Below are 72,089 nucleotides of genomic sequence, written 5' to 3'. Positions count from 1 at the left end.
TCCTGCACTTCTCTAGACCATGTCCTGTGTCCCCACTTTTCAAGGCCTCTCCTATCATACCGTATCTTCTACAGAGAATATCTATATAAAACTATGGTTATACCATACAGAGATAAGCAAAAATAAAGCAAATTAGGCATAACCACCTGGTCATTAGAAAAATTGCTATTATAGTTAAGTTGGGAAGTTGCAGGCAGGTCAAGAGAAGTTGAGACAAAGTAAGCTCGACAAGCTGCTGTCCTGAGGTCTTGCAAACACAGCACTGCTGCTAGCATTGGCAATACAGTATTTACTGGGCTACAGGGCTACAGTATACCAGCTGTGAAATGATATAAGTTGTCTTCCTTAGTAATCTGATTCCAGTTAGGGACATTACTCTCAGAAACATTTTGGAACTACTTCAGCTAGATTTGCGTATGTCATGTCATTTCTATGGTATCATATTTTCTCTCCTCGTAGGATTTATGGTCCCATATCCTGACTTTTTAAAGAGAAGGCTGACAGCAGGATTCAGTCATTCCTACGGTGGATGGGCCATCATCTCTCACATTTCAAGTCATGGCACTTCATCTACCCTGAATGTTACCCATTCTGGGATCTGGAGGTCGTTCAGGGAATATGAAAAGCAGGCTCCTCTGTTACGGGCTACTTTGAAGGTTTGCTTTTGTTTTTCATGACACCTATTTGCTTAAATTCCTTAATACAATCTCCAAGAAATGATTGGGCATGAAGAATGCAGTTAAGCACAGTATCTAGAAGAAATGAAGGAATGTGGCACAGGGTTAGACATTAGGTCCCACATTTACCATAATTTGGTAATTGCTCTGGGATGCCCCCATATATATGCCTTACATGGAGAGTTCAAACATATTCCTCTAGTGTAGAAAGTAGAGGGTCTAAGGACTTGTGCAAAAATCCCTAGGGCTTGGGAAGAAAGTAACCTTTCAATTCATCAGTCAAGTACTTTTGATGTAGTTGTTCCTCCATTAGCTACTTTCAGTGTTGCTACAGTAATAAATCACATCCAGTAAAAGTACATCTTGAAAGCAAACGTTGAATGACTTTTTGTGTTTGTGATTTGCTCTGTTATTGTGTAAATATATTGCTATATAGGTATATATGTAGCTATAGAGAATAAAATATTTAGCATCTTTTTGCAAGCCACAGCTGACAGCTAGTTCCCTAGGATAAGTTCACTCTCATGATCTAATAATAGTGCATGGTTTTGTTCCATCTCTGCAAACATACACCAAACATTGATGGTATGCTCCTACTGGACCCAGCCTAATAGTGAACTTAGCTTTTGAGTCACCCCACTCTTTCTATCATGCTCATGGTTTCAGTTCCCAGGGCCTCATCCTGGTGAGAGCAAACGGATATGTGACTGAGAGCCAGGCAGCAATGGGATCTTAACAAAAAACTGTTCTGCGTGGGAAGCAGTGGAGACGTACATCCCAATTTCATGTCCATGGAGAGAGTTGGGGACCCTTTTCTTTGGGCAGAAGATACAAAACCATGTTGGGGACCTGCATGCCAGGTGCAGTTCTACTCTGAAAAGTAACTTTGTAAGAGAAATTTCAAATGAACCTTGTTTCTGGTTGCTCTACTAAAAGAAACTAAGTGACAAGGAAAAGCTGTCCCTGTGATGCTCAGCCAGACTCTTCACATTAGTGCTCTGTTCTGGCTGTATGATTTTAGCATAGTCTTTACAAGAAAGTGGCTTTTACCTGCCTTCAGTGCAATTAACAACTAGCCTTTTTTTGCAGATCTAGTAAGCAATGCTCATGTACATCCAGTGCCTTTCTCTGAGCAGTGTATGCTTCCTAGAGCTAACAGCTAAAATTAGAAATGCCTGTTTTGTCATTTGATGTTAACAGGAATGATACAGAGTGCATTCAGAGAAGGATCTATTGTAGAAAACAAAGCCTTCGTTATAGTCACTCTGGAGAACAAGCCCATATGAGAACAGTGCTGTACTTTAAATCATTAAAGATAACTTCTTGCCAGGCAATGCAAGATAATGATAGTACGTAATATTCCTCTCTTGCTGCTTCTTTCTCATGTATTGATTGGTCCTATGCTGTAGGTGTGATAGACCAGAGTGCTTACCCTCTATTCCTCTGAGCACTTTGAAGAAGCTACTACATTTGTCAAATGACAAAAAGAATCACCTTAGAGAGTCCTTTGAGAGACATCAAAAGCAACTGGAAAATCTGCAGTCCCAAGTGAGCTGTTACTTGAAGATTATCCAGCTTTCGAGTCATCTGTGGTTTGTCTTTGAAAAGTTCTGCTGAACTCAGTCTGGATTTGAGAACTAAACACTGGGGGGGGGTTGTTTGTTTTATGGGCTCCCTTCCCTCCCTGTCTCCTGGGAAGATAAAAAAGCAGTGTGGTTAAAGGGATTGTGGGCCACATGGTACTTGTCCCGTGGCAGCTATGGGGTTACCATTGCCCAGTTAAAGATTTTTTGTTTGAACGCTGTTTATAAAAAATCATTAAAAAAAACCCAAAATAACAAAAATCTCTAAATTGGTCTATTTTTGAAATAAAATATTCTGACTGTAAAAGCATTAAAACAATCATGCTACATTTAAGGTATGAGTGTTTTTTCAAGTTTGTCTCAACTCAGGGTTTTTCAGATAAGCATTAGGATTCTGGAATCAGCTGCTGTAACCTCTTATCCAAATGCAATGTAGAAGCTAATAACACCTAAAATAATTATTCATTTTTGCCAAACACCAAGTTTGCTGGGAATGAAACAGAGAGTGATCAGTTTGAAAGATGTAGACATTCTTCCTCCTATACCTGGAATATAGAAACCAGTGTTTGAAGTAGTAATAAGTTTAGGAATTGTAGGTTGTTAGGACTAGGATATATCAGTAGTTTACAGGCAAGTTGTTTGCTAAATGCTCTTAAGGAATTACCTTCCTTAGTCCATGGAAACAGTGGTGAGAAGGAGTGCAAATGCAAGTCTTTCAGGATCTTGAGCCTAAGCCCAGCATTTGGTTTCCAAGGAGAAATCCTGCATCAAGAATTGTTGCATTAGATCAAGGGGCAGGGGGTAAATAAACATCTGCTGTTCACAGGAATTTGCATCACAAAACTGTATGGTATAGTGCTTCTTCAGATGACAAAGTGCTTGTTCTCAGAAACAAACTTCTAATAGTGTGAACAAGGACATCTGCTTGTCTCTGCCATATTTAAGGAACAGAAAATTACTGTTTGGTCAAGTTATCACTTCATGACACGTAATATCATTCTTTTCATCCTGATTTCCAATTCTGTCTTGTCTTGAGGGAAAAAGAAATCATAAGACTTTCCCTAAATATATTTAATGTCTAATTGCTGCTTAACAATTTAAATTTTCCTTATCAGCTAGATTTGCAGTAGTAGCATATTTCTAAAAATTACTTAGCATGTTCATTTTTAGACTACCTTATTCCATCTTTCTGCCACATCATGCTCTTTATCAAATTATTATACTATTTTCCAAGGAGGGACTTGATAGAGTTGTTATTAATGATCAGAGATGAAGACATAGTGCCTCACATTGTAATTTCTAGCCTTTGCTGTGTAGTAATAAAAGGACAGGAAATTGCTTCATGTTGTATTTGTCTTTATATCATCACAAGTGTATATTAAGCTGATTTCTGTAATTCTCATAAAATCAGTTCTCATATGTCCATTGTGCTGTTCACTCACAGGCTGTGCAGCATCGCAGCCTGTGTACCCTTCTGCCCCATCCCCAGCAGCTGGAGCATGCTGTGGTGTTTGAGTTCATGCCGTGGGACCACCTGCTCTTCAGCTGTACAGGGCTATGCCTCCATGAGTATGGGTCTCTGGCATCCCAGCATGCTCTGGGACACAAGGCCATCTATTGGACTTTCCTTCTGCAAGTGGAACCTCTTCCACCTAAGAGTTTCCAGAGTGGTAAGCACTCTCTTTTCAAGAGCCCTATTCCATTGCTGGGGCTCCATTGTGCTTTCTCTCTTTGGACACATGTGATAGTTGAAGAAGATGGATTTTGCACAGGATTTCTAAAATGTTTGCTTTCTTTCCAGCTTTTTGATGGAGCGGGAATTAAACAGTGCACCATCCCACCATGGCTCCCTCACCGCTTCCAGGTATTCTGCAGGGTAGGGTTGTTGTCTTCTCACACTCACTTTCTTTCCCGACTCCATCCCCTCCATTATGTATCACTTCAGAATATCAGGCTTTTCTTTTAAATCATGGAGTCTCCTCTCTGTCTCACTGTTAACTGCGTCTTTGGCTGATCCTGATTCTTCAAATTCTCCCTTTTTGCCTGTCCTCAGTTTCACAGCTGATGTGCTTTGTATCTCTGTAGTAACATCTGTTTATCTGTTGCTTCATTGGATTTTCCATTCAAGTCACTACATCTCAGGGATGTTAGTTTTGTTTGGGGTTTCACCACTGTGCTCTGGGTAATATCTGTTTGGTTTGTTAAGGATTTCTGACCACAGTTTATATAAGAATCAGATGCTTGGACACATCTCAAGTCTTGCAAAAGCTACCAGCCAGAAGTATGATCACACAAGGATGGTCAGTAGTTGTGCGGATTTTTTTAAATCTGTTTTTAATAGCAAAATTGAAATCACTTCAACTACAGGAAAGCAAATCACCCCCACTTCTTGCGATGTTCTTTGCAAGCTTGGTAATAATCTTCTCTTTTTCCCTTCAGCTCATCTAGTATTTCTGATCTCTTTTCCTATCTTCTCTAGAGATTTACAAACAAGTTCCTTAATATCAACATCAAATTTTCTTTTCATATTTCTTTCTTTTCTAGAACAAATTATGTCTCCCTACATAGTTGATAAATTGATCAGAAATTACCACTAAATTAAGTTTCAAGTTCTTTGTGATTCAACATTTCTCCTTTAGTTTGCCAAATGCACACCTCTTCTGTTCTTAGTATTATTTTCTTAAAATTTCTTCTGGGACTGTTGCTTCTAAGCAAGTTAACCAATCGGATTACTCTTATCTTCATCTAGTTCTCTTTGTTTTCTGAAGCTTGTCTATTCCAGCATTGGTTATGATTGTTTATCTTCTTTATATCTTCATCTTGGTATTTAATTGCCTGAAAGCATAATCTCTGCATTCTATTTAGCCCAATGCTTGCAGTTCTTACTTAATCCCACTCCATTTATGCTAAGTTATTAGTTCTCCCAAAAGAAATATGATACAAGAGTTTCGTAAAGTTAAGAGTTTAGAACATATAGAATATATGAATTCACTTACGGTTCATAAATGGGGCAAATAAAGATTTCATGAGTCACCATGTACCAGCTATCATAGAAATGCTGAAATTTTACTTTGAAATTTAATTTGATACACTTGTGTTCCTGCCTTACTGGCTATTTGTTTCTTATAAAGTCTCTCATCTATCTAAACTATTGGCTTTTCATCTGTGGGCAATCTCTAACTAGCTCCTAGGACTCCCCCTCCAGAAGGTAGCAAGAGAGCAGGCATTGGAGTTGTCTCTGCCAAACTGAAAAGCTTCCAGCTATGCAGCTTTTCCTTTTGTTCTTCAGACAGCTTTTTTATCCCATATCCTATTGTACCTTCTGTTTCTTTGATTGAAATCCCTTGCCAAACGCTTTTGAAAATCTAAATATAACTACATTCTCTGAATTTGCCTTTATCTTGGTGGTAATACCTTCAAAGGACTCTTGCAGGTAAGATAAATATTCTTTCTGCTGTCCAAAGGAATATGGAATAACACTTCAGTTGTGCACAGATCCTATGAAATATTGAAAAAGGTACACATTTTATTGTTGCAGCTTTATACTACTTCTTTATACTGCAGTCTTTTCAAGTAAAGCATCATTGCTATCACTGGAGTCCATTTTTTCCAAATTTTCACTCAAACTACGGAACCTTTTGAGGATTTTCAGGTGAAGAGGGGTTAAGGTGTTTTTGGATGCTTCTTGCACTTAAGTCACCTGTCAAAGAATAATAAATGAATTCCTAAAATGTAGTGATAGCACAATGCAGGAAAAGGATCCATAACATATACTTTTCAAAATGCAGTAAAAACCTTTATTCTTTAAAAAAAAAAAAAAGAAAGAAAGAATAGTCATTGTTACATAGCTTTTAAGTGATACTAACACTTTTTCCAGGCCAGAAAGTATAAATGCTTTCATATTTTTGAAAATTTGTGTTTGTTTTCATGCATAAGCATACTTCACCTATTTATAGAAAATGTACAAAAATTTCATGTAAAAAAATTCAGCTGAAAGTAGCTGAAAGCTGTTGCAGAAGTATTACATATGGCTTGCCCTATTCCTGTTCTCCCTCAGCATTTTCTTACAGCACTTCCGGGAACAGAATAGGTGATGAGATGGGCCCTTGGCTGAACCAGGTCACCAAATTATCTGTAGTATTTCAGCCTCACACTTATGAAATTGATACATCCATTTATTCCATCAAGAAGGTCCAGATATAATTTTATGCTGAGTGACCACTCTTATAAAGCCCGTATTCCTTGTGCAAAGAGTATTATGTAAATAATTTCTGCACATAACATGTTTTATGTGTTGAAAATGTATACAGAATAGCTCTTAAAGAATCACAAGGTGAGCTATAATTTGGATGATGAACTAGTGTTGTCTATCATAACTTATTATGCAAACTGCTCATACTAAAACATTACTATTCCCATTTTTGATAATGAATTTTTTTTTAATAAATTTGCATGCTGCTCATCTTGCAGTCTTCTGGAGAGTCTAGTTAACACCCGACCTCAAGACCTTTGAGAAGCAAAAAATGAAGGGTCATTTCATATTCTCATTTCTTGAGTTTCCTAAAAACAGAAAATACAGAGTTCAGGTGTTCGGTAATGCCCATTAATGCTATCCTGATTGTCAACAAATGGTAGAAATGGTATGCATGCAGTCTGTATGGTTGCCCTGCATGGGGGTGGGAGAGGCTGATATGATGTCACCTGAACGTGCCCAGGATGCATCATCTCAGAAAGAGCAGGCGTCCATAGTTGAAGTGACCTTTTTTCTCCACAGGCTTGTAAGGGTAGTTAGAAGTCATTTTGAAAGGGGGTTTGCAGCTTATTTCTGTAGTTGTTTCTTTGTGCTGCTACAGCAGGGGGCATACTGAAACTGAGCATTAATTTAAAATGTCAGTTGCTAACCTTTTGAACAGTCATTCAGTGAGCCTTTACCATTTAATGACAGGCATATATAATTAAGTGCCTAAATTTCACGCACCTTTTTCCTAGAGGCCTTGTTCATTAGGACCACAAACAGCTCTTTGTTCTGGAGGCAGCAGAGCCCCAGGTACAAATCTATTTCATTGTTTGGTTTCGTGCTTTCTGACAAACACCTACGAAACAGCGCCAGAATGAGAACAAAAATAGTCCATGCACACAGTCAACTTTTGGCTTTACATCATGCAAAATAGAAGCTTGCCCCCAGAAAAAGTCACGTTCCTTCTTACAGAGACAGCCTACCTGATTGAAAACCCATTTAGTGTTAGCGGGGAACTAGAAAAGGTCTTTACACTTATTCATGAGTTACACTGTAAAATTAAACACAGACAATTCTTAAATGGGCTAACCAAAGCAGGAGAAGTGCAGGTTGCAGTATAGCTGGCATCTTCCTTTCTCTAAGGAATAAGTGAATGGTCACAAAAGAGTGCACCAAAGCTGCTTTTTCATGAGGGATCAGTTTTGCCATCTCTGTGCCTAGATGACTGTAGGAAAAAAGGCCACATGCAAAAAAGCAGGCTCTAAAAGGTGCTGTACTTCAGGACAGAGACTTCCATCCCCAGAGAAAACTAGATTATGTCAATGGCAAACATACTCTCTTTCCTTTTTGAACCATGGGGAGCATCCCCATGCTCCTGAGGTGCAGTATTGCAATCCCTCATTTCCCTCCTTCCATTAGCTCTGTGTTTGCAGGGCATTTATTTTGTAACCAAGCAATTTCAAATGTGCTTTCAGAAACATCAGAGGTTGTGCAAATGCTATCAAAAGTGATTCACTGGACCCAATTTGAAGTAAAATATTTATCCTTTCTTTGCGAGCCCTGTTACCTTTGTGTGACAGTTAACACATACGTCTAGTGGGGAGTGTGTGTGTAGGTGAGAATCGCACGAGCATCCACGCAGCAGCCTGGGCTGCCTCCTATGCTGCCATTTGTTTGAATTGTGGTTTTACGTGGTTGCCTGTGGGCTCTCTATTGACTAGCTGCTGCGCCAGCATGGTAGCGACAGTTCCTTCATTAAAACTCTGTGGACTAAATACCAAGAGATTAAGGCAAGACAAACCTCAAAAAGAGGTTTGTTATATAGCAGAGGCTGATGTGAGGGAACATCATGTACTGAATCTTGCTTGCTTTAGACACGTTACGGAATAAGTTTTTTGAGGCAGGATTTGTTCTTGATATTTTTAAAAGAGTCCTTGCCCAACAAAACCTGGCCTTAAAATGCTGTTGGAGTGTGTATAGTAAATGATTTTGTGTTTTCCTTTCCAACTGATAAATAATAACATAAGAAAACTTATTTCAGGTTCGAGGCAGTTTTTAAATAAGGAATCAAAGACTTTTCCCCAGGAGATTTCATTTGTGTGCACAGGTCACAGTGACACTGAAACACAAGCTTTCCCTTTGTCATTTGACAGCCAGAGGCACATGGGAGAGGGGACATGGTAAAAAAATCTGTTCTGTTAAATACCAGACAAGGACGACTCAAAAAATGAGACCAAGCAAAGAGCAGCCTAAGGTGCAAGGCAGCTACAGAAATTTGTGTACGCCCTAAGTGGCATTTAATTGTACAGGAAGAATTAACACATTTAATGTTAAGCTGATTTGGTTGGGTTTTAATGCAAGCTAGCATTGCTTAGCATTACAATGGGTACTAGCTTCCCTGGAACAATCTCCAAGTCTGCCAGCAACAAGTATGTACTCCTCCTGCTGTTGTTACACACTTATTTTCATGTCTCTCTCCATTTGTTTGACTCACATTTACTGCATGCCAAAACACAAATGTATGGTTAGTTCTTGCTGGTGATTTTATCATGGTGGTGATTCAGAAAACCTTTAATATTTTTCCCTCAAGCATACAGAAGTTGGCATGTCCATTAAAAAGTTGCTCTGCTAAGACCTTTACCCTGCGTGGGTTTTTTAGAATTGTAAATATGCTGATTAAATTTTACCATATCTCATTTCTCAGTGAAAAGTTTCCTTGTAATTATAGATACTAACTACAGGTTTTGACATCTTCATTTTGAAACCAGTGTAGCAGTTCAGAGCAAGACAATTATTTTTTTACTGCCCTTGACACTGGCTGTGTGAAATACCAGGTTCAGGAGCACGTGTTTGGTATATATAGTGTAGTTAGCAAGCTCTTTGGAAAAGGACGTTCGTATGCTGAACCACAAATATTTCCACTCATCTTTTAGCTCACGAATGATGATGAAGCTTATCTCCTGTGTTGGTAATTTTATTACAGTGATTGGATCAACTCAGGATTAATGCTTCTTGGATTTGGCAATAGCCTCTTACATTGTGATATTGCAGGTCATGCCTTTGACAAGAGGACTAATTACATTGCTCCTGTGAAGGTTTGTTTATATGTATGTTTTTTTCATTAGAATAGCTCCCAAGCCATTTTTCAGACAGTTAGCTCACAGTACTTTGCTAAATTTTTTTATTCAGAACAAAAAAGTAACTTTTCTTGAATTAGATTATTCTCACATTCCCTCAAGCGTCAAAAAGACAGAACCACTTTTATTTCAGATGGCTGAAAATTCCACCCCCACATACACCTTCAAAGATTAAAGCAGGGGGGGAAGTGAACTAAATAAATGGCTTTGCCTTGGATAGAGACCAGGCCTCTAGCACTACAGATTTCATTCCCAAAAGAAAGTGATCAGAATGTTAATGTATATACAATTGGGAAAATAACATTGTGGTGTTATACCTCCTATAATTCAGCTTGCCCAACATTTCTGCATTGTGCTAGAAGAAATAGAATGTCAGAGAGCAGTAAATAAAGCTGTATGTTAATATGAGTCTAAATTATAAGGCACAGCATGAGTAATGCTTGTAGTTAAACTCACTGGGATAAAAACTTATTGGTGCTGTCAGTCTTCATGCTTCAGGATGAACATCGATCACTCAAAAAGGTCGCAAAAAAATTCATCCCCTCACAGCCCATTCTTCCTCCTTTCACTGCACGTTTGTTGAGTATGAGTGTATTGATTGTTTGCATCCTGGTTTATTTGCTTTTCCCTGTTGTTGACTTCTGCTGAAGATTACATGAAATATTGGTTTAACCTGGTAAAATAATTCCTGGTCATATCTGCAGCAAGCAGTGGTGAGGAATTATGTGGCCACATGTGAACTGATCAGCAGTTTGTTTGTTTTCTGATTTCTTGAAAAAGAAGTGTGTCAGATCTCAGTCTTCAGAAGATTAACCTGTCATTAAGCTAAGTGCTATCAGCAAGATAAAGGGTTGTCAGCCAATAAGTTGTTAATTGAAACCCTAGTTTTTTATATGACAGTCAATCAGAGAAATGTAAAAGCATCCAGTTTCACCCACATTTTTCTACAAAAACTGCAAGCAGGATGCTGCACAAGAAAATGGTGCTTAAAGATAGAGGCCACTTTCTTGAAAATTTGGCCCTAAAATCAGAACTGTGAACCAGGATGTTTTAACGTGGAGGTATGTTCCCCAGAAATGTGATTTAATAATGTATCTTAGGTTCTTGTAACTTACTTTATGATAGCAGTGGTTTGTCGGGCAATTCAATGATATCTTTCTAGATAGATGAATCTTTGTGCTGCTAAACAGGCATGAGGCAGCTCTCTGTCTCCGTGGTCCTGCTCAGCTACAGGCAGTGGTGCAGTACACAGTCCAGAAAGGTCCGTGCAACATGTCTTCCACGCACCCCAGGCATAGAGGTGTAAGTCACATCTGGAACACCCCATAACAAACTCAAGACCTTTTGAAAAAGAAACATATTCTGCAGCGTGACACAGAAGATATCCCAGGGAATGATTTCAGACTGTGAAGGCGTTCAACATACATGTTGTTAAGCTAAAAATACCTCCAGCCTAGCTGTTTCCTACATAATTTTGCAGGTACCCCTTCCCAATCTAAAGGAAAACACCTGATTTGTGAACCATGGATGCTGTTACCATTGATGTGAAAGACAGTGATCCAGAAATTAGCTGTGTGAGGAATTTCTTTAAAGCACCAAAGCTGTTATCTGAGAACAAATCATATCAAAATTGAAGACAGGGGTGATCCTAAACCGCCTGCTGTTTAAAAAACATTTTTAAAACTGGTGTCTTACAATATTGTACTATCATTGAGGATTGAAAGCAGTTGTGTATAAATATGACTTTACCAAATTTCTTGTAAACCATGATAAAAGACCTTGCTGTGGCAGGAAAAGTAACATGGATGATCTCTAGCATGGATGGGCTTTCAATGTCTTAAAGCCAGTAATACTCTTAACACAGTGACTGAGCACTCTAAATCTCTGGCTTGGAATATCATTTGCCTTAATCACTTGTGGATCATCTGTCTTAAAGTGCTGACTTGTTCTTGGAAACATAATGTTGGTGATGCAGTGAAAGTCAACCTACAAACCTGCTAGATAAGTTCATTTAATACTTCCTTACAATTAGTTACACAAATATAATCAACCTAGAATAGTACCAAACCCTCTAAATAGTAGGTTTATCATTCCCGCTCTCTCTCCATCTCTCACAGGGAAAAAAAAAAAAAAAAGAGAGAAAACTCACTGATATAGTATATAGGAGGCGAAGACATCTATTATGTATTAACTTTCAGAAATGGAAATTTGATAGCCAGAGGCTAACTCGCAAAATTATAAACAAATACAGGAAAAGTAATTTCCTGAAAATAGCGTGAATTGAACACCCCAGAATCAAGAGGGTAAAGCATAAGCAGAAGATTAGAAGCTTAGAAGGTATTAGTAGGTTATTTTCATGAATTTGTTGTAGCGCTTCACTGCAGCACAGAATGGGCCTTTTAGAGTACAAAGAGTATAAAAAAAAAATCCTAATGTCATTTTTAAATGAACAAAAGAAATCTGCACCAATTTATGACACCTTTGGTGGAGAAAGAGAGGACTTTCAAATTAAGGAGCAGTTTCTATAATAGCAGTATGGATGGATAACAGGCTTGCATTACGAATTAGCAGCCAATTTAAGAGCAGAATATTCCTGAGCTGATTGAAAGCAAAATAATTTCCTTCCATTAAACTAAATGCCAGTAAAGTTTTGAGTGCTTGTAGCGCACAACTGTTTCTCATAAGGGATATGAAGTCTGGCACTAAGCGAGGCACTAAAGGTGTGTGTCACTAGCAGACCTTGGAACTCATCCATTTTGGGGTGATATTGCAGGAAGCTGTTTAGGTTGCAGTCCTTATGGTCAAGATGAACCATAGTTGTGTTGCTTTCACTTACATTGCGTTCCATGTTTTTCCTGCAAATAAATACCTGTCTATATGCAAATAATGTCATTTTTAAGAGGCAGCATGTGTGATAGAACTGGAATATAAGTTAGTATCATCTGGCCTGAGTTTACAGGTGTTACCAAGTCATGCTACCGATGAAAGTGCCTGCTAGCTGTTTCCTCTCTGTAATAGAGGGTCTGCGCTGCTGCTGTGCAAACAAAAGTTGAGTTCATACACAGTACTTAATGCTGCTAAGCCAATTACATCTTGTGAGGACACTTTTTTTGTGTTACACTGAAATTTTTACTTTATTGACCAAGAATTCACCATGATACAAGTTCTACCCACTCTGTATCATTTGATCCTAATCTGTCTTTAATTACTGCTTAGATACTCTTCTGGTTGTCCCATAAATGATGAATAGCTATAAACTCCCTACAAATCATTATGCTTGAAACATTAACTTTTCAAAATTACCGCATAATTCTCTCCAGGTATGCCACCCACTACGATGCTTATCTTTTCTGATTCTTTGTGAGTTTCTTTTAGCCCTTATGCCACTGTCTCAATTTGTTTAAAACATATACATTTGTCTCATACTATGACTTGCCTAAGCCACGACTACATGATCACAGCTGACAATCTATTCTCAGACTGTTGGTGAACAATTAGGTCAGCTGATCACTACCTCATGTACCTTTAATTGCTTTTCGATTATGCTGTTCTGTGCTAGAAAATTAACATAAGATTTAATTGCCTTGTGTTCCCTTAGCAGCTTCTGTTACCCTAAAGCTGGCAGTTTTCAACCTGCTTTTGTTCATCTTAACCCCACTTTCTTTGCTCAGCTATCTGCACACAGTCTTTCTCTCATTTTTATGTTTCAAGCCATGCAAACTCTGGCATTTTGGCAGAATAAAAGAAGGTAGGAATTTTCATTACTACTAGGCTCAGGGTCTTTGTGAAAACTGGCCTGGGTCTTCTTAAGTTGCTGGATATCTGGCAATTTTACATGCACTGAAGATCAGCCATTTAATCTGTCAGATGGAATAATGTAGGATAGGTTTGATGGATAGTTTGCAGAACACATATTATCCCTGTTTCAGGGCTAGCTGAAATGTCTGATAATCATACATTATACCATGCTTTACCTCATTTTTATGTGTTCAGATAGGTAGTTCATTATTTTTAACACTTCTCATCATGCCTGAATGGTGACAATAATAGCTCCAGTATTGCCTTCTATTTGTAGGAATGTGATGTTAAGAATTGGAGTAAGTTACATCTGTCTTGATCCTTTCTTTCCTTGGAAAGCATAACGTCGCTTCCTTTCCTCACGTCTTTAATCATCTTTTAGGCCGTGTTGTCATTAGCTATGTCAACACACTTCAGGGAAATGGCATAGCTAAGGCTTGTCTAAACTGACTTGAGAACTTACTGTGGCCACAAGAGATGAACAAGAGCACTTAACGCAGTTCCTCCTGCTGTGCCCTTCTGATCCATTAACAGCACCCTGCACTTCAGGAGCTCTTTGTTTTCTTTTCTTACATCTTCTTTAATTCGGGGGGGGGTTGGGTCTGGTTTTTTTTTTCCTTTAAGCTAGAAGTTTGCTTGTCTCCTTTTGTGAGCTAATAATTCTTGACTTTCCATGACTTCTATACCGGACATATAGACCTGTGATTAACTTTTGTGTCTGGTCTGATTTGATCGTAGGTGATAATCAACTTGCTTTTACCGCAAAGAAAGTTACAGTACTGTACACGGACACTTCATAAAACCATCTTTCCAGGGCATCTGTACTGACATGTGGCAGTGCACATGGATGGAAGATAATCAATGCCAATTACTCTGTGAAAAAGCCTCTACTATTCTCAGACAGTAACTGCCATCGCCTCTATAATAAAGGCCTGCTACTAGCTCTGTTACAAATCCCTGTTCTTCCAAAATTTATAACAGTTCTCAAAGTATATTCTAAGATAAAGCTTGGTATAATAAACCTAATATCCAAGACCAAGTGTGAAATTACCCACTCACTTTTCAGTAGGCAATAAAACAGGGCAGTTGAAGCAGTTACGTGCTATACATAAATGACAGGAAATTGCAGGCTAGTACGAATCTATACCTCTGGTCAAACAGGGGACTCAGATTTTGTCTCTGATAGAGAGCCAGCAGCCAGCTGAGTGCTTTCCCTGCAAAACCAGTCTTGCTTCTGCTTCTTCCTTTTGGGCTTTGCCTGTAGAAGGGTAGAATGAGCGAAGAAGCTGAACTGCCACTGCCTTGGGCTGTCGGGTGGGAGGTTTGAGCTCTTTCACTCAGCTTTTCACAGCAGCTGTTAACAGGGTTCTTCCACTAGCATCAGCTCAACCACTTCTCTTAAAGGTCTGCATATCTGCTTATGATGTTATTTAGTAACTGTCAGGATATAGACATATTTAAGATAATTCAGTCAGTCAAAGAGCTTGCAAAAAGCTTAATCTTTTTCATCAACTCCAGTAAAATGCTTTGTGTGTGCACACATATTTCTTTGTTCTATATTGTGGCCAGCAACTGAGTACCCACCAGCCACTCGCTCACACCCTCACCCACCTCCATCCCCCAGGAGATGGGGGAGAAAATGGGAAGAGCAAAAGTGAGAAAAAATTGTGGTTCAAGATAAAGACAGTTTCATAATCTGTTTCATAATAATGATGAGCTGGTGTCTGAATATGTATTGGATTGAAGTGGGAAACAACTAGTAAGGAAATATTTATAGCTCAGCTCTGCCATTTTGAACCCATTAACATCAGTGGACTTATTTCTGATGAAAATAAAAGCAAAGGTAAAGTAGGATGCAATTGCACCTGATGAACTAATAGTATCTGGCTCTTGTTAGCTATATCCCTGTTTTTATCAAAAGTTAGGTAGATTAACACATAGAAAATTTGACTTTATTGTAAGTGACATTTTAAAAACTTTGCCTCAAGATGAGATTGAAGACTTACTTCAGCATGAGGAAAGTTAAGAACAGGCATTATTGATGACAGGGGAAAAAATTGCTACTCTGAACTTTAATTTGCATTCGTGAGATTTTATTGCTTTTGAGTGTTTTTTAACAAAATTATTTATATAACAGGACTAAAACCTTATTTTGCTTGTATGTCATATGGAATAGCAACTAACCAATCTGAATGCCATCTGCCTGTTACAGATTATTTACCTGAAAGAAAAGTCATCCTGAAGAGCCTTTTGTTCTGCTTGCACTCAATACAGAGCAATATGACTCTTCTATGTAAGCTTTTTTAAAGAAATGATTGCTAATATTTTTAAATAATAAGCATGTACATCCTTACTAAAGGTAGACATGTTTAAAAGTTCTTTAAAGATAACATTTTTAAATAATTCAGCTGATGTTCTTGGCCAAGCCTGTAGACTTATTTGAGAGCAGCAAAAATGTTATGATGTACAAATATGTATTTATTTGATGGGGAAGAAAAGGGAAGTAGCTTGCTGCTTCTAAACCAGGCAGGCGAGAAGAGTAACCATGCTATTTGGAATAGCTGCAGCTAATGATACAAAACATAACGCAATGCATAACATACACCATTCTATATAAAAGAGTGAGTTAGAAACTGGGGCTAATGATCCCCTCAGGTTTCAGTGATGACATCTTCCCTGGAGAATTATGTCTGCTGTCTTGTATTTATGCTTTATTTTTGGTGACTGCATAAGCATTCAATCTATTTCATTGCTCTTATACACTGACCCAATTGGTAAAAATGTCCTGATTTCCAAAAATGTTTCAGACTGGAGGCTTTTTTCAATCACCAGGTACACTGGTAAATTGGGATCACCTTCAGTATTAGTATTACCTGAGGATTACATGACCAAGAGTATCCTCCTGAGACATAGTTTCCCATCTCCTCATCCCAGAGTCAACATCATATAACTCTGTTCATAAACCAATTAAGATCCATCTTTTAGTGCAGCAGATGATCAGCAGCCTCTCCTTTTACCAAAAGTAACAGTAATTGTTCTGTTTGCTAGCAATCTTTTCCTAGATTTGAGTGTGATCTTAACTGAGTCTAATTTATGAAATTTTGACTTCCATACCCATTGAAATTATTCTTCTACTATTTTAAAGATTTAAATCATAAGTCCATTCAATTTTGAAAAACTGTTAATAATTTTACATGCAGCATTTTTCTGTGAATAAATGCCACTTGATGTATAGAATATCTATAGAAGTCTTATTTATTCTTGTTCTTTATTCTTGTTCTCCTTCATTTCCTGGTACTTCAACTCATAAATATGGGGTTAATACAATAAATCTGACATTCTTGATGAAAACACAGCCTCAATTTTCAGAAAGACGATTTTAAAACAAGTGATTAAACACCTATTCCCTAAACGGCCAAAAAACAGAAAGGATTCTTCTAAGACCCTGCTGTTCACTCAGTATATTAAAGGCAAGGACTTGTCCAAGGTTTCAGATCCCTTAATCACGCTAGCTTAGCTTCAGTTGTACATTTTTAGCATGTAGTTAGAACAATATAATTACTACTTTATGCAGCTGCGAGAAAATATATGTACCACTGTAGCTGCTTAACTCCAGTGTGCCAAACATGACATGTAGTCTTGCAAGGCTTGGAGCAACATCTGCTCTCATAAATTTGCTACAATAAGACACCCTAAGCTGGGGTTGTTGGATGCCTGACCCTAGTCTTGTCAGGATGGTCAAATGCAATGTAGCATTCAGCCAACTGTCTTGGCTTTGATGGATGAATGAGTTTAAAGATATGTAGAGTGTTGCTGCACAGAGGTAAGATAAATGGAAAAGGCACTTCAGTAACACTAATGCAGGTATTAAAATAATGCTGTATCAGAATAAGGTAGTATCTGGACAAATATTTTTTCTGCAGTACCTCAATCATTTATCTTTATGTGATATCATGGACTGCTGCTGCATGCAGTATCAATTTCTGCACTTTACAATATGTGTCAAAACTGGGAACTGTTGCTTTGAATTTTCTCATGTGTTTCTCTTAAAACTCAGCGAAAGGAAGCCCACTGAATAAAGCTTTATTTTTAGCAGATTTCTCAAAGTAATTTAATTTTTTTGGAGAGGGCAACAGTCAGAATATTGGCTTATCAGTACTAAAATACTAGATATTTTAGTGTAAAATTAAAGAAATTCCAAAATACATAACACTAGCTGTTTCTTAAAAGATTTAGTCTGTTTCCCATCTTCCTTTTTTCTTTGCAAAAGTACCTATTCACCTGTTCTTGTTTGATTTTAAGTGTTTAAGCTAATTAAGTTCTAAGGTTTCACTCCACCAACCACTTCTTATTTGCTCTTTAGTAAAATTTACAACTCTAATTCATTTGTCTTCCTAGTACAAAAGTACCTGTATACTGCTGGATGAAAGAATAGGTTGAAGCATGCTTTCTGTTCATCCCTGTCTGATATTATTGAACTCCAGCTGGCAACACAGTTGATTTAATCACAGTTGATTTAATACACTGTGTGTATCGCTCTCTACCCAACACAGCCAGGCTGTCAAGGAGACCAACAAGGAGACCAACAAGCTATACTCTTGTTCCCAAAGCAAAAGCGGATGTTGAATACCTGAGCTGCTTTCACTCCGCTTCTTCCAACCTCTTCCAGCCCTTTTTGAGGACATGCAACTCCTCTTCCTGCGGGACATTAGTACTGCCATAATTTGCAAGGGCTCAGACCTACCTGACCCCATTTTGCAAACCCTTCTGTCAGCCCTTTGCTTTCACTTTGCTCCTACAACTCTAAAAGCACTTTTTCTGCTCCCTGGCTGAAAAGACTGGGGCATCCATCCCTTACTCCCCACTTTCAGGACCAAGTGGACTTTAGGATTGTGCTGCAGGGTTGGAGAACAACTGGAGTTCCCCAGTCCAGAGCCCTGCGGCCAGTGCCCTTGGCCCAGTGGAGGTTTCACCTGCTTCTGCAACCCTGAGTCAAAAATAAGGATGGTGTGGTCTCCCTGATGTCAAGTTTTAGTTTGACACTTACTGTGGCAGCTTTAACGTGTTAACTGTTAAGAAGGCGATAGGAAGGGTACCTCTGGCTTTCTTTAAGTTTATTCTGTTCTCTGCTTACTTAGTGTACTGAAGAAGTCAGCACCATTAGATGGGAAGCTAATGCAGTGACAGCATTTGTGGGATCTCCCTGTGCGTGTGGAGGAGGACACTGGAAATGCCAACCTCTCATTTCAGGTAAGCTTTTCTATGGTGAATACCTGAGCAATCCTGCTGTGCTCATCTTGCACTCAGGCAGGTTTGAATCCAATTTCAGTCTGTGCTTCAGAGCCTTATGCAGAAATATAAACAAAGTTTGAGCACTCTACAAAATACCCAGAACATAATAAACATCTGCTCAAGTTTTTAACCAGTCTAGGATGTGTGCCCTACAGTTTTACCCTAAGCAGAAATTCTCAGGCGCACATAGATCACCTAGAGTGTGTTCTTGTAAGACTATGCTTGGGTGAGAGTTACAGTTTTGAGGACCGGGCTCCTCTGTGTTGTTTGTTCACATTGGAGTAATGCTATTCCACCGCATGAGCAGTGACTTTAATAAGGAAGGGAACCAGAAGATTTCTCCCTTTGCAAGCTGAATTCCCATTTTACAGCATTATGTAACTCTAATCCTGGTTTCAGCACTTCAGCAGAATCAAAGTGGCAGGTATTTGGCTCTTTTCCTGTCACGCCACCACTGTGTAATGGTGGATTTAGCAGGGTAAATGAGGATTTTAATCTCTTACTACCTCTTATTTCTCTCTCTGAAGCCAGTAATAGCCATGCTCCCTACAGGTGTTCAGGACTTTTTCAGGGAGTGAAAGACTGTTCCTTCTTCTGGACAGTGAATGGAATTACAAGTGAAACTGCAAGTGGTTTGTCCTTGGATGAGGGAGGAAATCTTTGGTTTAGTGTTGAACTTGGTGGACAGGAAATTGCATAAATTGAATACATAGATTTTTTGCAGATGCTGTGTTTCTGCCAGGTTTGGAGGAGGAATGGGGATTTGAGAGTATAACTTTGAAACATCGCGCTTAGAATTTAAACTAGATGCATTGTGGCAGCAGTGCTATCTAAACTCTCTTTGCAACTCTCTTTCACTTTTTGCTGCATTTTTTTATTTGGCTTGTCATGAGCTATGTGTTTCATGTGGGGAGTAAAATACCAAACCGATTCACTCGCAGATTTGGCTTCTGTGACTGTCTGCTCTGTAGTAAAAGATAAAGTGTTATGTCAGGTTCTGAAGACAAAAGCAAAAAGAGTTTTAGCTATTTTCAGATCATTTATCTCCTGAAACAAAAAGGAGTGATGTACTAAGCAAATGACAGAATTATGGACATGTTCCATACTCCTGTTACATCAATCATTAAAACTAAGAAGCTCTAGGTCAGGTATGAAGAGCACCTGGTCCCATAGAAGGCTTCTGCTTTCCAGGAGTCTTTTACATTGAACAATGACCGGATAAAGCATAGCTTAGTAGATTGTTCTTAAACTAAAGAAAAAATACAGGTAGAAACTAAGATTAAATAGACAAGCCATAACCAGACTTCTTAAGAATTATCAACTTCTGAAGTGAAAAAGTAGAGATATGAAGAAGCTTTAAAGTTATTTGTTAGCAAAATGATGACATTTCTGTTTCAGTGAATATAGTTGCTGTGGCCAGCTACATCACTAAGACTGTTAATATAATTGCTCTAAGTCATTTTCTGAGAGGAGAAAAACAATTCCTACATTAGAAGTGTCGTGGTTTAACCCCAGCTGGCAACTAAGCACCACACAGCAGCATACCCGCTCCAGACGTCCCCCCCCTTCCTTCTTCTTCCCCCAGCTTTCTATGCTAAGCATGATGTCATATGGTGTGCAACATCCCTGTGGTCAGTTGGGGTCAGCTGTCCCGGCTGTGTCCCCTCCCAACGTCTTGTGCACCCCCAGCCTGCTCGCTGGTGGGGTGGGGTGAGAAGCAGAAAAAGCCTTGGCTCTGTGTCAGCACTGCTCAGCAACAATGAAAACATCCCTGTGTTATCAACACTGTTTCCAGCACAAATCCAAAACACAGCCTCATACCAGCTACTGTGAAGAAAATTAACTCTATCCCAGCCAAAACCAGCACAAGAGGAAATGTTGAAATCCCTCAGAAAACTTTTAATAACTTTGACAGAGGAAAAACTGCTGTGTTCTGTTTTGTTATTCTTTGATTCAGTAGATGCAGTTTGTAAAAGAGCATGAGCACGCTGCAGTTGAACTGCCAGATTTTAGTTCATGCATTAGATAGTCTCTTCAAATGTGTGTTATAAGAGTGATATAGCAGCCTTATCATAGAATCATAGAATCATTGGAAAAGACCTTTAAGATCATCGAGTCAAACCGTTAACCTAACACTGCCAAGTCCACCGCTAAACCATGGCCCTAAGTGCCACATCTACACATCTAAATACCTCCAGGGATGGTGACTCCACCACTTCCCTGGGCGGCCTGTTCCAGCACTTGACAACCCTTTCGGTGAAGAAATTGTCCCTGATAGCTGATCTAAACCTCCCCTGGCGCAACTTGAAGCTGTTTCCTCTTGTCCTATCGCACGGTACCTGGGAGAAGAGACTGACACCCCCCTCGCTACAACCTCCTTCCAGGTAGTTGTAGAGCGCAATAAGGTCTCCCCTGAGCCTCCTCTTCTCCAGCCTAAACAATCCCAGTTCCTTCAGCCGCTCCTCATCTTGTGTTTGGTGGAAATATCTCCTCACCAGGACAGTCCAGAAGTGCGCTGTCCTGTCATGCTGAGCCACATACAGGAATTTGGAGTCAGGAAGGGATCAAAACAGATACAGCAAGTGTTAGGTCTGTTGGTACCTTGGGTGGCATGAAGGATGTATGAGGTTCTTGTTCCAGAAAAGCTCCCTTTGATAAGATCTGCTTCAGTCAAGGCAGGGCTAGTAGGCCCCAGATCAGAGGGAATTAATCAGACTTCACACACTACACCTCATCTGCTTCAAATTTGCCTTGAAGGATCAAAATAACAATAAGTAGGACTCAATATACCTGGAGTCAGCTACCAAGCCCAAAACTTTGTCAAAATACTCCAAAAACAAGAAGAGAGCCAAGGAGAATCTCCATCCTTTATTGGATGCAGGGGGGAACATTGTCACTGAGGATGAGGAAAAGGCTGAGGTACTCAATGCCTTCTTTGCCTCAGTCTTTAACAGGCAGACCAGTTATCCTCAGGGTACTCGGCCCCCCGAGCTGGAAGACGGGGACGGCGAGCAGGATGAACCCCCCGTAATCCAAGAGGAAGCAGTCAATGACCTGCTACGCCACCTGGACACTCACAAGTCTATGGGGCCGGATGGGATCCACCCGAGAGTGCTGAGGGAGCTGGCGGAGGTGCTCACCAAGCCGCTCTCCATCATTTATCAGCAGTCCTGGTTAACGGGGGAGGTCCCGGAAGACTGGAGGCTTGCCAATGTGACGCCCATCCACAAGAAGGGCCGGAAGGAGGATCCGGGGAACTACAGGCCTGTCAGCCTGACCTCGGTGCCGGGGAAGATTATGGAGCGGTTCATCTTGAGGGCGCTCACAAGGCATGAGCGGGACAACCAGGGGATCCGGCCTAGCCAGCACGGATTCATGAAAGGCAGGTCCTGCTTAACCAACCTGATCTCCTTCTATGACCAGGTGACCCGCCTAGTGGATGAGGGAAAGGCTGTGGATGTGGTCTACCTGGACTTCAGTAAGGCCTTTGACACTGTCTCCCACAGCATTCTCCTCGAGAAGCTGGCGGCTCACGGCTTAGACAGGTGGACTCTGCGCTGGGTCAAAAACTGGCTGGATGGCCGGGCCCAGAGAGTTGTGGTGAATGGAGTTACATCCAGTTGGCGGCCGGTCACGAGCGGTGTTCCCCAGGGCTCAGTACTGGGGCCGGTCTTGTTTAATATCTTTATTGATGATCTGGATGAGGGGATTGAGTGCACCCTCAGTAAGTTTGCAGACGACACCAAGCTGGGCGGGAGTGTTGATCTGCTCGAGGGTAGGAAGGCTCTGCAGAGGGACCTGGACAGGCTGGATCGATGGGCCCAGGCCAACTGTATGAGGTTCAACAAGGACAAGTGCCGGGTCCTGCACTTTGGCCACAACAACCCCATGCAGCGCTACAGGCTTGGGGAAGAGTGGCTGGAAAGCTGCCCAGCAGAGAAGGACCTGGGGGTGTTGGTCGACAGCCAGCTGAACATGAGCCAGCAGTGTGCCCAGGCGGCCAAGAAGGCCAATGGCATCCTGGCCTGTATCAGAAATAGTGTGGCCAGCAGGAGTAGGGAAGTGATCGTGCCCCTGTGCTCGGCACTGGTGAGGCCACACCTCGAATACTGTGTTCAGTTTTGGGCCCCTCACTACAAGAAGGACGTCGAGGTGCTGGAGCGTGTCCAGAGAAGGGCAACGAGGCTGGTGAGGGGTCTGGAGAACAAGTCTGATGAGGAGCAGCTGAGGGAACTGGGACTGTTTAGCCTGGAGAAAAGGAGGCTGAGGGGAGACCTCATCGCTCTCTACAACTACCTGAAAGGAGGTTGTAGCGAGGTGGGTGTTGGTCTTTTCTCCGAAGTAACAAGTGATAGGACGAGAGGAAATGGACTCAAGTTGCACGAGGGGAGGTTTAGATTGGATGTAAGGAAAAATTTCTTTACTGAAAGAGTGGTGAAACATTGGAAGAGGCTGCCCAGGGAAGTGGTGGAGTCCCCATCCCTGGAGGTATTTAAAAGACATGTAGATGAGGCGCTTAGGGACATGGTTTAGTGGGCATGGTGGTGTTGGGTTGATGGTTGGACTCGATGATCTTAGAGGTCTTTTCCAACCTCAATGATTCTATGATTCTATGATTCTATGAAAAGTAAATACCAGTCATGCCATTTGGCATCTCCTCCAAAGGCAAAACTAGAGGTTGACGTATCTGAGAGCTCTCGTGGTACCAGAGGGTCTTCAGCACTCCTGGGAAATTGGATCCACACCACCTCCTTGTAGTCCCTCCCAACACTGACATAATCTATCTTAATACATTGCAAAAACTGGCAGGTACTTAACACTGAAAACCAAAACTGCTGTTGTGTGAGCCTGCCTTCCTTGTAGTAACAGGTAACATGTTTAAAAGACATGGCTTTTCTCAGCTAAATGCTGCAAAACCTGCTGAGATCAGTCAGACTCTTACCTGGGGAAGATTAGAGGCTAAGAAAAAACACGTGTTGACTAACCTAAGTTTAATTCAGCTCACTGGCAATAAGCATCAGGTACAGCTGTAAAGTGAGGGGGCATTTGCTGGCAGAACATTGGTATTTATTTTTCATCTCTGTTCTATCCTAACAAAAGCAATTCTTTCTGAGAACAAACCCATTCCTAAGTGACACCAGTCAAGATGATAAGATGCAGATGCTCATGCAACTCTTAGTCCAAGGGGTGAGGGGAAAGAACTAAGGTGAGCTTTGCAGTCGACCCTGCACCGGACTTCCTAAAGCTTTGTGCATGGAAAGGCAAGAGCTACGCTGGCTGGGGACACCACAAAAGCTCCTTCCCCTGCAAAAGCAGACAGCCTGGGTGCAGCTCTGCAGTGGCTCCCTGTGGAAGGGAAGAGAGCAGGGGAGCAATCAGAGATGAAAAGCTCAAGTGTGAAGGTCCTCACACTCTGCATGGTGACCCCTTGGTGGGACCAGCTGCACTGGGCTGACAGCTTTGGGTCCCTTGCACCTATCTGGTGTGGGCACTGGAAGAGACCCCATCACTGTGACAGCCTTGGTGGTCAGCTGGGTCTGCTGAGGGTTAAAGACACCCTTCATGGGACACTACACACACTTGATGGGCTGCACCTCAGGGACCCCTCCTGCAAAGGATAACAAACGAAAGCTCTCTTGGAGTGAGGATTATTAAATCCCATCACTGAAGCTGCTTCAGAGAAAGCTCTCTGCCACCAGCTCCGCTGCTTTCAACCAGGGGCATTATTATTATATGCCTGAAACTGATGTCCAATATGCCTGAAGCCAGATGTCCAATAAAATTGCCAGCAGTACCAATGGTTCCCTAAGGTGACTTTTCTGTCAACAGGGAGAAATGCATTAAACCCAGCCTTTCAACACTGTTCTGTGGGAAAGCACAGCTGCCTGAATGCCAGAAGTACAGGTGTCTGAAATGCCAGCAGTGTCAGCCTTTACAGTCAGACTTTTTGCAGGTAAAATTAAGCTTTAAGAAGCCGGCTTCCCTTACTCTGTAAGTGCAGTGGCACAATAATTGAATGTGTAAAGTAGGGTCTCAAACAAGCTTGCAGTACAGTTTCCAGGTGTGTTAAGCCTCTGCCTGTGATTTGGGTTGCACTTCATTTATTGAAATAGCATCCACAATTGATTTGCACCATCTTAAGGCATTCAATAATTCAAGCAGGGTTATTAGGCAATGCGGGCTAGGCAACATGAATATTCTGTCTGAAAGAAATGCCTCCTTCATACCCTTTCTCTGTTGCTACTCTTACCCTCCTTACCGAACTCACAACCACTATGCATTCAGCTAATGACATGAGTAAATACACTGTACGTTGCTCAGTGGAAGCTGTCGCATCCCCCACAGCAGAAGGCAGCTCTTCTGCACCCCTTCCAAGGACAGAGCAAGTGGAGTGGGAGGGAACCTCATCCCTGAGATGCCAGGTGACTAAGTCAGGTGTCAGATCTGCACATGCTATTTCTGACCCAAGCGTGTTTTCACTGCAGCTCTGAGACAAATCTCTTTCTGTGCTGCATCTTCTTATCTGAAATACAAGGAACTATTTTTAAAGCATGGACTTTTTCCATCATTGATGTAAAATTGAAATAAAAAAAGCTTTCTGTTCTTCTGCTGGCATTGTGTAGAAGACACATTCATGGCATTGGATAGCACAGACACATAGTGAAGACACACAGGATAGCACAAATAGTTGGCCTGCAGTCCAGTTCTTTAATTTTAAACACAGCAAATTACACACAATGGCTGCCAGATGGTTTAGTATCATCTTTAGTATCCATGGTTGAAAAAAACAGAATTAATATTCATAAAATTGAGAAGATTTCTGCTACTTAAAAGTGTATTAAATTGGAAACTGCCCACTAAGTAAATTTTCAGCTAGCTTTTCTAATGGGATGGTGTGCACTGAAGTCTTGTAAGCGTACTTTGCCTGTATGAGGCATTTTCCTGATGTTTCCTTACTCTAAATAGGGGGAAAATCCTGCTCTCTTAAGTACTTCTGACCTACAGATGCAGGCAGAGTTCCTATTCCATTGGAAGCCATAGTGACACCGACTGACACATAGACATGTGATGGTGTTACAGAATTGATACCAAGATGTTGCATTGACACAATTTTTCCAATGAGTTTTATAAGGGGAGTGATTGGCCTCTCCTGTTTTTCAGTGCAGGCAGTGTCTGCTTTTGTCCCCATCCTCAGCTGCGCTGTAATTTTGGTTGAAGCAATGTACGGGGTGCAGGTGTCGAGGCGCTGGCATCTGGGGGCTGCGGGGGCGGCCTCTGTGAGGAGCAGCCAGGGCTGTCCTGTGCCAGGCACGGCCAGTTCCAGCCGGCTCCAGCTGACCCACCACAGGGCACGGATGAGCCCCTCAGCCACAGTGGAGGTGCCTCGGGGAAAGCCTGTGTAAGAAAGGGCAAAATGCTGCACAGTCAGTGAGGAGTGAGGGGAAGAGTGTGAGAAACAGCCCTGCAGACACCAAAATCGGAGAAGGTGGCGGGGAGGAGGTTCTCCAGGCACCTGAGCAGAGATTCCCCTGCAGCCCCCGGAGGAGACCATGCTGCAGCAGGTATCCACACTGCAGCCTGCGGAGAAGACCATGCTGGAGGAGGTGGACATGCCCTGAAGGAGCTGTGGCCCATGGAGAGCCCACGCTGGAGGAGGTTTATCCTGAAGGACTGCAGCCCGTGGGAAGGAGCCACCCTAGAGAAGGGGAAAAGAATGCGGAGGAAGGAGAGGCAGAGAGGAGCTGTTATGGACTGACCACAGCCAGCATTCCCCATCCCCTGCGCTGCTCAGGGGGAGGAGGTAGAGGAGTCGGGAATGAGTAAAGTTGAGCGTGGAAAAAAGGGGGCCTGTGGGGAAGGTGTTGTTTTATTTGTCTTACTTCCTCAGCATGGTACTCTATTTTAATTGGGAATAAATTAAATTAATTTTCTCCAAGTCAAGTCTGTTTTGCTCATGACAGTAATTGGTAAGCAATCTCCCTGTCTTTATCTCGACCCGTGAGCTTTTTCATTTTATTTTCTCCCCCATCCTGCTGAGGAGGTGGAATGAGACAGCGGCTGGGTGGGCATCTGTCAGCCGACCACAGTCAACCCACCACAATCATTTACAATGGAAACTGGTACACTTTAGGAGTCATTCAGTAAGTACAGCTACTCAGCTTGATTATTTTTACCAGTCCACATTATATGTGCTTAGTTGCTGTGTTTTTTCTCTGTGGACAAATTGTTACCCACTTGTTTCTAAAACTTTGCAGATGTACGATGAACTCAGATGACAGGACTGCAGTACCGTTCAGAGAACCTGCAGCTCACTCTATTCCTATTAATAAGCTGCTTTCCTCCAGCTTCTGCATATTGCTAATTCAAATTAGAAAGGGAACAGCTTCCAGACACCTTTAAGGTGAAAGGCAAAAATCAGATATTTTCATGCGAAGTTTGAATTGCTTCCCCATCAAGGACCCAAGAAACATATAGATTTGTTTTCAAGGATCTTTTTATATTTTGTCCTATGTTGTCTCGCAGCATCAGGAAAGTTTACTACCTATGCATGTTTACTGGGGACTTGTGTTACTGGAAGATGCCACCAGTTGGTTGTCCAAAGTGCACATTCACATTCTCTGAGGTTTGTCACAGTAACAAACTTCAGTTTTTCAAACTTTTCCAGGAATTGATCTACAGAATTAAACAGCCTGTTATGGTTATTCTGGTGAGCTTCATTTTAGATCAAAGGATTTGAAACGTATTTTAGTATCAGAGGGCAGGTTTATCACTTGTCCTGGCCTTCTTTTTCTCCAGTACTGCAGACTTATTATTTTTAAATACTCCATTGTCACCTTTAAGGTATAGGAGAATAACTCAGCTGTGAAAATGTCATTATTCACCAGCTGATGGGAGAGTTTGCTCATCTAGGGCTTCCATACCCTCTTGAACTTAATTGGTGTTCTCCCCTTTCTCTATTTGCTTTTGTTCAGCTGTTGTTCCTTTACAAACTTCTCTTGACTCCTTTTATACAGGCACATAATACTCACCTCCTGAATGTAAATACTAATTATTTTTCCTTCTAAATAAGAACAACCAGAGATTCCTCCTGAACAATTAAAGAAGTCAGAATCATGCTACATCCAGGTAAAAAATATTATCTAAAATCCATTTCTATTCCAAGATGATGTGCCACTAGATAGGTGTAATTATTCTTCATGGATGCTACCTTCCAAGGAAAAGAGCATTCTTTGATTTATACTCTTGAATTTATTAACAGAAGTATTTTTAATACTCCAGAGAGCCTTCTTAAATTATGTGAAGTAGACAAAAAGTTTAAGCCTAATTCAGAAAACCTGACCTCAGCTTTAGCTTTCAGTTATTGTCACCAAATATTGTGACAGTCAAGACTACCAAAAGATTAATACAGAAAGAATTTAGTTCACTTAAATGTTTTTTGTGAAATTTTTGGTGGGTTGTGAATACATTAATTTCTCCAATAGCAGCCTGGAAAATTTGGTCTCAGACTTACTAGTGCAAAACCAGGGTGGTTATCTTTGAGTAAATCTTCAGATTTTGAGGAATTGCTCTAGGAGGTGTATCTTGTGTCTTAGATAAATCACATCAACGTGGTGACTTTTAAAGAACTGTGAGAGAAGCAACATTAGTCTATTAAAAGTCAGTTTTCCAAGCTCATGCAAACAGCACTTGCTGTCAAGAATACTTCACGTATTTCACTGTGATGTGCTTTTCAAGGATGAGGCCTGGTTTAGTACGTAAATGAACTTGGAGTACTTACAATATTTTTCCCCTTTTGTATCTGCTATAGAAAAGAATTTGGCAAAATCTTCAGGCTCGCTGTTGCATGCTGAACATGTGATTTTTAAGGAATGAAAATTTTTTCCTCTCATCCCATATCTTCCTGGGACTTTCTACCAGTTCAATGCATATCGTTATTCTCTAAGAAAACAGAAGTTTGGAACAGATTAGAGATTTTCTTAAAATGCCAGCTCATGAAGTTGGAAGATCAGTTGAGGTCTTGTTGTGGTTTAACCTGGCAGGCAGCTAAACGCCACACAGCCCTTCGCTCACTCCCCGCCCCGCCCCCCCCCAGTGGGATGGGGGAGAGAATTGAGGGGAAAAAAAAAGTAAAATTCGAGGCTTGATATAAAGACAGATTAATAGGACAGAAAAGGAAGGGAAAATAATAATAATAATGATAAAAGAATATACAAAGCAAGTGATGCACAGTACAATTGCTCACCACCCACCGACCAATGCCCAGCCAGTCCCCAAGCAGCGGCCCCCCCGGCCAGCTTTCCCCAGATAATGTACTGAGCGTGACATCACATGGTATCGAATGTTTCTTTGGCCAGTTTGGGTCAGCTGTCCTGGCTGTGCCCCCTCCCAGCTTCTTGTGCACCTGGCAGAGCACGGGAAGCTGAAAAGTCCTTGACTAGTGTGAGCACTACTTAGCAACAACTAAAACATCGGTGTGTTATCAACATTATTCTCATCCTAAATCCAAAACACAGCACTGTACCAGCTACTTGGAAGAAAATTAACTCTATCCCAGCCGAAACCAGGACAGTTCTCTGTTTCTACCTAAGTATAACAGCTGAGAGGAACCTACCTGGTTTCAAAAATGGAATATGTAACCTCCACTTCTTAAGCTAAAGAGCACTTTTCATGAAATTAAACCTTCAAACAGCTTTGGAACCCAAATCATTTTTTTCCCTTCTGTTTCTTTTCAAATTTTGATTGCAAGTCTGAATCCAATTTTTCAGAGCTTAGAGTTCAAGTGGTTTACTCCTAACAGTGAATGCTGATATGCTGACCTATTACATAATGATGAAAATACATTAAAAATGCAAAAAAGAAATCTGTAATACATCAGCAAAATTGCCTGAAAACAGTGATCTTTATTTTCTAAACTCTACCAGATTTCCTGTGCCTTTATTTTAATTGCATGTGCTGATTAAGCACGTACATTCCTCTTCCAAAAGCATCAGAGTTGTGCCTTCCTACTCATAGAGTGCAACTTGTTAGTGAAGAGTAAATTCTCTAACGTGTATTTTCATCAGTTTTTCAGACTGAAACACAGAGGAATACTCTTGGTCAATACTCAGTGAAAAAACACTTGAATAAATGTTGTGCCTACTGATATTTTTTCGTATCTTAAAATTTGTCAAGAATTACAGCAGTCAGGAACTATCTTTGAGATTGCTGTGGCAGTGTGAGACAACTTTGCAATGCAGTCAGTGCTGCATAGCACAGTGGTGATGAAATTCCTCTTGAGGAATATAAAGTAGGAAAATCTTTTGACCTTTTATACATCTTTCTTTAAAATTAAATTCCATGCTGGGTTTTTTTTGTGTGTATTGCCTCTCAGGATGTGATACCACATGCTGACAGTAAGATAAAAAGATACCAGTTTCCTTTTTGTTTTCTTTGTCCTATCCTATTAACAGATCTTGCTCTCAAATATTTGGGGTCCTTCTGACAGAAAAACAGGAGGGAGAAAACAAAACTTAAAAGTTTTTCCATTCTGACCTCAATAATGTAAAAAACTGGTATTGTGGCTGTCAACAGGCTGGCAAAGGTTCAGATAAAACTTGTTGGATATGCTATAAAGTAAGTTACTGTAACCACCTGAGTCTGTCCTGCATCAGTTGCTGTTGACCAGACATGAACCATGGATGTACCTTACAGGCCATTGTTCGCATGTCCTCTGTTACAGGTTATTAACCATGATGGGTTATTGGCTAGTAATTCTCTACATGCAGATGAATATTTACAGGAGTTCTCAGTAGAAGTATACTTTAAAGGGAGTGCAGGGTTGCCTTTATCCAGGATATAAAACAAAACAGTCTCTTTAGATTTGAAAGACTATTTCATGCCATTTAAAAATTAAAAAAAAAAAAGAGAAAAATTCTGTCCCTCACTTGCCGCATCTGCAAATCAGACTACACTAGCAAACTGCAGCAAAGCTGTGAGTTGCAAACACAGCTGTTCAAGGAAAACTTAGTAGCCTGAGGGGAAAGATGGCAGAATTACTAAAGTGCCTTCACAGGGTACATTACATTTAATTTCAAGTATTTCTAGTTATTGAACAAAAGAAGAAAAATGTGGCCTGTCCTGGGCTTCCAGAGTTAGTTGCATGTCCATCTACAAGCATAGATGCATATAGATAGCATAGATGTCCATCTATGGATTATTTGTAGCCTGGGAGACATGCCTTGGTGCACTGGAGCTGAATCTGCTCCCGTTTCCCACCAAGTCCCCCTGCACCCAGGTGCTCAGAGGGAACATGATGCTTGGTGTGCTGTGAGTTCCTGTGCCCGTTCACGTAGCACTAATCTCACCGCGTAGATAATCCCAGACTCTACCCCAGCAAGGACTGACAGACTAGATGCAATTACTGCTGTCAAATCACATTATGACTTACTTATTAAATGTAAGATTTCTGTTCAAGGCTAGTGGTGCTAAGCACGTTATGTATGTTCTTCAGCTTAAGTTTGTATAGTCACTTTACAAATATTAATTGTTAAATTGTTTCATTAATACCTTCTGGTGCATTTTATGATACTTGGTATCCTTCTGAAGGAGGAATAACTTTTATTTATCCTATCTCTTTTTTCCACTTAGGGTGGAGGGAAGGGGATGGTTGCCTTTTGTTTGTTTGTTTGTTTTTTAAGATAAAATAGTGTCTGTGTCATATAAGAGTCCCAGAAAGACAATGATGTCACCTTAATACTTTTTAAAGGGCTTTAGTAGCATTACAGTATTAATTAAGTAACCTTACCTACAATTTAGAAACAACTTACAAAACTAATTTTAAGAGGTATCTAATAAAGTTTATGAGAACCACTGCAAATTAATTAATAATAATAAAAACAATAGAAGAGGAAGAATTACAGTTTAATTGCCATCTAGTCATCTCCTCAGTGTAGGCTATCACAACTCTTTCTGATTTTTGTTCTCTTATTAGCTGGTATCAGTAGAACCCTGTTTTGTCCCTGTACGCATCATGACTTTGGTAGCAGAGAGATTTCTGCATATGTACTGTTTTGTCACTTAAGAAAACAGGTATAGGACATAACACAGTAATAAGCCACTAATTTACAGGTTTATTACTGTCTATTCAGAGTTGCATATTTTCACATACAAATACACTGAGAAGCTTACAGGCAAATTAAAACAGAAAGTGTCCTAACAAGGAAGCACTAAGCCTGTGGGAAAAAATGATGGGAAGATGCAAATAGAAACTGTACAGAAAAAATAATTTACATCAATGCTTTTATGATAAATGTGCAAATTACAAATAAACTGGGTTTGCCTGCATTGTACCCACACATCCATCTAAGACAGGACCTTCGAAATAGCATCGTTTTTTCCAAAATGATTGCTCTTCATTCATTCAGTCTGATGACCAGCTGGATAAAGATAAGCCAATTAAACACTCTTTGGATCATGCCTGGTATATAAAAATAGCCATACTTCACTAGTCAGGTCAAAAGTATTTCTGGTCCACTCTCCTGCCTCTGGCAATAGCCAGGAGCATGTGCCTAGGGAACGGATACCCCTCAGTCACCCCCTCTGCTTCCAGCAGCCTGTGGCCACTCAATCAAATAACAAGTTGAATAAATGGGTTTAATGGGCTTTTCCTCCATGAAATTGTCTAATTGCTTTTTGAACTCATATTTACTTTTAGCCTCCATACCACCTTGTGGTAATCAGTTCCACAGTATAATTACACAAACGTTCTTTTTTCTTTTTTAAAGAAATCTGAGTGATCCTTTCTCAAATTATTTTGCAGGAATATTTCAAAGAATTCCAGAAAGGCTGTCTTGAGGTTAAAGATAAATAAGACTTTTCAGTTCGGTGACCTGCAATTTTTATGGCCACAGTTAAGATCCTTACCTGTCACCGTAGCAAAAGAATCAGATAAAAATTCTAAATGGCACTGCCTTCCTACATCCTTAAAGTCCAAGCATCTTATTCCTGTGGATTGCAGAGACTGATGGTGCTAATATATAATGCTGAGAGAGACTTAGTGAGAATTTTGCTATGGGGAAAAAGCTGGGGTCAGAGTTTAGTCCCTTGAAGCTTCTCCATAAAATAGCTGCTGATTTCTCTGTCCTGATATCGTTGTCCTCATTGTCCATGATTTTTATGTTTCAAATGCTTCATTACATTTTCCCCTATATTTCATAGCACTGTGCATAGAAAACTTGAAATTTCCTAGATACGGTTTATCAGAGCCTCAAGGGCCTTTATTTCATAACCTGTGTTAGTAGCCTTCAGTCACTTCCATGGCATATGAAGGTCTAAGTGCAGGTGCCATCCGGTACAGTGCTGAGAGGCTCCAGGTGACCTGGCTTTTTTTTTTTCCCCAATCACGTTCAGAGGAAACTAAGCACATGCTACATATATTTGATACAGGCACTATTCGGGCAATACGTTTCTGTGTACGACTGTTGATTCTGGATTTAAGTCTTTGGAATTAAATTCTGGTTTTCACTCTGATGCATAAGTTCAGCTTCTTCTTTCCAGGCCTCATGCTTCTTTTATGGCAGAATTTTATATATATATATATATATTTTTATATATATATATATACACACTTTCTGTGTATAAGTGCCATACGTTCTCAAAGTCCTGTCAGTCTCTCTGCTATGTGTTTCTTTTCCTCTTCTAGCTGCTTCCCCTCCCCTTTATATTACATTGCCTGCAGACCTACAATGCAAGTTCTTCACTACTTCTACATTCTCCCTCATTCTACTTCTGGACTTTACTTGTAGGGTCATACACATGCAGAAACATAATCCCCAGCTGACCTGGATCTGCAGATACGGTAAGTCTGAGAAAATTGTCCTTTAACTAGAGAAGTATCTTTTCCTCAGAGTGAAAGCGAGGATAGTATTAAACTGCTAAAAAGAACAGTATTGCCAGCACAGCCCTTCTAATCTGCGTGTAATTCATCCCTATAATCCCCCAGTAAAGCTATCCTAACAGGAACATGGCCTACAAGAACTCCTTTAAAAGCAGTTTCTTCTCTGACTTGCACTCAATTCTAGCTTCCGTGCTTCCATTTTATTCTGGGCTATTGCACTGCTTCTTCAAGTCCTTCTGGGTGTTCTCTCTTATTTCTTTTTTAATTATGACCTTTGCTGATAAGCATGTTGTGCTTGTTCATATGCATATTTTGTCAAATGCTGCAGTGTAAAATTTAAGTTTTTTTCAGATTCCTCAAATAGATAATTTAGAACAGCTTGATGATTATCTGGAAGAGTTACTTAAATAAAATGTGGATTTCTCTGGCACTTTAACCTTGTCTTCTGCAAGGACAAACACAACAGAGTTAGGAGATTCTTCCATGCCATATGAAAGGAATATGCATGTTTTCAAGGACTGAGATGGCTTAGTCTTTGATACTCACATTTATGCTGTCACTTTTTTCAGAAGCACATTTGAAAATGAAAAAAGTACAAAAAATGATTGTAGACTCCTGTTTACAAAAAACCTAATTGTCTATGGCTTCTGAAACCTATGGTTAAAACCTTTGATTTTTTTCCTTTGAATACTGCTGTTATTTCTGAAAAAAAAATGGAAGTCTGAGTAACATTTGAGTTTTAAAACACTTCCTCTTTTTGTTGAACAAGAAATTTGGTAGGTATACACTTGGAAAATTCTGTGTCAGCATTTCCAATTACTAACTATTGAAAATTTAGATTTGATGAACAAAGATAAAAGACTGAAGATTGCTACTTCAAGCTACCTTTCTTTTGCTTGCGGTTCTTGGTTATTATAAATACAGCATTCTTTGCCTGCTAGTGATATTTTCAAGTGGAGTATTTCCAAATACCACTTCACATGGGTCAGATTTATTCTGGTTTTAGTCAGTATTTTACACAGGTAATCCCTGCTGCTTCTCAGTATTGAAGGCCTTGGTCCTATAACTGACAGCATGTTAGCGGACAGCTATTGTTGCTCTGGGGAGATTGTTGAAAGGGGTGCAAGGAAAGACTAGAGATTAGAAAAATCACCTTTTAATGATAGCTACAGTATATGTTGCTATTGAAGTCCTCCAGGCACCCAGGTGTGCTTTTATTTTCCCCTTCTCTCCCTCCTCAGCAGCATTGCCCTGACTGACTGCAGGCTCTGGTTTATGCAATGTAGTTATAAATACATGCTGAAAGCCTGTTCCAGTCACAGCCCAGCTTGTTCCAGCCCTGTCACCTTTTGCGGTGAAGGCTTGTACAATTTTCTGAGAAATATTTTGCAATTCTGATCTTACATGATTAGTGTGTCCCAGCTCTTTATTTGCCTAAAGAATTAAACAGAGTCCAAAATACTGGATGACTACACAAACCTGTATGCTGTGACATAGAGCCTGCCCTAAACCTTCTGCTGCAGGGGCAGCTGGCCTGGGTTCGGTTATGCCACCCTCACTTTGCACACCCGATGGGATGCACCATTGCTCATCCCTCGTGTCACCTGAAAACCAGCTTTCATGACATGTCCAACAGTAGCATTCAGTTTCTTTGCGGTTTTGATATCAAATTTGTCTCTTGTGGCTGTTGATACTGCCTTTGCAGCCGAACCAGCCTGAACCTTGGCCCAGAGGAAAATTCAGCTCATGCAGCTGTACAGCGCTCCAGGGGCAGCCGGACTGCGTTCTGCTCTGCAGAGTGAAGTAGAAATGCTGCTCACCTTTCCTCTTGTGAGACACCACCAGAGTGCCATTGGTGAGACAACACCTTTACGGTAGGCTTAAGTGTAACAATTGTATTTTTACGTTCTACCAGTTTAGTCTTTAACTACTGCGTGACATAGCATATGCTGTAAGGCTTAAATACTGTAAAACCGTAAACTGTTATGTACCGCTATACAGCACACATTATGACATTACTCTACAAGCTTCCACAAACAATTTGAATCAGCAAAAGAAGCAGTCCTGCACCCCCTCTACTGCTGGCCACCCTTTTCCACCCCTGCTTAATCTGTTCTCTTGTACAACCCAATGTTTTGTGAGACCAGGCAATGCAAAATTTAAGTGACATTGTCTAAAGCTAACTATATTTATTAGTATTCAATTTTATTGCAAACTTTTGCCTGGATCTCTTCTTACAGTTTTTCCCAAGTGCAACCACAAACACTCATGCTGGCCTAAGGGAAGGGAAAGCATGGGATTGAATGAGCAGTGGCAGTGGGGGGGAGCAGTTTTTAGGACAACATTGGCTTATGCAAGACTCGGATACTTGTAGAACTGCCATCTAAAGACAATGGCAATTTTTTTGTGCTTAGTGTATAGCTGCTTTCAGGTTTTTTCAGGTTATCCAAGTCAAATCATGTTGCAGTTGTGGCCTAGAAGGTAAGATTTGGACCACGGTATATACAGAAGTAATAAAAATGAAAAGTCAGTTGGTACAAGGCAGCTGCACAAAAGGTATCCAAATATTAAAATGGGGCTGAAGGTTTAGTGAAACCTTGTGAATTATTAAAACAAAGGTTTAGAACTACTCTTAAAGTCCCTGTGTGTTCCTTATTCAATATTCATCCAGTTTACATAGCTTTAGCACCACAGATGCCAATGCAAGATGAGAATCAGCATAATCAGTCCTCGCCCTGCTGAGGCTCTGCAAACTGCACAAAGACTGTAATCAGCTGATAAAACCATGGTGCACTAAAACTGGGCACCAGTAATCTTGCTAGGGTGCTATATTTACTTAGTCTATATTGGTAGTGATCTGTAAGAGGTTTAAAGTAGCTCTCAAAGGCAGAGTTGGTGTTTGAATGATTGTTGTTGGGAAGCAAGAACGAACATTTGTATGAATAAATACTGAAAAAGGTTACCTGGTACATTTGATGCTATGGGTGCTGCTGGATCAGCGGATGACGTTAATGCTATGGAAATTCACCATTGGTACACAAAATTTATGAAGGAGTGCCCATCTGGACAACTTTGTCTGCATGAATTTAAACACGTCCTGGATCTACACAGACTTACTCCAGAAGCTAACAGCTACGTTGAACAAGTATTTCACACATTTGACATGAATAAGGTAAGAATTCATTCTTAAATCACTGGCTTTCTTATGGCTGTATCATTTGATGCATTCAGCGACGTGTCTCAGAGGGCTGGCAATGCTGACTATTCAGAGGTAATTGGAAGTGATTCAGAGGTGATTCAATAGAAAACTACGGGCAAATAAACATGAGTAGCAGGCAAACAATTTTGAATGCTCTGTTCCCAGTACATTTTGCCATTTTGAAAATTGCATACAGTCATTCTAATACATGTTGAATAGTTGCTTATCTTTGAAGCCTGGATTTTTATTATTATTATTCTCAGTGTGTTAATAATTGGAAGTTTTATTTATATAACTCTGCTCAAAAAATCTTTTTTAAAGCAGGAAGTGTTTGGCTGGGTCCATAGGTATTAATGCTTTAAGAATATGCAACATAGACACAATATGATTCCTTCTGTCACCAAATAAAATATTGCTGGATTCATTCCGAGCACCTTCTGTGGCTTAGTTTGGTATCACTCAATTCCCCTTTTCCAAAGACACATCTGTCTGGTTTTCATCCATCATCCCAATTTTACTGCTTAACATCCTAGGTCATCCCAAAGGCATCCAGCGGCTGTTAGTTGCATTGCCGTCTTATGTTCTTCCAACTCAGTGTTCATAAGGTTTCTTCTAGCCATGAGACCCATCCAGAAGACTGCACCTTGTTATTTTCCCTTTAAGCCAAAATAACACTTTCTATCAAACGCTACAAAAGAAGTGGAGACTTGTCTGTAATTCCTACAAAAGTGTTTGTCCTTGACTGAAATAAGGTTTAGGCTGAATCGTCAATACTACACAATCAAAGTCTGCTTCCAGCTAATAGAACAGATGGGCCCATCATGGTATAAAAACTTATTTAAAAAAAAAAAAGCATTACTGTTCTCTACCCACGTCATTGATCTCAATGAATTCAGAGATGTAATGAAAAATGTGTTATTACGTTACATAAATGACTTTAGTGGCAGGTTAAAACTGGTCCAAATTGTAGCCAGAACTACTCCAGACAGTTTCAATTTCCAGAAATGGCCTTTCTGTTCTTTATTATGAAATGAATTATATTTGTTTCAGAAAATGCTGAGAGTATAAGGTACCTTGAGTGTTTTTACATCCAACATTTAATTTCTTGTATGGTGCCCAGTAGACTAAGAATTCCCAGAGTCGGTACCTTTGTTACACCGTTTTCTTGTTGTGCATATTTCCACTGCCACCCCCAATTCAGATTGCTTTTTTGGTATTATGTAATTCTTTCTTACATAATCTTCAAGTACTCTTCCTATAAAATAAGGCTCATCGCATCCTCTTTCCTTCCCCCCGCCAATTACCAGATGGTTAAATATACTGGAATTTGATTAAGTAGCATCACCTAACTCAATAAATGTGCTAATTACAGATGATGAGCAAACTTCTAGTCCATTAGCATGGAATCTGACTGGCAGAAATTGTCAACTTACTGTGTTCTTTTCAACTAATAAATCGATGCATTATGTTCCCCAGTAAAGCTTTATCAATGCTAACTTTCTTGGGTAACACGCATGGACAGTGTCTGAGCTCATCTAAGAGCTTTTTCAGTTTAGCTTTAATGTGTAGTCCAAAAAGCCCTTGACATCTCAGTGGTCTTGAAAAATATTTGGAAATATTTCCAAAGTTTGTTTTAGACAAATACTTTCAAAGCAACTAGTGACTTGAGGATGTTTCAGAAAATTGAGCCTGCAGCTGGCTTTAGTTTCTCTTTAGAAAACTGGAACGTGAGATAAACACTTCCTGAAAATCAGGCTTCTGTCAAGATGCTAGCATACCAGTGCAGGACCAACCACAGGCATAGGGAAATTGAGTGTTTGCCATGAGATAACTGAGGGTGGGGAGAAGGAAGAAGAAAGTACCCTTCAAATAGTTTTGCGCCAACAGAAATGCCTAGGAGAACTTGCCACTACTGCTGATATTGGTCTATGTATTTGAAAATATCTATTGTACTCAGTAAATAGTGCATCCAGTACAGGAAGAGAGTGCAGAATAAATTAGATGATACAAACTTTCAGGGCACGGTTGCTCTTTATCCAACTTACCCCATTCAGCTTTCTCTACTATTTGTAGTCTTTGTAATACTACATGTAATCAAAACTGTAACAGTTTTCTTCAGTTGCTTATACTACTTATAGTACTGAGAATGTGCATATAGACACTGATACTTGCTTTTTATATACTTCAAGCATTACAATCCAACATGTTACAGTTGTGAAGAATACTCTTCTATAGCTAGGTTGTTTAGAGTACCTTTCTGTAAGGAAAAAATATTTTGCAAAAGTAGCTAGTCACTCTGTATGAAGACAAGCCTTAGGTGAACCTGGAACCTGTCTAAACAGGGAAAGAGCTCCAAACCAAAAAGGTGGGGAGCTTTTTGGTTTTTTGGGGTTTTTTTGCAGGGCGTGTCTTTTGGTTGGTTGGTTTTTTACAAGTTACTAATCACAGGGCTTCCCTTCCAGCACAAATAGCTTAGCACCCAGGGAGCAGCTTGCTCAAGTTATCGGATGAATATTAAGACGCATGCCTTAAACTTGTCAGGTTATACACGCATCAGAGTTTGACTGTTACATAGTCCTATCTATCAATCTCTGATCCCCTTTCTCCTGTTTCCCCATAACTTTTTAATCAATTGGCATATTTCAATGAAATTTCAAACAGCAGGCATTTCAGCTAATTAGTTCCTAAAGTTTTCATAAAAATTGGCAGCTGGGCAGCAGGGACACACCCAGAATGAATGCTCCACTCATGCGGAGTTCAGCTTTTATTCATTGTTTAAGGCAACAGCTGGCTGGCAAAATAATCAGGCACTTGTTTCCTTTTGCCTGGTGAGGATACAGGGTGGAGCTGGCGTACCAGGGTGCGGAGATTTAGGGGACAAAAGACAGAGGCTGTACAAATCTAAGCTTTTGTTCTGCTGTTCCCAGAAAAGCTTGTTTAATTAATGTTCCATGTTAGACAGAAAAAGATGTTTATCCGTTTGGAAGTCTTCCCCCCATTTTAATGAAATTAAACAACGATTTGGCCTTTAGGGCTTCATAAAATCCACTATAAAACTGCTTATGCTAGGCTTATAACTTCATTATTTAATAATGAGCTCCCGCTAAAGATCTGATATTCATTTCCCATTCTGCAAGATGTTGTAACAATCCTCCATTAGCTACTGTAATCTGAGGCATAGATTTTATTGTATATTTTCTTAATTGAGCTGTTGCAGCAATAGGCCCAGGAAAAGTTATTTAGAAGGCAGGACTGGAATGGCATATTTAGAATAGTCATATACCTGGGACTGTACAGTCTGCATCCTTTTGCAGCTGGAAATAATATGAAGAATGTGGCATTTACTACCAGATAAAAGGCTGGCGAGTTTTTCTGCTTGTCCAATCTATTTGTATAATTTAGTGGCTGGAAAGGCTTAAACACTTAGAGGAAATTAATTAAATGAACCACAATGTTTTGCCTGAATGTTTTACTTTTTCCTTTTTAATAATAGAAAAAAAAATCTATTTTTGATGAAATAGCAACAGTATAATTTTTAATGAAATGGCAACCGTATAACTGCAAGATTCAGATACTACACATAGCATCTAGATAAGCTGTAGCTCAGTTTTATTTTTCTCTTGCCTTGAATAAAGTCTTGTGAGAGCCTCACTGAAAAGCCTGTGGCAAACGAGGACCAGGACCTCTCCAGCCACATGCCAGGATTTCATAAGCTTCCCTTTGGGATTCACACCACATCTGTTTAGTTTGATATGATGTGTATATTTATCTGTTGTAATGTATGTTTCCTGTGAAGTCATTCTATGGGGCTTCAGGCTGGCTTAGGAAACCAAACTACATAAGAAGAAGAACGAGCTGTTGGCATACCAGCTTGCCAAGAGTAACACACAATGGGATTTTTATGGCTTGGCGCCGGCTTTCTCAGTAACAGTATCCGCATACTGTTCTTGATCATTCTGACTATATCGACGCTTCTCTAAGAAGAGCATGACTTATGTGTAGTAAAATCAAAATGCATTTCTCTTCTGGATTCTGGTCTTAATGCAGAAATCCAGCTCAAGACTCCTTTCCACGCTTAGCAGACCTGAAGGATCTTATTACAAGATGACTCAGCTCTTCGCAGGTTAGATGAACCAAGTCTCTTCACCCTCCCTTATACTTCAGTGGAATAACAACCTACCTGATTTAGTCAGCGGAAACTGTTTAACTCTTTCTTAACAGAATAAGCAGATACAATTTTTTTTGTATCTACACATAAGTCAAGGTTCTGAAGTGTTGTAACATCTTTCCCACTGCAATGCAATGATATTTTGAAGATGAAAACTGCAGGATTAGTTTTCTTTTTTTTTTTTTTTTCCTGAAGTCTAGATGGTTTTTTTCTTCTGTGAAGAGGATCAGATTTTGTCTAGTGCCATGATGGTAAAAATCACTGCCAGATCTTTGACATTACTGCACAAGGAAAAGAATTTGGGATCTCATCTCTTGCAGCATGTATTTGGCATTTAGGAAGTGAGATTTCAAGCAATTAGCAGACTTCAGTGTGCTACAAGTTTCTCCCTGAACCTGAAATTGCCGAAGGTGCCTCTATCAGCTTCCAGTTTCTATGATACTGAAAATGCCATGCTTTAAATATTCAAATTTCTATCACTGTATTATCTGAAAACCTATCACTGAGACTGTATGAACAGAACGTGTGTGTTAAGTGGATTATGCAAATGAAGCAATAGGACTACTTTTTAGTGCCTCCCCACGCTCTTACTGTTTCAGAATTATATAAATAAGGACATGTTCCTAGTTCTTTTTACCTTAAGACTGTATGAAAAGTATTTATCACATGCTTTATTTAGATGGGATGTTAAGTCAAATTCAAAGTATGTACTTTTAATTGGAGAGTCACAAAGAGTCTGCCTTCAGTTAAAAAGTCCCCTTCCTGAATTTCACTAGCTCTGATTTATATCCTTTCTTCAGGTTGTGATGGGTGAATTTCACCAGTTTTTGTATTTAAATAACCTGATGTTTCCTGTGGGTGATTATCAGAACATTTGTTTTCAATGCTAATGTTATGATACTGTATGATCTATTTTATATATTATCTTCCTTCAGCTGGATGAATGCTTACTGGCACACACCAGAGTCACCATACACATCATTAGCAGGATTTATGATTCTCCCCGTTTTCCAAGGGGCTGAATGCAAAGCATCCAAACAAAGCACAGCAACACCATTTCATAGTTTGGGAAGCATTCAAAGTCATCTTAGCCAACGCATTTTTAGTGCAAAGCATTGTAAGTTTAGCAAGAGTATCAAGGCTGCAAACCTGACATAGTATCTTGCACAACGTGAGCACAAATTTCTTGTTTTGTCTAAAAGAGAACCCCTGCAGAAGCAGGTTGAGCCCCGGGAACACGTCGAGGTGTTGAGGTAGCTCTGGCCAGAGAAAAGCACCCACTTATTGACAAGCCTGCTTGCATTCAAACAGGTCACGAAGGAAGATCCCATGGAGTTTCTATTTTTGCCTAATCCAGATCTGCAGGGATCTTTAAGAGGTTTACGGTAGTTCTACAGCTCCTGGTTTGTTGGTGAATTCTAGCTGCAGCTGAGCCAGGGAACATCGGAGCACTGCGCAAAGGCAAACAGTGCAGCATGAATAGAGAGGAAGGGCAGACGCTGCTATAGGTGCCGAGGAATCAGCTGATGATTTTGCTGCAATAGAAAACAGTATATGGTACCAGAAATTTCTGAACCATTGCCCCTCCAGGCAACTTACTCTCCCTGAGTTTAAGACAATACTGGGTTTACGTGATATGAACCCTCAGGCAAAAAGTATGCTGAGTAGGTGTTTCACATCTTTGACAAGAATTAGGTAAGAAATTTTCTTGGACTATTTTCATCATGAAAATGTATGTGTTAGCATGAACAGTAGAGGACTTTGGCCTAGTGACATCAAATAAGAAGCATTAGGTAACCAGAAATTGGGGTTTTCCTTATTAATTTCTAGCAGCTGTGCAGCATTACTTAAACTGAGAAAACTGGATTTGTTAGACTCTTTTCAATGTCATTTAGGCTGTTTAAGAGAAGAGTTCTTCAAAAATCTACCCCCCCCAGGTGGGGCTGGACGAGAGTCTTAAAACCCTCATGTTCCCCCCTTTCACTACTGGAAGGTTGTGTGAATATTTCTGTCTTCACTCTCCTCTTAAAAAATTATTTTCCCCACCATTTCCAAAGCAAAGTCTCTTCAGATCTATTGAGCCGCATTTTTGGACAGTTACAATGTATCTAATTTTTTTTTCTTTATTTTATTACCACCATTTTAATTCTTATTTGGAAAGTTTGTAAAAGAGTAATATAGCTAGTTTTACTTCCCTACTTCCCCTTTAAAAAAGCAACTTTTAAAGCTGAGCAGTGGAAGGAAGGTAGATTTGAATTATTGCATAGATCAGAAATCAGAAGACCATGTTACTAATTCTAAAAGATAAATGGAAAGAATCAAGAAATGCAGGGGGAAAAGTACAGTCAAAAAACAGGAACAGGCAGAAATAGGATAAGTAGATACCAGCCTTCCAGGAGGGGGAATAAATAAGTGAAATGTAAAACAACAACAACAAAAAAACCCAAAAGTCAAATCAACAAAATTAAGGCACAAATATGAAGAGATGGAAATAAACATTCAAAGAGTGGAAGGAGGAAACAGTGTCTCATCCCTTCTTCTTACGTTAACTGAAACACTTGTGGAACTGAAATGCAAGCTGCAGAGAAAAAGTGTTGAAAAGATTCATTTTCCATCAGAAGCAGAGCTGATACTTGGACAAAAACAACATACGGGAATAAATGTGGTAGTTTGTGCAGCTGCAGTAAGAGGAAGAAGAGGCTGGCAATGTCAGCCACAAGATCCAGCCCCTCGGGGTGTCTCTCCGTAGGGCCTGTCTCTCCCACTGGCCCAGAAAAGCACTTGAACAGGAATTACTAGACAGAAATACCGCCGTGCTCTTTAGCAACTGCAACAAACCCTTGCCTTGCTAACCAGAGCCACTAGGAGATGCAAGTTGCTCAGTGTCTGCTCAGTTTGGGAAAGACTTCAGGCACCAAGAAGGAGAACATCTCCAAATAAAACAACGGTACCTAATCAGGGAAGACAGCCTTTCCTTTTAATTAAATGTTTACTGATGTCTCTCTCTCTATTGGCTTGGTTTTCCCTCTTCCAAAGTGCTTAACTCAGTGGATTTTATTGCTGGTGGGAAAAGAAGAAAAAAAAAAAAGAAAAATGATGCTTTAATATCCAAAGTTCTTCCAAATACAGTGCTGCATAGCCAGATAAACTAGGAAGCTGGGATTTAGAGTTGTTTAAGGATCTATATGTAACATTATTAACTGGAAAAATTCAATTTGTCTAAGCTGAAATCCTTCATGACAACAGCCTATGGCATCAAAATGTTGTTGGGGTGGGGGTTAACTCGGAGATATTACCCTTAACACAAAGATTTTGGGGACTTTTGAAACAAGAATTTATTAAATTACTTTTTATAAATTTAAACTAATGGTAGCTACAGATGGTTGAAAACCAAGTATTTAAAAAATTTTCAAAATTAAGTATTGGGGGGGGGGGGCAGGTCCCCCCCTTCCTCCCCAGATTATCAGCATGCAAAAATTCAGGATTTTATTTTCTTTTTATTTCTTCCAGCTGGAGTCAGAACATTTCATTGGCTTCTCAGATTTTCCCTGGAGGACCAGACTCTTTCCCTTCATTTCTAATAAGACCACTTAAAAGTAACAGTTTAACAATCATTACACTGCCTCTCTGTCCTTAATCAGAGGTTGTTGGTCCCACTTGCAGCTCCCTGATGCCCACAAGGCAAGGCATAGCCCAAGCTCTTGCCAACCCTGAGTTCGGGAAAATCAGTGAATTTGCAATAGCTACAAAAAGAAAGTATTCCTGACTTATCCTCCTGACAAAGGAGGATGCATCTCTTTGGCAGCTAGAAACCTTGACAAAAATAACAGCTTCAGGAGTGGGCACCCATTGTGTTAAGTCTTTAACTCCAAAAGGAAAACATGAAGTCGGTATCTCAGAGCACTTCCCATAATCATTAAAATGAAAACAACTGCATTACAAATGGTTCTGTGGGAAGTATAAGACTTGTTACTTCATTATGCATGGTCTGCTGGTTATTTATAGATACCGGTGTGCTGTAGCGTGTGTGGCTGACAACACCCACAAAATCACATCTGTAAGCGGTTAGTTTAATGGCAAAAAAAAGCCTAGGCTAGACTGCGCCCAACTAAGATAAGCACAATTGCTTACCTCATCACTAGGACATCTATCATCGTGCTACATTCATAATCTCCATGTCAGGAATAACGAAGCAGTAGTACAAAAAGGAATCGGACGTAATAGGCTTTTACAAATGTATTTTTAAATGGTCGCTGCTTTCTGTTTCTGTTTTAAATCCATACACAAACCCAAGGAGTTCATTGCTTGTAGAAACATAACAGCAGGCATACAAGGAATGTGATTATGAACTAACAAAGTTGTGCCAGTGCTTGATCAGTGTTTTCAATGAGAGAATAATTAAGCAATTGTACTTATATTCCCACACACTTTGCTGTGTATGCCATGGTTAAAATGCCACAGAAAGCAGCAATGACCTCTCTTTTCCTCATCCCCATGCTTGAGTTAGCAGGAATTTGGTGAGTCCTCTCCTCTCAGACAGAGAGATTGGAGGTTGTGTCCTACTAGAAACGTGCCTCATCAGGGCAAAAGCTTTCTGGTTTATGAAGGAGAGGAAAACAATCCTTAAAAGCAAGCTACCATTCTGATGAAGATACAGGAGGAGGAAAGCAGAATTTAGAAGTTAAACACTCATTCAAATACTTAGAAAAGTGTAGGGTGACCTATAGGGAGAAGATGGGACTTTCAAACTTCCATGGGGTAAATTTTCTGGCCAGGATAGGCCATTCCAGCTCTTCCTGGAGGATAACTTCCTTTTTCTACAATTTTGTATCATCTTGTGCAGATGACTTTCTTTCATTTGGGCAGCCTAGGTGGTCCCTGTGAAAACAGCTCACCCAGGTCTGTGTGAGCTGGTTGCATTTGCCTTAAGAGACATAAATGGACTCTGAAGCTGGCTGGAGATGAGGAGTAGCCATATGCATGTGGGGAGCTAGCAGTGATGTTAATAGAGGAGATGGCAGGACAGGGGGAAGGACACTATGCTTTTAACTCAGCTGGCTAGGCAGGGACATGGGAATGCCTGCAATGGTGCTTTCTGTGGTCCTGCCCAGGTAGCTCCCCTCTGCAACTGAAATGAGCAGTGGCAGATATCTGTATGCACTCAGCACTGGTAGGACCCAGCATCTGATAGCAGTGAAGTGCAGGGAAGAAAGGGAATAGAAGAAGAGAGAGATGGGGCAAAGTCCAGAAGCACGAGCTAAGTCACACAGGAGAGAGAAATGGCATTTTTCAGAGCAAACAGCGGGTAGAAAATGCTGAGGAAGGAAAAAGGGAACGGGGCTGGAGTGAGTCAGAATGGATTAAAATATCAAGAGGAAAAGACAAAAAGTTAATTGACAAAGATGACACAACTTTTAGATAAAAAATCTATAGATAAGCTTTTTATTCAAATGCATTTAAAACATGGCATTTGCCACTTCAGGTGCTAGCAGTTGTCTTTTTTGTCTTACACTTCAAACAGGTAAGCATTCAGTTGAATCTATCAGAGTGGAAATATGTGCGACCTCCTTGTTTCACAACACAGGGATTTAGTACCTGCTGCCTACAGTCAAGTTACTGCTGCTTTCATAATACCCAAGAGAAAGAGAACGTCATCTTTATTGGGTTTTTTTTCTGCCATTTTTTCTATAAATGTAGTTCCTGATCACCCTGCTGTGAAGTGGGTTGGGTTTTTTTGATTCGTTTTTTTTTAAAAGAGCAACTGCTATTTTCAAACTCTGTCAAAAGACTACCCTTTTTCATTTTTAAAGCAATCTAGATGACATCATCCCTTCCAAAACTGATGAGATTTTATACCATTTTCAGAGTGGGATTAATGAATCTGATTTTTTTCTCATGTTTCCCTACAGAGACAGTTTTGCTTTACCTGCAATGTGCATTTTCTGTCTGCCCCATTGTCTTGCAGTTCAGCAACAGTCTGTCCTTGAAACAGCAATCTTCTTTATTACAGGACTGTCATTGTCAGTGCAAGTATATATTCCCACTGTTGCCTGTTTGTTTCTTTTTCTTAATTCCCAGAATATTGTACAGACTCTAGAAAGCTTCTTGGCATCTCTAATGTAGATCTCAATAGATACTGTAATTTTACCTTCACCTTTTAGCATCAGTTCAGTTTGCTACATATAGCTCATTTGGAATTGCTTCACTGGGCTTCCTATATACAGACTAGTCTCTATACCCATTGTTTCAGAGTTCTTCAAAATGGCTTTGCTATATTAATTTCATCAGTTCAGCTCCACGTTGTTATGAATTTTTCTACTTTTATTTATAAAAGTAGAAATGTTCCATTGCTGTTGGCTTCAGGAACAGGTGATTTCTGTAGAATTTCTACTATCTCAGCACATGCTTTGTCTGTGAGTTTATTAAGTGCTGTCAAACTATGCAGCAGGTTATAAATTTTAGCCTTTTTGTGCTCCATAAAACTCACCTTCCTTTTTTTGTCAGGTGTAATATCAGCTCTTATATACTATTCCACTCCCCCACTAGGAGTGAGGGATGCTGTGAGACTGAATTATAAATCAGATCACTTTTTTCCCATGTATTTTTGCTGTCTTTTACAGGTATTTTAGTTATTGTTATTAAACTAAAGGGATCCTGAAAACAGGTATTAAAGTTGAAATTATTTTAAAGTAACATTCTCTTGCACGTTTCTTACCAGAATGTACGAAATCTGACAAAAATCTGACTTCTAAGGCCCCATCTTTAAGTCAGTGCAGCGGTCTCTCTTGTGTCTCAGTCACCATGGGTACACTTTCCCAAGACTTGCTATTTGGAAGACAGTAGCAGTAGTGTGTTTTTCGGGGGGAAGAAAATAGGAGGGAGGGGAGAGGGATCAGTAGATGTGAGCAACTCCCAAGTTCCCTATGCCTAAGTAGGATCCTGTGAACAGCATTTGCACAAGGTCATGTGAAGAGATGCAAGAGAGCTGCCATTTTCCAAGTGGAAGAGATAAAAGAGGAAGGATGACTAGCACTGGGTGACTTGCTGATGGACAGTTCTTACCCAATCATATCATGCAGAGTTTGCAGCCTGCCTACGTCATGTTCCTGGTGCCCTGTCTTTCTCCGGTGTTTGACACAATGATTGGTCATTGCTTTAAGAGCAGGGCATGGTGGATGAGGAAAAAAATTCAGGATTTTTGTCAGGCTGTGCATATCCAAGAGGCTTGTCTGCTTATATTCTTTCACCTCCCTTGTCCTCGCTTCCTTTTCACTCACCCCCACTGCTCCAGCCGGCACTCGCCTGCAGATGAGATGCCCACGAGATGTGTCCCCACTCTACCTTAGTCACTGGGATCACACAGCAGCTCTAGGGCTCAGAGATGGTCTCTGGGGAAAGGCAACACACCAACCTGTGTGTTGCCTGTGTATGTACCTGCTGTATGTGCTTTGCCTACTGAACCAGTTTTGGCTAAAACGATGGCAATGTCTGTATCTTCCTGTTTAATCTTCAAAAGTTCATGGGCACTTGAGGAGTGTTCAAGCCTTCTTGTTTGTAGTCAGTGGGAGAGTCTGGATTTTTATGAACTATAATTTGAGCATGGCTCTCTCTACTTGTACTTTAGCCACATTCTGAAATCCCATCTGGTTTAGAACTGGGCATTAAAGGTAATCTCACATGAGTACAGATAGTAACTAAATAAAAATAGAAACTTACGTTGTAAGAGGTTAACTGTGGCCATTTAAATGCAGTATTTGTCTGAGTTCTGGTCATGAGCAAGACTCTGAACCTGAGAGAGATAAACGTGAATAGAAAAAAAAGAGACACTTTCTGCACAGTCACATGGGCACCAAAGAATCATTACCAGGTGATGGTCCTGCCCCAGAGATGCACCATTATTACAGCAAATTTATGAGAGAATGCCCGTCTGGGGAACTTAGTCTGCATGAATTCAAGAAACTCTTGGGTCTGCAAGGGCTGGATCCACAGGGAGATATATACATTAAATGAGTGTTCGATATCTTTGATCTGAACCAGGTAAACCTTCTTTTCTTTATTTCTTTAATCTCATACTACAGCTTTGTTTATGAGTTGTAGCCTGCAGGCTCCTCTCTGTGCTCTGCTCACAAAACTGCTATTGTGGACAGGGTTGCCATTATGGTGCAGTAGAGGTGAAGAAGTGGGACAGTGCTTTGAGGACTTTGAGTAGGATTCTTGTTAATACTTTCCAGGGCCACTTAAAAATGTCAAGAAACAATTCTGAAAATGAGATGTAATTTGCAGTTCTCTGGTTATTCTCTATCCTTTGCTTGTCCTGTGCTTGTATGTAAGCATATGAAAATATCGGTATGCTCAAATACAAAGTTAGTAAGTTTTTACAGCAATGTTAGAGAAGAAAATATGGTCTGCACGTAACTGATGACGAAGTGCAGCATAGATAACCAGATTTGTCCAAAGTACTGTATTGAACCTGTGGCAGAGGGCAAAATATAACTCAGATGAGGAGATCACACGCAGTGCCCAAATTATGAGACCAAACAGACTACCGAATGAAGAGGTGAAGCACCTTCTCCAGGCTAATTTACACTCCCTGCTACTGCAATAACTGCTTGTGATTGCAATCAGCTCTCCGTAATGTAGCTGGCTCCCAGACAGACAATATATATTTTCCTTAGGTGTACAGACAAGGCCAAAGCCATGGTCATCTGGTACTTGTGTGTGGCACCTTTCACTAGGCGTAGAAGACCTTAGACCAATGTGGTTGTGGAGGGAGAGGGCAAAAGATATCAGAAAATCTAACAACTGACAGGCTGGCAGACAAGTGTGGGCTTTTTTTCTAGGTCTGTCTTAGCGCTGCCTCATGCTCGTAAGGTCCTGGAGCTGGCCACCTTGAGCCCTCCACTCATCGCAATGCTGGAGTGTCCCAGGGCACTGCCTGTCAGCACATGCTCTGCAGATTTATGAGGCCTCCAGGTTTGTAAGGCCTTCAGATTCTGGATTAATGTAAAAGTGAGGAGAGTGGAATAAAAGCAGGTTTCAGAAAGAGCATTTGCTCACCTTTAGTTGCTGTGGCAGTGGCCAAACACACTTAAAACAAAATGAGAACCCTCTGTTAATTGTTGCTTCTCTATCTGGTGTTTCAGAGTTGTGTCATCCTGCTCTGCAGGCTGTCATCGCTCTCGTATATGAAGCGGTCAAGTTGCCAGATAGCAAAGCAACTTTTCCCATAAGAAGTAGAGGGCAGATGCTTGGGGGGACTTAATACATGTGTTTTAAATATAGAGGAACAATATGTATAGTGTGGAGGACAGAGAGGCAGGAGGAGCTGCACAAGGATTGTCAGCTGGAGAACATGCTGTCTTTTCAGCATGGCTTTCAGGATCACCATCCTGAAAGATCTCAGCTGCTTCATCTGTGTGACTGAACTTCCTCTTTTACCAGGAACTTTCTTGCTGCATCTTTCTGAACTTTACCTTATCATTGTCTTCAGCCTCATCTTCCTCAGATGAACCAAGATCAATCAAGGCTAAAGGAATTCAGTCTCACAGAAAAACTGCTTCATCACCCATCATATCGCTAACCATCACACCTTTCATAAACACATGCTTGGGGGACAGCAGGGTATGGCTGTATCGTCAATACAAGAGAAAGCATTTCCCCCTACTGCCTTCTCCCATGTCTCTACTTCGTAATGCTTGGGGTCACGGATATGAGACCAACGAGGGGTGGCCTGCTTGATTACAGCAAACTGGGTGGGTTGGAACAGCAGCCCCTCCACCAGAGAAGGCCATCTGTGTCCAGCACCAGCACCTCACCATCTGCCAAACAGGGACTGGGCCACTCAAGTATAGCAAATCTACACATCTGCCAGCCTTCACAGCTAAGGTCTTTTCCAAACTATCACATGCATGGCCATTGACAGAAATTGTGATCCTTGAACACCTCTTGGAGGACAGGTGACAGCCAGGACAGCTGACCCAAACTGGCCACAGGGATATTCTATACCATACGACGTCATGCTCAGTCTGGGGGGAGTTGGCCGGGGGGCAGTGATCGCTGCTTGGGAACTGGCTGGGCATCAGTTAGTGGGTGGTGAGCAATTGCACTGTGCATCACTTGTTTTGTATACTCTTTTATCATTATTATTATTATTATTTTATTTTCCCTTCCTTTTCTGTCTTATTAAACTGTCTTTATCTCAACCCACGAATTTTACTTTTTTTTCCCCGATTCTCTCCCTCATCCCACTGGGGGTGAGGGGGGAGTGAGCGAACGGCTGTGTGGTGTTTAGCTATCTGACTTAGCTGCCTGATGGGTTAAACCACGACAGTGACATAGGCTATGTCCTAAAAGCTTTCTTCTCAGGAATACACTAAATAAATGCTAGCCATTTCTGGCATGTCTCTTCTGCAGACCACCAGCTGTTTCATAATTAACTGACCTTATACACCAAGTACGCAGATGTCTCTAATTTTTCCATGTTTCTTAAAAACAAGGGTTCTATGTCAAGAGTTTTCATCCTTTCCTTGACCTCTGTGGGATGCTTTGCTAATAATTAAATAAACAAACAAACAAATAAATAAATAGGTTAGTGAAGTCTGAAAGTTGTCCTTCATCATTCTTAGCTCTAGTGAAAAATAAAGATGCTGAATGTTCAGAACTATAATTGCAAATTTAACTTTCCTTGAGATTATCATGAGGAGTGCAGGAGGTAGCATTTGAGCAAACGTTTTATTCATGACTCATACATTAATACTTGTAACCATTATTTATACAATGGCATTGGCAGTATAATAAATGGTGGGTTTATCTTTTGCCACAGCTTTCCAATGAAAACCTTCAAAAATAATGTTTTTACTAAAGTACGAGTGCAACAGAGTTCATTTTTTAAAAGATTCCCTTTATTAGGTCATTTTAGGGAAAAATTATCTCAGTCTTCTTCACCCTTAAGCTACTTGTAATACAAAAACGAAAAAGCTGCAACCACATATAAGTAAGCTGAAGTCCTCCTGCTTTTTTTATTCCCTCTGCATCTCAGTCCACGCATAACTGTCATGCAGTCCTAGTTCATGCAGCCTACTGATGAATTTTAGAGAGGAAACAGTTATGTTTATCTAAAATACTTCAGTAGTTGCCAAGTATACTCATGTATATTTGGGTTTCTGTGAGAATATGTATCATATTTCAGAGAGATTATATCCTTCAAAATGAGGTAACACCAATGTTAAAGGAGAGAGCCTATCTAGAAAAATAATGTCTGGTGTATCTGCAATATATTGGAAGTGTTAGTTGCTCTTAAACAGAACTAAGGCAACATTCTATAGGCAGCATTGTTACTATTTAACACTTATTCTAAAAAATCTTCTTTCTTTAAATCAGAAACACAGATCATTGTCATCCACTTCCACTGACTTGCAGACAGGTTTTGCCACCACTAAAAATAAAAATTGAACACTGTAAGAATTGTTTGATTGATTGGGTTCTTATGACCTGCGAAGGACAAAATTTGCATAGCCATTTATCATGTGAAGCAATGTACTGAAAATGGGATGCTGCTATTGTAGTTCTCTTATTGATTATTTTGGCATTAATTGAAACTAGCTACAGGAATAAGTGTCTTGCTTTGTAAGAAAATCAGATTTTAAAAGGTAGGATATACTGTGAAGAATAAAGAAGATTAATAGGTATGTGGCACTGAAGGAAAATTACGCAAGTTCAAGGATTTTCTGTTAACATTTTATAAAGCATTGGATAGTCCTCAACAGAGAATTGTATTTTCTGCTACGCAGAGATAAAGTTCATAGATGCAGAAAAATGGACGCTCCACAGCAAAGAGTTTAAGAAATCTTTAGATAAGGAGCCACCAACTGATGTCAATCTTTAGTCATCTTTCTAGTTTGTGCTTTTTAATTTAAAAGTTAAAGTAGTTCTGTGATAAACTAGAGTTCATCTGACATCATTATGCAGATTAGAACTATAAAAAAGATTTATAAAAGAATCCATTTTAAAATCTAAAGAAGAACATTAAAACAGGCTGTTTGATGTAGAACAGATAATAAGAAATGCAAAAATGTGTTACTTCAATAGAACTTTGTTGTGTGTTGAAATGACTACATAGCAATGTAAACTAAATCTCAAATCTCTTTTTTTTTTTTCCTGAAGAATAAGTTTCCCTTCACTGCTCGTACTTTGCATAATGCTGACAAGTGTTGGGAGGCAGACCACCATTCCTTTTATCCTCATCCTAGCTCCTTCCCCACTGTCCTGCTGTGTCTTTATAGTTCCAATTTTCAGGTAGACTTTTCATCATCTGATTTTGCGTTCTGGCTACAAATAGATGTTATCCTCTCTGGTTATAGGGACATGAATGGGATTAGCCAAGCATATCTTCTCAGGTATTGTAGTAGAAGGAAATGCGAATCATTTGGCCACGAAACTCTCTATGAAAGCAGCGGTTGCACCTCATATTCCAAGAAAAGCATGCAAATGTTCACAGAAAGATGTAATATTTTTCAGAGATGTTTTGATGATTAATGTAACTCATTCTTCATTTGACTTTCAGTTGTTTTCTCCCTCCACTTTTTCCCCCTTTTTAAGAATTGTGAGAGACAAGAATATTATTTTCATCGATATGAGGCAGTTAGTTGCTAGAGATTCTACTGAAGACATTATTTTGTTAAAGATTGACATGGCCCAACTATGCAACGGTTACCTAGCACTATGTGATAGCTGCCTTCCACATTCTTATTGAAGGCATGAAGAGCTCTTAAAAGATGAAATAAAATGACTGCTAGTGAGCAATACTTCAAACACTACCTGGAACCTAAATATTAAGTGTTTCCACCTCTTGTGGGATTAATTATAATGGCTCAGGGCATCTTTGCTAACTCTCCTTTGCTGGAAAATTTCATCTGCAGTTGGACTTCCTTTCTCAGGTTGTCTTGCTCTGATGTGTCCTCAGGACCAGGAATAGCTGCTGTGCTATGAATTGTCATGATGCCTAAGGAACTGCCTAGACTGTTTGCTGCATCCTTGCATGTTTGCAGGCATTACCAAAGTTGACACAATAGAATTGGGTGCAATAGTTAATAGTTATCCAAAGCAGGGTGAGAGAGGATGATAATTATAGAAATATTTTCCCAAACTTTCCTGAACAACTTTCCTCTTTTGTATCCTAAGTCTTCAAACAGATGTGCAAACATATGTTCAGCTGCACACATCATTTTAGGGATGTCTTCAGGCTGAAATGACTCTCTGGACAAGTACGCTTTTCTTAGCTTACTCTAACCAGCCAGCTTAACCGAAGCAGCAAGGTTGCAGCAGCAACATCTGCATTACACACACCACTATGGGGCCAAGACCCATATAAGCTGGTATTGTGGTTGGCAAGACGTGCTACGTTCTATGCTATTCCTTTTCATGTTTCTTGTGTTGGCCCAGCACATGTGGATAGCACTACCACTTTGCCCAAAGAAGTCTAACTTGATTTTTCTGGTTTTGAACCCTTTTTCACTCTCACAATCACCTCTAATTACTCTCCACAACAAGAAATACTTAGAAAACTTATTTTCTTTTCATGACAGTCACAGCTATCACATTGTAGAGTCAGCAATAAAAGCCTGTGTGTCAAAAAATTAATCCACTTCTAAACCAAGGGCTAGAAGAAAATAAAAATCAAGATATCTCTTAGCCAGAAAGAATTCTTCTGTCAGAAGTAACAAAAATCTACAGCTCTTACTTCCTGAAATATTCGGACTTTTTGGAGTTGACATGTACATGTACAAATCCTTTTCCCATTAGTTTCAGACACAATCCAGCAAAAGCAACAAAAACAACAAAGCTAAACCATTTGCTTCTCCTTAATCTGCAGTAATGTTGCATAAAATTATCTCAAATGTAAAGTAACTAGCCTGATTATTGTAAATAAGGAGGAGGTTAAATTATGCTTTGCTGTGTTCAAGGTAGTGTAGTTATATCATTTTTGTCAGCATGCTTAAATGCCTTTGAAAGGTACTGTACCCTTATAAAAAATCCCATGGAATAGAAACTACGTTCTATGAATATTTCACCTGGTTCCATGAAACACTACTCTATTTATTTACAGACTGTCTTAAAGAATGTCTTTGTTCTACTTCTTAACTACCTCCAGAATTTTTTTACATGCAATTTTATGTATTGATTCCAAAAAGGAATCTATTACTTTATAAGGACTTCCTACAATTATTGGTGCAATTTCACAATCTTAATTTTGTTTTCTAGTGGGTTGGCACAGGATGTACTGCCTACATTAACATTATCGTTAAAACACCACTTGGTTGTGTCAGTACAGTTGAGTTCTTGACTATAGGATTTGATGGTACGAGTTATGATCTAAAAGTTTTAGACCAGAGGTAATTCCCTAGTAGTGGCACAGCACCATCAAGCGTGGAAGGCTGATTCTCTACATGGGATATTAAAGTGAGGTCTGTCTCAGATTTCTATTACAGCATTGCAGAATTCAGTGGCTTTTCTTTTTGCATTTCAAAACGGGTAATCTGAATGTCCAAGAAATATTCTCTTTAAAAACAAAATTTCAAAATATCCATGTAGTATCCAAGTGCTATTAAGTAATATTCCAGTTGAATTTTCCTTGCATCGCAGTCTTGATGCTTAGCTGGATTGGATTAAGCTATGCGATGGGGCAGCGGTATTCACAGTGCACACCATGGAGTGTCCCCACCTCACTAAATAGCCTCTTCCTTGCCACCTGTGCACAGCGTGTCCAGGCTCACTGCGTTTGCAATAGATTTGCTGCACGTGGGCAGGAGGTCCATCACACTGTACAGCATGTCCGGATCAAAGACACGGTTTGTGCACAGCGCAAGGCCAGATGTACTACATCCACCAACGCTTTGGCACCTGGCTGTCAGGAGTCCCCTTTCACACTAGGACCCAGCACCTGAGATCCACAGGTTAAGACAGCCCAGCCCACAGGTCCTTTATGAAGCTGTAATGCCAACTACGTTGCACAAGAGACCTAGGGAAAATGAATCACTGCATTGGATACAGAGAAATTAGTGGCAAAAAGTACTGACAATAGAAATTAAGCACTTACTTAGAGGTTTGGTCAAGTGATTCTTTGGCTTAACGTTTTTTCCTTGTTTTTTTCTTTAACATGGATTAAATTTGTATCACATGCATTTTTACTGAATGTCCTGCAGAAACAAATGTAGCAAAATTCAATGTGAGTCAGTATAGAAAGGGAGGAATATGAAAGAATGATGTTCAATTTTATTTAAAAATAATCTTCATCGCCTATGCAGTCTCTCATTGAGTTGTGCTACCTGAGTTCCTACACTCCCTGACTGTTTTTAAAACAAAAGAAAGGGTTTAGAGTTGTTTCCTCTGCAGTTACTCAGTGACCAATATTATACACCAAACTGAAGCAGTTACACTTTTCTAACAACACGTGTAGGGTTTCTTTGAAATTTTCATTTAAGTGTAAAGAAATCATCGTGTACTCTGCAGCTTTCACTGAGCTTAAAACGTGCTTAGAGCATGTTACTACCATTACCACCTAACACTGTAATTTTGTCACATTACGTGAATAGGCAATGAAGATTAACTTTGTACAATTAATCAGAATTATTTTTAAATACTACTTGTTAAATTATGATGTAGATAAAAGGGAAAGTAATTTTAATGAGAAACAGTTCAGGACTCTGCTGCTTTTATTTAAAGAAATTTTAAGTATTTTTTAAAAGTGCAACTGTCATTTTTTCTATTTATTTCCTTATTAATTACGAATAGAGCAGTCAGAGGCTACTCCAGGTTTACATTTTCTTCCTTTCCCCTTTGTCATTTAATTGTTGCTTTGAAACATCCAAAACTATGCAATCATGACTCACACATTTGTTGGTGACAATGATGTTGGTGAACCACACTTTGGAAATAATAATTGCAGAAAAAATGCAGCAGAAATTGGATGATCTGTTTTAACTAATTTGGCCGCAAACTCATGTAATGACAGTAAATTGGTAACTGCTTTCTTGTGATAAAACATGATCTATAATCTCCCATTTTTTACAGAAATAAAAAATGCCTACTAGATAAAGAAGGTAGAGAGTATTAACTTTTTCCTTCCCTGTGGTCCTTTGTCTGGTAATACCCAGTAGTTTAGGAAATGATAGTATATGTGTTTAACTTTTAGGAGCCTTCTTGCATATATCCCTTGAGACATTAATTCCTAAAAATGTTATCTAGGAGCACCTGATATAATCTGCCAAATAGAGCATCTTTGCCACTGGAAGACATGTATGTCTTCAGAGTGCTTTTCCTGGAGTTTTGTCCTGCTACATTCTTGGGTTTGTCAAACAAAAAAAAAATTGCTTGAATTGCCAGCAAGAAATTTGCTGAAAAATGCATTATGTGGTCATGGCAGTGTTTTTTAGTTTTCCCTCTCTTGACTACTGCTTTGTTTTAAGTTGGAAAGATGCTCAAAATTAGGGGTGCAGAAAGCTGAACCCCACCATCCAGGAGATGATGGCAGAGGGCTAGGTCCTTGAGCACATGCTTTCCTTCAGTACAGCCCTCCTGGGCACTGCTGTGCCGTGCTGCAGGCTGAGCACAGGACCCAGCCCGATGCCTTGGTGACTTCCCTGCTTCCCTGCTTCTCCAGTAATCTTGAAAGAAAATCGTGAGTGATGGCAGGAAGTTGGGGGGTAGTTGTTAATTTTAAAGAAATGAAATTGTTTGTCATCTTATCATTCTTTTGGATTTCACCAGGTTTTACTAGGGTAGCCTACAAGCCTGAGAGCCCGGACACATAGCTGGCTCTGCATTTCCAACTCCTCTAACACAAAGATCCTGGTATTTTCTAAGTCCCCAAATCTCACAGGTCCCTCTTTGTCTGGGCAAAGCAGAACTTTGTGTAACAGTCTGGTCAATACAGCCTTGTCTCTTTATGTAACAGTGGGTACGGAACTATCACAAAACTACTTAACGATCTGCAGCTCCTAATTCCCTGCTTCGTTCTTCATCCTTATCTAATAGCCTTTGCTTGCCAAGAGTCTCCCCCCACCCTGTGACAAACGCCAGCTTTGTTTGCTTAGGAAACAGATGATTCTGGCCACAGCCCATAGGGGATCTGGAGCTCTCTCCAAGCCCCAAACTCCAATATCAGACCTTAAGGGTGTGTCAAAGTAATAGAGTCACAAGTAGCTCTGTATTTCTTCAATAATGCATATGCAGCCTTTGAGGAAGAGCTGAAAGTCTTCAGAAGCAAAAAGAATGCAAGGAAATGAGGGAAGGTGAAACAGAGCGAAATGAATCCTCCTTTAGGTTTCTGAGGGCAGAGAAAGCAGTGCTATATTTGAAATGGGGTTTACAGAGAAAGAGAGAAGAACATAGGATTAGCTATAAATTTCACAGTTATTCTGAGCTGTTGTAATCTGCTGTTTGACCTGTGCCTCCTCCCTCTGCCTTATGAGGTTTAAGTAGGATTCTGAAAGACAGGGGTGGGGAGGGAAGGTGGCTTAATGTCCTGAGCCCTAAGTTTGAAATACCTAGATCATCTATATATGCACACTTGTTAATCCTGATAAAGCCTGTTGAGTTATTCTCCTGGTGTCAGGTTGAGTTTAGAGATTTTTCAGGAGCAAATTTGAAAACAAGACACTGCTTATTGCGTATAGACTCTTAGTAGAGTCCTCAGTACTCCAAGTAAGATGATGAGTTCACTCATCATAGGGTTTTGCAGGGACAGAAATCTGCCCTTTCCACATGCATAGCTGTGGTGTGCTGTGGGAGATGGCTGGCTCACTATCCCAGTAGTGACCCATCAATACAGTTAGGAAATCACATTCAGGCAAGAGCTAGGCAGCCAAAATGCCGAGTTCAGATCATTCTGGCCCAACCTTGAATTACTGTGCTGTTTAAGATCAGCTGTGTAATCACAGCTGACAAGTCAATTATTTTTAATCTGTACTCAAACAGTTTGAAGCTGTAAGAGTTTTTCAAGGACCTGTGAAGATTAGCAATGCTATTCTGGGAACCGAAGGATAATGCCCTCCTACGGGTCCATGGCTGGGCTATTCATTGCTGTTGTGTAATGCTGCAGTCCCTCGCTGCCCGGCTTTGCCCTCACAGGACGCACATCCCTGTCCTCACCGAACAAAAGTGAGCAGTCTCCAGCAACTGCACATAGGCTGACATTCGGAAGCAAAAACATCTCATAAAAAGATAAAATTAAACCGCTTTCTCCTCAGGAGATCCAGTAACTAATGAACAACTGAAATGGAGCCTGGGGCCTGGGCAGGGGCAGGGGCAGGGGCAGGGGCAGGGGCAGTCAGGGCTGGTGGTGCCCTCTGGGCCGTAAGGATCAGTTTTATATCATCAGCAAATTCTCCTTCCAGTTTTGGAGCCTTCTTTTGTCTTTGTTTTGTGAATCAAACTGTTCCAAGCAGCTTAAAAAATCACTTATCAGTGAAAGCAAAACAAGTTACAAAAACACAGCATCAAAGGGCACAAACACATGCACAACCATAATGTGTCCTTAAGCTTCTAGTTCATCTAGTCAAGCCATTAAGAGACTAAAAAAAAAATATATTTTTATTCAGTCTACTATGCTAAGCAGAAAGTCCACAAGACTTTGGGGCATGTAAAAGAAGTTTTGAACCCATTTTTTTGGTGTCTCTCTGGCCCACTCCTCAGAACTGCATTAGGAGATTTCTGCCCCCCTATTTTACACCATAGTCAGAGGGGGTACCCTGTGACCTTACCCCAGCTGGCTCTGTGCGTATGGTCAGGGAAGGGAGCAGGATTTCACCGCCCCTCCCGGTGCCCATGATATCCCAGTGTAATTGCGCTGCAGCCGAGGAAGGCATGGCCAGCGCCATACAGACAAGGAAAATAAGCCTTCACACACAAGAAATGCATCCGTCACCCAAACCTCTGCCACACCCTAAGCTGCCAAATAAGCAGGTTTCACCAGCGTTAACTCCATTTAATAAAAATATTAGAAATTTGCCCTTTGGAATAACAGAGTAAAGCACCAGATGTAAATTATTTCTGTCTTCCACCACTGATAATCAGCTCTGCCTATTATGTTGTTGGGGTTTTTTTTCATTTTATTTTATTATTTCTTTTATTATTTTTACGGTAGCCCTTTGCTTGTGAATTACTGACTTCCTAATGAGCAACAGACACTTTATTCTGTGCACTGCACAGAGTGAAGTTTTACAGAGCCCGGAGACACGGAAGGACCTACCTAGATACTTGTATTGTGAATGGTTATAGAGCAGTGGATGGGTAAATCAGCATGGCAGTATTCTTTTAATAACATCATAACACATTTATTGTATTATTTGTGGTACTCACAGAACCATAGGATGATCTTCATAGGTTACTGTTATGATTTTTTTCATTATTTAATGTACTATTCTGAGGATCTTGGATGCCACTGCAAAAAGCACAGTATTTCTCTTTATCTGAGAAAGCTCTGGATATGTGTAGTAAGAACACCATAGCCTTCTGCATCACATAAATACTTTCTTTTCTACCTGCAATGTAAGTTTTTTGGTGTAGAAAGGAAAAACAGCACATTTGTCATCAATCCTTTTGTGCATGCTTCTGGTTCCACATCATGTAGATAAACATGTATATAAACATGTTTGCCTTCTCAGTATTTCTATTCCCGATGCACTGGCTGCTGAGGTTAACATGTTGCCAGTGGTCTTTGCATGTCTACAGAATATGGCTGGGGCTTTACTGGCAACTACAACTTCTCTCAGGTGTTTTTCAGAGGTGGGGTTTTTTGACCTTGGCCTTCAGTCCCTTCCTGCTTGGGGCAGGCCAAATGATCCACCAGATCAGAATCACATACACAAACACATTAAGCTGATTGTTACATTTTCCAAACTTCTGATATTTTGTCAGAACAACAGTGACACCAAGATGTAGGAAGAAAGCAAACAAAATAATTTTTTCCAAAATCCAAAGTGAAATGTGAGAAAGAAGAAAATTAACCTCATCATGGACAAGCCTAAAATTAATCTGTACTTTCAATAAGTAGTATGAAATGCAATAAAAAAGCAGCAATATGAAATGCATCTAACCACATTCTTAATAGATCTATCAAATCAGAGGATGGAAACATAATCAGCAAAATAAACCTTGCTCTCCAGTAAAATACTTGATGAGATGCTTCTTGAAATGATACTTGCAAAATTGAAATTCAAGCTGGTGTGCCAAAAAGAAGCATAAAGTTTGGGGTACATTATGTGTCGTTTTGTGGTAAAGCATCTGCTTTTAATACTGGGACTAATCTTGTTTGAAAACTACATGCAGTTACTGCCAAATTTCATTTAATCCCAAACAGTGGTTGAATGGTGCCTTTACCTTTGCTGAGTTTGCTGTGATTGCAATTACAGTAAATCCAGCAACCACAGCAGAACCTGCACAAACAGTCTGTGAAGCAATGGTCAGTCTGCACAAGTTATACATGCACCATTTCTGCATTTCTGCATGTACATTGAATCCAATGTGCTCGAAACATTGGATTTACCTCCTAGGTGCCAGTCTGCTGAACAGCCTACAAGTATGGCACCGCACCTTTACAGGACTTCTTTTTCTTTAGTCTAGTACAGTCTCGAGGGTAGATTAATGCCTGCTGGTTGCAAAACCTCAAGTGGCAAGACGTGTGTTGATGTATGACAACAAAAATAAGTAACATGCTAAACCTACTAGATACTCATCCAACCTTCTCTTCTCAATCACAGGCCATCGGAAACTGATGACAGTCTTTCCAAGGTTTTCCAAGCGATTGGATTCTGACCAACGTAAAGATCACAAGATTAAATTTACCAGCTGTTAATTCTTTTTATATGCACATGAGAAACAGTTGGAGCAAGTACTCTCCAAATTCAGCAACTGTTTCTTCCATCCTCACCACATTTTTACAGAAACAGAGGAACTGTCACAGTGGCTTAGGACCACCTGACCATGGAGGCCTGTCCTTGACAGGTTTCCATCACTAGCTTCAGAGAAGGAAGCAGAAAATATGGAATTAAATCGATCTGAAATACTCTTTCCCTATGAATATCCCCCAATCCTCACTATTTAGAAACTAGTTTATGACTTGAAAGCTTTATATCCTATGCAAAATGTATTAGTCAGAGACCTGATGTTTATATGGAAAAAACACAGTATCTGGAGTTCACGCCAGGTTATTGGTTACCACATACAACACTTACCACATGATCTCTCAGATGAATAACACCTGGAGCAGCTCTGTTGCACTGGAAATCATCCACAGTTCTGCAGTACCCATACAAATATAAGCAATTCCACTGTAGTCGTCTCATTAGTATCAATCCCAGACTCCCATTTTTCACATGTGGAAGTCTACCACAAAAACGTTTCTCTTCTCCTCAAAAAATGTCAATAACAATTGCTCAGAACAGATTTGCCCCCCACCCCTACTGCCCCCAGCTTCTCTTTGGGGAGAACAAAATTGTCTGTGCTAACACCCCTTCCTATAGTGTTTCCAATTGAGCACATCCTTTTTAAACACCGCAGGAAATTTCTGTGTTAAGGTGCTTTATAAATCAGTGTGTATTATAGTGAATTCAATGACCTGTTTCTGTGAAATTGCCAGAATGAACAGAAAACCAATGCTGTTAAATAGGTGTGGGGTTTTTTCTCTCTCTCTCTCTCTCTTAGGATGGATTTATAGACTTCTTGGAGTTCATAGCTGCAATAAATTTGGTTATACGAGGGAAAATTGACCAAAAATTGAAATGGTATTTTAAGCTATACGATGCCGATGGAAACGGATGTATTGACAAAAAGGAACTATTAAGCATATTCACGGTAAGCAAGTTATGACCAATAGCAAGAGCATTTGACATAGTGCATTGCCCCTGAAACAGTGGTTTCATCATGCGTTGTAAATGGATTGTCTGTACTTTACCTAATGTTTTACAGTTGTAAAACCAGAATTGTTCTGGCTAGTGACATTCCTGCCATTAGTTTCTTGCTTATTGAAGTAAACATATCTAAGTAATATTTTACTTTAAACCATAGTTCTACAGATATAATGCTTTGCTGAAAGTGAAGAACTGTAGAAACAGTAGAGACATTATTGTGATAAACTATACTGTAAGGCAGGGTAGAACTGAAGTAGCATAATGAATAAAACAGCTGGTTACAAGTGTTTGTGCCAGTCTATTGCGGAAAACTGGCTTCTCAAACTGAACTTGCTGCAAGAAACAATATAGGCATCATCAAAATATTCCAATATTTTAATTTTTTGAAAGGCTTTTAGATTTGTTTACTACAAATGCCATTACCGCTATTTTAAAATTAAACTGGGGAAGTTTAATTTTATCATTAAATCATGCAGTAACATTTGGATACAAATATTGTAGAAAATTTTGAATAAAATGGGTCCATTTCAAACCCATAAAACCAAAGCAGTGTAATTCTTCCTTTAAAATTATTTCTGTATTGTTCAACTTGCTCTAGTGAAAAAATATTTTGCACTTCAGTAGCTGCTTGCATCCAAAAGATATGATAGGGTTCCTTGCAAATATGAATGACTTAATGCTGGTCCCTAAATGTACAGGACTCATTACAGATCAAGGTTTTGCTGCAGGGAGCACAAAATCTAAGTAGGGATTTAATGTCATAATAAACAAGGAACGTACTTTGCCTGGATTCTGTATTACTGCTGGTGCCTGGTTAGTCACTGTTAGAGACTTTCAAGAGCTGCTGCCCAAGTTAAAAGGAACTGGAGCCAGATGCAGCCACGGGGTCAAACAAATAAAGTTGATGCATCACCTTCTAAAGAGCAGCTTTCTAAAGGTAGAAGGAGAGGCTGCATCTCCCAGATTTCTCCTCGTTTAAGACCAATGACACCTTTCTTTTGCAGATATTCTCCATCATTTTTCACCCAGAGGCAATGAGGCAACTGTGTTTTGTCTTGGGCTTTATCTGAAAACAGAATTAAAATCCTTTTAATGTAAAGAAGATTTCTTTTTCAACTTACCTTGTTTTAAAACCAGTTTAAACCTCTGTGTATTTTCTTCTCTTTTGGAGTACAAGAACTTTACCTTAAACCTGCCTAAGTCACTTGACCTAGGCTAGATTAAAATCAATGGGCTCTAAACAAAAATAAAAATACAGGCTCACAGCCATTAAGACCCCTGCTTATACTAAGCATCAGTAAACAAGGGCTTGTCCAAAAAGATATGTCATATCTGAGACATTAATTTAAATCACAGAGGTCCTATTAAAACTTCATCTGTCCCTACAGCTATGCAAACTTTGGACCATCAGATCATTATCAACCATCAAAATTCCTTCCAGACAACCATGCACCCTCTCAGTGCCTTTTAACAGCCCAGTTATTTTATTTTATTATTTAAGGTGATTCTGTGGTAGTCAGTGATTCAAGTACTTCAGGAACCACTGCTTTACTCTTAGCACTACAACAAATTTAACTATGGCAAAGGTACAACCTTCTTCTGAAGACTGCATCAGGATCAGACATATAAAACTCCAAAAGTATCTAAAGTATGAATTAGTAATACAAACAAGTTTATGTACCTATTTTTGTAAAATTCTTGCTGCCTTTTTGAACTCATTTGTGCAAAGTAAGATAAAGACAGTGATGGTCAAGAATTCCACATCAGTGCCGAACAGGTTTAACTTACATTTTATTTAAATATAATGAGTTCTAAAATAATATCAGGAATACTGAAGGAAACAACTGGCACATGCAGTGAATTATCTTACACAACACAGTTCATTTCAAGATAATTCAGGTGTAGAAAAACAAATTCTGTAGTATGCCCATTATATGCATGTGTGTTTATACATACATATGTATGTATTTTCCCAGTCACTTACTAATTGTGATACTGAGTTTGGGTCCAACTCTGTAAACATATGCTTGTTGCTTCTGGACCACTGGCTATTTAACATATAGGCTCCTATTTTATTAACCCGAATGATCACCATAATGCAAAAATTACTGTCTCAGTGAATGGGATACAATTTTGCAAAAATATTCATGTATACCTTTACTCCAAATATTGGGTCCCTTTGCCACAGAAAAAGTAGAGGGGAGACTTCTGGCTTTCCTAATTTCTTTGGAGGACAAGTAAATTCTGCCAACTTCCAGAACTGCTGGTCTGACTTTATTTGTGATTACTAAGTTAAACATGTCTTAATAGAAAAATGACTTAGGCTTTCTCCTCATGTGCTTTCAGCTGTGAAAAATAATACTATATTTAAATCACACAGACCATAGGGCACTCTCTGAAGACACGGAACTCTCTAGGGCAAGATAAAAATGCTGGTGTGGAATCTAAAGTGTATTGCAGAGCAGAGGTGCCACATGGTTTCAGAAGACCGTCAGAGATATGTAAATTAGTCTGTAATCTTCAGGCTGTGTTATGTTAATTAAATTTCCAATCCTCATTACTGAAGATTTACTTGAAATAGCTATTTATTTAGAGATTTTTGAAAGGGTTGGTGAACTAAAGAGCTGCATCGCAATTACTGTGGTTGCCAGTGTATTGTTTTCACAACTTGATGGAAAAAAAGTCTGAAAGAACTTTCTGCATTTCTGCCTTCAGGCTATCCAGGCTATTAATGGCCACACCAACATGTCTGCTGAAGAGTTCACAAACATAGTATTTCAGAAGATAGATGTGAACAATGATGGTAAGAATCTAGGTTTTCTTGGCTTTGGCAGGGGTGTTCCCCCATAAGGAAGTACAAGATCAAGAGGGGAGTTGAACACACTACTGAAGAACTGACTGTTTTAGAGGAACTGAAAGCCTGAATCTGTTCTTTACCCATATTACTTCAGCTTTACCGTGAAGTGTAAATCAACTGACTCTATTAAGTTGACATAGGAATTACATGCAGTAGGGGCTAAAACATGGAGGTCTTGCACTGTTCATCCAAAATGCCGGTAGTCTGGTTGCACAGCAAAATGAAAGTGTGATCGAGGGGTTTTTTTAGTATATTTGTGTTGGCTTAATCTATCTATAATGGATAAGAAAACCAATTAAGATGCATGGTTGCAGAGGCTCTAGCATGTTCTAAAGATTGGACAGCATATTGGATGTCCCTTGAAGGCTGATTGTTAACACGTGCTAAGACACATGCTACTGTTTTTTCTCAAGATAGCTAGATTAAGCCAATTGGACTTGCATTTGGAAACTAAAACTTTAATTCACTGCTTCAGAGTTGTTTCTAATAGAAAACCTGTCATATGTGAATGTCTTCCCTCATACTTCTAATCATGAAGATCCTCCTTCCACTGGCAATTGTGTTTTACATCAATTACTGCAATCATTGACAAATGAGGAATATTAGGAAAGCATTACAGAGCAAAATCAGATCCCAGCCAGGAATTTTGGGCATTTTTTGTTCATTTTTCTGGTCTTATTTGGTGTGTTAAGGTTACTTCTAAAAAAGTTCTTTGTGATATATAATCAGAGTATAAACAGTGATCTTGTGATGCATGTGAATAACTCATGTGAATATAACTCAATGTGAATATTTTTTCTCCACCTGCTTGGCCCATCTTTTGGGTGAAGGCAAATTACCAAAGGACTCCAAATAACATATAGTCATATTCTAGAATGTAACCAAAATTCTATGATTATTCATACTTTGGCCCCTGCTTTGACCATATGTTTACCGCAAGTAGTAATTGTATCTGAGCTAGACCATCAGCTGAAAAAATAACTTTCGTGTCTTAAGTTTTAGCAATGAAATGCTAGAACATGAATTATTCAGAATTATTTTCATAATAATTCCCATTTCAAACTGCTTTCTAGTTAGTTATTTTTTAAATAGCTGCAGAGCAGCAGGACTAGCTCCACCTGAGGAATGGGACAAATTTTACCAAGTTTAGCTTAAACTATGCTACCTCCTTGTAGCTTCTTATTAAAGAAAAGAGCAAATAGATAAGTTGCAACATCCTTCCTCACAGTAAAATACAAGAAATAATCCCATGGTTGTAGGGAGCAATTCTTAAAACAAATCTCCTGATGGCTTTGCCATTTATTTTCATTAGCTCAAGGAAATCTGAGACCCATCACAGTCGCAGTGAGTCTGGGCATGCCAGTGTAACCACATCTCACTGGTAATTGCAGTGGGTTTTTTGTATGCTTGCAGGCTGGTATTGGTACTTTGAAATATATAGCCTGGGATCACGAGGAGGGAATTCAAGACCAGCTGACCTGCATAAGCAGGAAAATGATGCAGCGTGTCCACCTGATGAGTCCAGGAACTCCATCCAACCAAAGACCTCAGTCAAAGGCAATACAGAGGGAAGGAGATGGGAAGTAAGAGGAGTGCCTGGGATAGGAGGAGAGATCGGAGGAAGTGAGTGGCTGAGTGGCAAAGCAGGAGGATGCAGACAAGCGTACAGAGACGGCTTGTTCTGTCTCTGCTCCCGGGACAATTATATAAGGGCACTGGGTTTGAAGGGCACTGGGTTTGAAAGAGGAGGTGTGAACATCCTGAGGGCACTGCATGCCAGCCCCTGGAGAGGGTCTTACTCCTCTCACTGAAGCCTAAGAGCCAGGACTTCCACCAAATGACGGCTTTCCACTTTCAGAGGGTGTATATGAGCCTGCTCACCAGCACAGCAAGGACCCATATGACTAAAGAGGAAGCAGCCTTTACTGCCCATGGGTAGAAAGCGGTTTTCACGTTTTTCAAATGCTGATCATTTTCCTTTTTCACATCAGAAGAGGTTTGCCATGAACAAAAACCAAAACACAAAAAAACTCTGGGGAGTATTTAAATCCGAAAATAGCCAAAAGTCATCTAGCTAAGCATTCACCAGAAGTGCTCACAACTTGAATTGCTGCTCCCCTGCACCCTGGGGCCCTAAGACATCCAGCTATCTTCCTCTTTGCCTGGCCTCTTGTCATTTCTTTTTTCAGTGAGAAATCATTCATTGTTGTCATTTTAACAAGAAACTTTAAACCATTCTCAGAGGAAAGAATCAAGCTCTTCCTATTAAAGCAAACTCTGTTTCCCCTTTCAGAGAAAACCAGTATCACTGGAATAACTTCTAACCGAGAACTGTGTACGCTCCTGTGTAGCATGCGAGCAGACACATGCCTGGGACTGGCCTTTGCCTTTGCTGACAGGGAAGAGAGCAGGAAAAGAGGAAGAATGCGAAACAATATTCCTGCTCCTCAATAAAAGAGATTTTATAGTTGTCGCGCAACTTGCAAGGTATTACCTGATTTTGACATGAGCCCAAAAAATCACGCTCTAAATGACCGTTTCACTTGCTTGGAAGAATTTATCTAATCAAACCACTTAACCGATTTTTTCACTATATCTTATTATGGCTCTAAATAATCCTAGTAGTCAACACAGGGAGTATGCCTGGTAATCCTCAGCAAATCATGCCCTAACCTCTGTTAAAACCAGCTATAAGATAAATTCCAGTTAGCTCAGTGAGAATTGGTCCACACGTGTAAATTCAGCCTTGATACAGGCACCCTTTTTCACACATTTCTGTCACCATAGATACTGAGCACTCACAGTTGTCTTAGACTTCTGTGAAAGGTGTGTTTGATCTCTTTTAACAGAAAAAAGCAAGTCTGAGCTCTAGGATCTGATGCAAAGTGGGAAAACATTAGAAAATATTCTGCCTCCATTTGTCTATCAGCAGAGAACGGGGAACCTTCCTGAGGGATTCAGTCTGGAATGAATGGCCTTGTGTTGGGCTGAGAGTGATTGCTGGGTTCCTCAGTTCCTCAGGAGTATCTGATTTCCTTTTAGGGGAACTGACTTTAGAAGAATTTACCAATGGTGTGGAAGGAGACAAGGACTTAATGGAATTGATTACAAAAAGTTTTGACCTTTCCAACATACTCAAAGTCATACAGAACGGCAGGAGACACAGCATCTGAAGGATCCAGTGACGGATGTGGCATCTGTGTCATCATTTCAAGGAAGATAATATTTGGTACATTCAGAGAGCTTGATGTCATCAAAGCCTGCCCAGGCAATACCGAGCAGCCTGCTCCAGGAGTAACAATTTTCACTCTTGACTCCATATCTCCCCTTCCCTTCCCTTCCCTTCCCTTCCCTTCCCTTCCCTTCCCTTCCCTTCCCTTCCCTTCCCTTCCCTTCCCTTCCCTTCCCTTCCCTTCCCTTCCCTTCCCTTCCCTTCCCTTCCCTTCCCTTCCCTTCCCTTCCCTTCCTTCTTTCCCTTGCTAATGACTGTGGCAGCCACAGAACACAAACCTTTGCCCACGTATAACAGAAAAGCTATCTGATGCAGTACAAATAACTTATTCAGTCTCTAAGAACAATCAATAAAACAATGAAAATATCGCAAAATGCAACCTTTCTAGAAGATATGGAGTTAATAAATTTCTTCTTTTAAGTACAGGCTCTTTAACCATCTAAAGTGTGGACATAAACTTCGAGGTAGGACTGGGTTCTACCCGGATCAATTAAAAATGAAGCCTGGTTTGCATTAACTTAACATTTGCTCTAATACGTACTCAAAATTAAGAGTAGGTTCTCTAGGAAACACCTCAGTCAGCTTAATATTCCTGAGATGTGTATCCTCCTTAACAAGCTGTCTACCACTCTTGATTTTATTACATCTGTAAATTAAAATAATGTGATGTTTTGATGGTTTTGGCAGGGTTCAGGTACTGTTCTTTCAAATTAACCTTTTATAGAAATGCTGGAATGAAATTTTGTTATCTTTGTAGAGCAAAATTAGAAGTTCAAAGAATACCTAAAACTAAATCATTTTGTAAGCACTCTATTTTCCCAGAGATTTGTGTCCTTTGACTTGTATGTCCTCCTTTTCAAAACAACTCGTTTTCACTGGGCTCTTTGCCACAGCTGCATGAGACAAAAGGTAAGAGGTATCGTGACTAGTTCCTGCTGATGGGACTGCTGGCTTCTGCCAAACAGACTGTTTAACAGCTGAATTCTTCCTGCCTTTCCCTAACAGAGAGTACTAATTTAGGTATCTTTGCCCTGCCCAGATACCTGGGTGAAAGCTTTTAGCAACTTACTCTCTCTGAGACTTCTATATTCTTTCAAACTGGGTTGCAATTGTCTCTGAACGTGGTAGCTGTTAGGAGTGCAAGGAAGGCACTCACAGATGGCATGATCACACATATGCCTCATTTTCTTAGGAAACTAGGCTAAAACCAACTCAACCTTACTTTATAAATAACAAGATTAATTCTATGAGCTGAAACGGAACTGCACGAACTGTCTGCAAAGGGAAAATTATAATTCTCTCTGGTTCTGTTGGGATTGATTCTCTCTCAAGTCTGCAACAAGTTTTATCAAATTACTACATTATATAATAAGTTCTCCTTGGCTGGCAGTGCCATGCAGGCATCACACTAATACTAGTTACTGTTAGAAGCATCAGCTTTATGCAAAATAATTTGTGCATGGAATGGTGCAGGTTGAACGAAACAATTATTAAGACTTCAATATGAAAATGTTTTTCTTCCAAATTCACTTGAAATCCATGCCCATTTGCACAAGAAACGTACTCCATCATCTGCAATTATTATCCCAGGTTCTGGTTTGATCAATGGAATATACTAAGAGTATACAACATGCACCACTTGACATTATAAACAGTTCTGACATTACAGTTCTGACATTTGAATCTTTTATATCCTTTCCAAAAAAAAAGTGAATCATGTATGAGATTGCTGGTGGTCCAAATTTTAAGTTCTTGTATTTATTCATCGACACATTAACACGTCATTGTCAGTATCAGTTTTCTCACACTCAGACTTCAAAAAATACCTTTTCTTAATATAACGCTTTTGCATTTAGATCCTATGAGGGTGGTGTCCTTCAGAATTGGCTTTAAAATATTTAAAATAAAATGGTCCAATCTAAGTAATTTGGGTGTACAGAAACAGCTGTGGTTTGGATTTTTGCTTTTAAACTGATCAAGTTACAGACTTTGAAAAATGACTACTATCTATGTACACAGACTATTTTTATAAAGGGATTTTAAAGAGAGTATTTCCATTTAAACTTGTCTAATTTTTCTGTTTAACTGTAATTATATGAAGTGAATTGCCAATTCAGAGGAAGTGTTGTGTTGTATTAAAAAAAATATGTATGTAAGGAAATTCTTAGCCATTTTTTGTTAAACTAAATTTTAAATGAGTAGGTGACATGCTCATTTTCCACACTTTAATCTAAAATCATTTAGCAGAAACCTGTGTAATTAACAAGCAAGTATCTTTGCTGTTTAATGTAAACACTGGCACATCATTTCTAAAAATATTTACCTACAGTAACTCCACGTGTGTTTGGGACTAGTCATAAGATTCTACCTAGTTTTTTATAAGTTGATCAACATAAATTCCCTTTAACTACTTAAGCACCACTTGACACACAGCTGCTTGAGATAAATGCATTATGGCCACAATTTTCTATTGGTCTCATTCTTCTAAATTTGTCAGCTGCTCATCAAGTGTACCAGTGAAATCAGGTGGCACGTGGGAAAACTCTCAAGTGTGACTCCCCAAAGTCTTGTTCTAAACCAATGTGAAGCCGCAACTTGTTGTGGTGGAGGTGCTTTGTTGTCATGAAGGTATATTGTAAGCTGACCTGATTGTTGGAATGCTTATTGCTAGTTTAACAGACAGCAGGAAAGGAAAAAGAAAGCCTAATGTTAGCTCATGTTACGTTATGCCCCTTAGCAAATACGTGAGTGGTTAAGGGGCAGTGCTGAGACGCTGATCCCGAGGGCTGCCAGAGCCCACAGGAGTGCTTTCACTTCAAAGCCCCGCATCGGAGAGAGAAAAAACATTATAGCACATGCTCTCAGGAAGTGTCTTTGTCAACGAGATTGATGCAGATGCCAGCTGTGAGTGTCTGGAGAAGCTGGGCTGCCTATACCATCATCACAGGGGGGTAGGTTTTAATTAAGATAGATGTGTACTGAGAATGGCTAATGTTTTCATCACCATATTCACCTTGGAAAGAATCACAGGTTTCAAATTCACTCTGTGCAGCTAGGTGAGCTTTGCCAATCAATGGGGTAATTGGTAGTTTCTCTTCTAATATAAGCTCTTTTACTGTTAAAAAACCT

General features: G+C 39.9%; 1 protein-coding gene across 1 annotated transcript; it reads left to right on the top strand.

Moving 5' to 3' along the window:
* The first annotated feature begins 36,529 nt into the window (after positions 1-36,529).
* On the top strand, positions 36,530-69,094 carry GUCA1C (guanylate cyclase activator 1C). Its single transcript, XM_076328849.1, has 4 exons — positions 36,530-36,771; positions 62,666-62,815; positions 65,587-65,674; positions 68,771-69,094. Exons 1-4 carry the CDS (start codon positions 36,580-36,582, stop codon positions 68,899-68,901), a joined length of 561 nt encoding a protein of 186 aa, XP_076184964.1. The 5' UTR covers positions 36,530-36,579; the 3' UTR covers positions 68,902-69,094.
* Positions 69,095-72,089: the final 2,995 nt, after the last annotated feature.

Source organism: Aptenodytes patagonicus, chromosome 1 (genome assembly GCF_965638725.1).
Source record: "Aptenodytes patagonicus chromosome 1, bAptPat1.pri.cur, whole genome shotgun sequence".
NCBI lineage: Eukaryota > Metazoa > Chordata > Aves > Sphenisciformes > Spheniscidae > Aptenodytes > Aptenodytes patagonicus.
This window is presented reverse-complemented; position numbering and strand designations above follow the sequence as displayed.

Excerpts from the sequence above, each read along its gene's own strand:
- GUCA1C (XM_076328849.1), top strand. The coding sequence starts at position 36,580 with ATGGGTGCTGCTGGATCAGCGGATGACGTTAATGCTATGGAAATTCAC. Across the intron at positions 36,772-62,665 it reads ACACATTTGACATGAATAAG|GATGGATTTATAGACTTCTT; the intron begins GTAAGAATTCAT and ends TCTCTCTCTTAG. Across the intron at positions 65,675-68,770 it reads GATAGATGTGAACAATGATG|GGGAACTGACTTTAGAAGAA; the intron begins GTAAGAATCTAG and ends ATTTCCTTTTAG.